At 46.6% G+C, this 71,644-nt stretch overlaps 1 protein-coding gene across 2 annotated transcripts; it reads right to left on the bottom strand.

Annotated features, from left to right (window-relative positions):
- Positions 1–5,475: 5,475 nt before the first annotated feature.
- Positions 5,476–60,479, bottom strand: MYOCD (myocardin). Of its 2 annotated transcripts, XM_047090136.1 has the most exons (12): positions 60,432–60,479; positions 58,885–58,960; positions 55,854–56,015; positions 37,829–38,007; positions 35,509–35,634; positions 30,359–30,603; positions 28,306–28,459; positions 16,536–17,420; positions 14,447–14,590; positions 11,603–11,731; positions 8,295–8,352; positions 5,476–6,029 (listed from the first exon to the last, which is right to left on the bottom strand). In XM_047090136.1, exons 2-12 carry the CDS (start codon positions 58,898–58,900, stop codon positions 5,476–5,478), a joined length of 2,652 nt encoding a protein of 883 aa, XP_046946092.1. In that variant the 5' UTR covers positions 58,901–58,960; positions 60,432–60,479. The 2 variants fall into 2 exon arrangements, with proteins under 2 accessions (XP_046946092.1, XP_046946093.1); XM_047090137.1 differs by lacking the exon at positions 14,447–14,590.
- Between the last annotated feature and the right edge of the window lie 11,165 nt (positions 60,480–71,644).

A 71,644-nucleotide genomic window follows, 5' to 3' on the forward strand; every position in this document is an offset into this window, starting at 1 on the left:
CATTGTGAGAACACAATGAAAAAAAAAAAAAAAAAACACCTGTAGAGGGCCTGGTACAGTGCCTGGGATATCATACAATCAGGGGGGGAAGAAAAAGCTCACAGGTCTTTTTCAAAATAAAACATTTTATTTAAAAATATATTTATATATTTTTTAAAAAGAATACATGCCAACTTTGGTATTTTAGCTATTGCTTCTTTTCCTGGTAACACACGTTTCTTTCTGGTAATGGATACTTGAGCAAAGGAGACCAAAGTGAAAACAATATGCAGGTCCCACAGAGAACCATACGCTGGCTTTTCTGATTGCTTTGCAAAGCGTTTCTTTTGTGTTTCACCAAGGGAGGGCTTCAGGCACCCAGCAATGCATCACCCTCTTTCCTCACTGCAGGCCGACTGGAGGGGAGCTCCAGGGAGCAGTGTGGGTTCTCTTTCTTTGGAAAACACTAGAATAGCATCCAGGATCCCCACCATCATGCTCCGCCTTTCCATAAACACTTGGGAGCTGGGAAACCATTTATAGAGGAAACTCACATTAACCAGCATCCATGATGGGAGCAGGTGGTTATACGAAGCACAAGAGATGGTCAGGAGTTTGGTTCGTCCTAATCCATTGGGGAATCGCCAAACCCTAGAATCAAAAGGGAGCTCACTTATATGTTATTGAACCCGGTGGGTCCCTGGCAGATAGATGATAGAGAAATTCTTCCCAGATCTTTCCATGTCTTGAAATCGTCTTCTCAGGCGTAGACTCCACCTAGCCAGGGGTCCTCTGAAAATGTGGATTCTAGAATCAAACCCAGCTCCTGAACACAACCCTGAGCAGCCCTGGAACCATAGGACCATCTTGTTTCAGGACCTGGACTCTGCGTGTTTAGTGATATCACCCATCTAAGAAAGAACTAGCAAATTCATCATCTGAGCCCCCCCTGCTGGTTTATACTGGATTTACAGGGAAAGGAAAGCCCCAGACCGTCTTCACTCTTGAATTCTCGTACACCAGATGGCAAGCAAACTGCGTGCCAGCCCTTGAGGGCTTCCCACGGTGAGGAATGAAGCCCTGAAGAGGATGGCCAAGTGATTTCCTCCTGAGGGGTGGTGGCTCCCCACGGACACCCCTCCCCCGGAAGTGTCCCTTTTGCATCCAGAGCTTGCTATGAAAGCCAAAGGCAGTGAATGGAAAAAAAGACAGAGGTTTCCTTGACCCTTTCTTGATTTTCAAGGGGCTTCTGTATCTAGCAATGAAAACCAACGCTCAGGGGTGGGAGATACAGGAAGATCGCCAAGTGCTATGCTATGGCTGTTGGATCTCAGAGACAAGGAAAAAAAAATGTCTGTGCAGGTGATAGGTTTTGGCAGAGAAGGGGCCCTCTACTCTCCCTTCTGGAAAAACGAAGCCCCTCCCCCCACTTTTTAAAAATTCAGAGCTAAGGGGTTTCTGGTTTCGGGGCTAGGACATTCCCAGTGTTCTTCCTTACACGCACAGCAGCTCCCCATCACGGAATCTGAACTATCTGTACTTTATCAGTTTAGTAGTGGATGTCTGGGGATTCGTGCACTTTTGCGTAGGTCATACGTCAGGGAATTGTCCACTGGGTGAGTAAACTTGACGCGGGCGTTTTCAGCCAGACCGGCATTTGCTTCTGGAAGAGCAGATGGAGCTTAAATAAATTTTGAGAAGGACTGTCTTGAATGCTTAGGGTAGGGTGTTTTGTTTTGTTTTGTTTTCCTCCAGATTGGAAATAAATGTTTTTGAATGGCTAAGGCCACCAGTGCACAGACCCCTGACTATTCAGGTGGAGACACTCTTGGTTTTCCTCCCTTCCTCCTTTCCTCTCCTTCTATCCTTCCTTCCTTCCTTCTTTCCTTCCTTCTTCCCTTCCTTCCTTCTTTCCTTCTTTCTTTCCTTCCTTCCTTGTTCCCTTCTTTCTTTCCATCCTTCCTTGTTCCCTTCCTTCCTTCTTCCCTCCCTTTTCTTCCTTCTTCCCTTCCTCCCTTCCTCCCTTCCTTCCTTCCTCCCTCCCTCCCTCCCTCCCTTCTTCTCTCTCCCCCTTATAACAGAATGCACGTTGTCTCAATAACACTGTTAGTAGCAGGGCTAATACTACTAAGCACTGGCTTAACGAAAGTATTTGCACAGATGAATTTTCGGAGTCTGTTGGTAACTACCATTAGAACCCATGTGGCTGCAGCAACATTGGCGTTGGCTGCAAACGCCAAATGTGTCTGCAGGTCTGCTTCACCACGGGGGTCCCAGGAGTCTCAAGAAAACGACCCATGGTTGTTTTCAGGCTCTAAGAGCATTAAGAAACTTGGTGGCCATCTTCAGAAGTCTCTTCTGTCCATCTCCCAGTCATGCCCGGTTGGTTGGTCCCCAGAAAAGAGGACGCCCTTAGAGTCTAAAAGAACTTAAACGCTCCCAACAGGAGACAGATGAATTAGCATGGTTTATCCGATCCACTGGGTGCAGCCAACTTCTTCGATGTTTTCTCAGCTATGTCCCTGATTTTCTACCGTGTATCTCACTTCTGCTCTACGGAGAGATACAGCGAATATGGTGCGGAGCCTGTGGGAGGGGGGCTGAGGCCAAGAATCCAGGGTCTGCTCTGTGTGAAGCGTGTTGGTTGGAAATAGCAAGTGTCTCTTGTCGGCTGTGATGCTTGCGTATCGGTGCTGGTAATATCTTAAAAAGGTCTCCGTGACAGTGCCCAGTCTTACAAAGCACAGCGGCCTCCTGACCAAGTCTAGTCCTTCCGCTAGAAATACCCAAAGGGAACCATAATTAACGCTCAGGCCAGAGTCTCAGAGTAGGGACACTGTGAGTTTGTTTTCCAAAGGCAGCAAAGGGAGAAAACATAAACATACAAATGGTACAACGTGGGCACATGAAACATGGGCTGACCAGCAAGCTTCGTCAAGATCCAAAATAAAACTCTGACCTCCGAGGGATAAGCACACGTGAGGAATGCGCGAACACAGTTTTCTTCCCCGTATCCTCGGCTTCACAGAAAACACTGGGGATTCTTTCCTCCCCCTCTAGATTTTGGGTTCCGATGACCGACGTGAACCGCGAAATGCAGAATTTAGCACGTGGATCTCTTAAAGCACAATGCAGATCAAGGAATGTAAAAACGATTTTCATGGCCCTTTGATGCTTTTCTACGAGAGACTGTATCACTAATGGGGGAGCAGTTCTGTCTTTTCACATCCGTATTCTTTGTCAAGATGAGCGTGTTCATGGTAAGCAAGTGGCTGTGAGTCACTGAGCTGGAGCTGTTAGTCATTCACAGGGAGGCAACGTAGAGTCTGGCTGATTCATCGGGAACTCGTAGTGACAAAGGCCAAGTATTTCACAGCAAACTGGGGCTTCAAAGGCTTTTGGTACAGGACTCTGTGTCACTGCTTTTCAAGAGACACACAACTGCACATATATGTATAGATATATACGTATCCCCGTATATATGCACACACATATGCGCACAGACATATGCATCTGTATATATCTATACACATAGGCATACCTACCCTGCCCCCCCATAAGCTCTGGAAGCTTTCAGATTACTAGTCACCAAAAACACTCTGTGTTCACACATGTTTACAAGGTAACAATGGAATGACTTCTAAATCTTTGGTTTCTCCAAGAGAGAACTTCTAAAATCACAACATTTTTGGTTATTTTCTCTGTAAGTGCACAGTGAATTTTTTTTTTTTTACAAAAGAAGAAAACAGTGCCTTAGTGATTTAAATTAAAACAACAACAACAACAACAACAACAACAACAACAACAACCAAACCAGCAATAACTACTTTCTACAGCATGCAACACTAGAAAATGGTGAGCTGGGAGCCACAGTGAGCTTTAGAGAGACTGCCTTGCCACTTGAGCTGAAAACAACTCCCAGCAAAAGCACAAGATAATGAGGAACGCACACGAGAAAAATTGTCTTTCTTCCTTCCCTCGTTTTCCATGTGCGACTCTGTTTCCTTTCACCACCAAGACCTGAAATCCTCTCTCCTGGTAAATATCGTTCACATCTATTTTTACAACGTAATAATTTCCAATTTCCCCTGAACCACCCAAATTGATGACTGCAGTAAATCAAATGACTGAAGAATGAGCTTTGGGACGGAGGACCCCAAGGTTATCCTTCCCCCCTCACTGCAAGGACATTCTTTCGGCTTTTTGAAGCAAATTATGCATATGGAGAATGAGTTCTCCAGGAGAGCCTGGGAGTTTTAGCTTTTTAAAATATGGCTTATTAGGGGTATGGCACCTTGTTAGATCTGGAGTCCTCTCCTCTCCAAGTTGGGGCAGAAAAAGAAGGAGTTTCAAAAGGAGAGCAAGAAAAGATTCGTATCTTGAAAGAAAAGTGCAGTGGGAGAAGATAAAACAGGTGGGCCCCCTTCCACCCTCCAAGAAAAGTTGGACCTCCATAATTAGTCATCCGGCTATAGTAATCCATGGTGTTTATTCTCATGACACGTGAAACTGTGTTCTCTATAGCTTGTCTGAATGATCCCGCCATGGCTTCCCGAAGCTAGAGATGTTCTTCCCATGTGATCATGGGATCATCTCCAGTCTTTGAAACTAAAGGGGGGTTGTGTTGGGGAATGTTCCATATGGCAGGGGGTTTTGGTTTTTGTTTGCTTTCAGGTTCTTGGCTGTTTTGTGGTGCTTATCACCACAGAGACAGCAGCAGGAATGATTGGACTACTGGTTGAGAAAGAGGGAAATTCTGGGTGGACCAAACATAGGTTCACTGCTATCAGTGACCACATGGTAATCCTGGGTCCAGAATTGGAACCACCCCAATGGGGCAGCTTTGTGGCCAAGAGACACCGAGTTGATTCCACTTCCTTGGGAATGGGTTGGCTCTGTCCCTCTATTCTATCTCCAGCACCCAACTGAAGTCGGGCCTGACTTCTATTTGGAAAGACAGGGAAGGGGGTGCTGAAACACAGCTTCCACCACTGAGTGAATCTTCCAGAAACTTTGATGGTTATGCTATACTCCCTGTACTCCAAAAGAGCTACATTTCCTTTCCACGGTATAAATTCACGAGAAAAGCATACGAAGCGCGATCACGCCCAAACAATGCCTGAGAAAAATTATGGGCTACAAAAACACTGGTGTTTGAAAAGGCAGTGAAAGAATTTTAGGTTTTTTTTTTTTTTTTTTTTGGCATTCTTGATCTCAGAAATCACATATCTGAGTGCACAGCTGAGATCATGAACAGTTACTGCACGTTGGTAAATATTACATTTTACATAGATCTAAAGACTCCTATTTGCTCTCATTGACTGTCACAGAAGTCTCCATCGTGTCTTTTTAATTTTCTCCTTCTCCCCTCCTCCTCCTCCTCCTTCTCCTCGCCTACCTCTTCCTCCTTTTGGATGATAGGAGCGTTTTTGGTTGTGTGATTTTCCCCATGGCATCCCCATGGGTCTGCCTAAGCACCTCTTCATCAGACATTATCTACCACTGCTGTAAATGAAGGTCCATGGGGGAATTCAAATTGAGATCCGTGACGTCCAAGAAATCAATGTTAAAGATGCTGGGGCCGCTGGGGCCCAGGGAGCTGAAGCTTGGTGTAGAACTGGGTGGAGTAAGGTCCAGCCACTCCATGGTTTCCCAAGGAGATTCGGTGAAGCTTAGCCGCAGCCCACTGCTGTCTGCAGAGGAAGGTGAAAACTGAGTCTGCATCGGGGAGAGGGGGCCTGGCAAGATCTCGTGCGCGCTGAAGAGGTCTTCTGCTGCCTTCCCGGAGAATCCATCCATTATCCCGTCAAAAGGAGGCTCTTCGTGCCCGATTTTTAGAAGGGCCACATCGCTCACCTTCCCCAAGGGGCTCTGGGAATTTAATAAGACTTCAAGGTGCTCATCACTGTCGGTACCATAGTGATCGAAGGAGAGTTGGCCTCCTGAAGATGAGGGTTTGGAGAGGGCGGCGTTAGGGCTTCGGGAAGACCCGGCTATTTTGGGGACTTTTTGAAGACATGAATGATCCTCCCTAGCATCAGCTGGCATTTCTGTTGGCAAAACACAATGGGGATTGTTACACTACTACCAATGGAGATGCTACACAGCGGGGATCTTTATTTTTATTAAAAAAATTTTTTTTTCAACGTTTGTTTACTTTTAAGAGACAGAGCATGAGCAGGGGAGGGGCAGAGAGAGAGAGAGAGGGAGACACAGACTCCGAAGCAGGCTCCAGGCTCCGAGCTGTCAGCACAGAGCCTGACACGGGGCTCAAACCCATGAACCGTGAGATCATGACCTGAGCCGAGTTGGATGCTTAATCGACTGTGCCACCCAGATGCCCTGACAGTGTGTGTTTTAGATTTGGAGGTACAAAGTCAAGAGTGGAGTCAAGGGCCATCTCTAGCTTTTTGACCTGTTTTGACCCGTTGGCCCCAAGATAAATACTAAGGAAGGAACAGGTCCTGGTGATTAAGATAATTAACTTATTTTAGGTCACATAGAAGGACTCCATCTTGGTTTTAAGAGCTGGATAGACTTAAAGTACTTTTTATGTTTATTTTTATTTTATTTTTTAGAGAGAACGTATAAACCGGGTGGGGGTGCAGAGGGAGAGAGAGAATCTCAAACAGGCTCCATGATCAACTTGGAGCCTGACACAGGGCTCGATCCCACAATCATGACCTGAGCCAAAATCAAGAGTTGGATGCTCAACCGACTGAGCCACTCAGGTGCCCCTAAAGTACCTTTAAAAAAATTATTTTTTAATGTTTATTCATCCTTGAGAGAGAGAGAGGCAAGCATGAGTGGGGGAGGGGCAGAGAGACAGGGAGACACAGAATCCGAAGCAGGCTCCATGAACCATAAGATCATGACCTAAACCGAAGTCGGATGCTTAACCAACTGAGCCACTCAGGCGCCCCATATATGCTCAATCCCCTTGCCCCATATTCCCTTGGCAAAACTCCACACCTGAATGAATCTTGGTTGCAAGAGAAAAATGACACAACAGAGCTGGCTGGTCTCATTTTAGATTCAAGGTGACCAGCCTACAGCTGGCACTCAATACAGCATAGCAATCCCACTGTGTTTCTCTAGGAAACTCCATTCATTTGTGATTGATTCATGATTGCTCTTCTGTGCTTGAATCTCCCGTGCTCCCCCCCTGCACCCTCACCTTTGTTGACTGGGCCGTACATTTCATTAAAAATATAAGGGTGGGGGTGCCTGGGTGGTTCAATCAATTAAACGTCTGACTCTGGCTCATGGTCTCATGGCTTGTGGGTTCGAGCCCCGTGTCAGGCTCTGTGCTGACAGTGCAGAGCCTGCTTGGGATTCTCTCTTTCCCGCTCTCTCTGCTCTCCCCCAAAATAAATAAATAAAAGAAATATGGGGGGGGGTCTGATAGTCCCTCTTATCTTTCCATCACAAAAGTTATAAAGATACAGACTCCCGTGACCATCTGTTCCTTCTTACTCTTGCTACACACAATGGAGAAACTGCCTGTTCACTCTCCCGTTTTCCATCTCCTTTACCAGACTGCGAGCTCCATAAAGGTAGTCTTTGTCTGGTGCAGCATTGAGCCAGTAAATGCCTGCCTACTCCTTCTCAGGAACTTTATTATTTTTTTATGGTTATTTTGAGAGAGAGAGAGCATGCGTGCATGCATGTGAGAAGGGGAGGGGCAGAGAGAGAAGGAGAAACAGAATTCCAAGAATCCTAAGAATCCACGCTGAGCCTGGAGTCCGATGAGGGGCTCAATCTCATGACCAACCATGAAGTCATGACCTGAACCGAAATCAAGAGTCGGACGCTTAACCAACTGAGCCACCCAGGCGCCCCCATTTTTAAAAGCTAATAAATGAATCACTGCAAAGGAACCCAAAAGAACACGTTGATCATTTTTTTGGTGTTGTTGCAAGCGTGCATGATGTCTGCACCTGAACAGACCATCCAGTGGGAGATCGCTGATTGAATTTCATTTCGAGGACGTGGCACAAAACTTGCTTTATCTGCTCTCTTGTTATAGGGAGACTGGGATTAGAAGGGCCAAGAGAAATGGAGTCACAAGGCAAAACACTTAGGGAAGTAGGGTAAATAGGGTCAAATGATTGGTGAGCAAGTTCTTTGGGCAGGGGGACAAATCATCCATTGTGCCTTCTTTCCCCCACTCCAGCGTGGACGGAGAGCTCCCACGCAGAGATATTCTACCCATCCATGGCTTTTGGTGAGCATCCGACCTTGGTCCTGAGGGTCCACTGTCTAGAGCACATGCAGGTACCGGGCGTTCCAATGGGCAAGACGGGTAGTCTTACCTCCACTTTCAATGAGGACATCCAGGAGATCATCTATCTGCTGACTCCGAGTCACTTGCTGTCGCAAATTAAGCAGAAGAGAACGGAGAGGTTAGAAGGCTGGCTCCCTCTTCTGTGGGAAACCATTAGGAACAGGACTACAGGTTTTTGAACTAGGTTTGGTTAGGGTATTTTTTTCCCCCTCAAATTGTGATAAAAATACACACAACACAAAATTTACCATCTTCATCGTTTTTTCAAGCAGACAGTCCAGTGACATTGCATACCTTACAGTCACTTTATTTATTTATTTATTTATTTATTTATTTATTTATTTATTTCCTTTATTTATTTTTGAGAGAAAGAGACAGAGCATGAGTGGTGGAGGGGCAGAGAGAGAGAGAGAGAGAGAGAGAATCCGAAACAGGCTCCAGGCTCCAAGCTGTCAGCACAGAGCGTGACGCAGGGCTTGAACTCACAAACTGCGAGATCACGACCTGAGCCGAAGTCAGACGCTTAACCAACCAAGCCACCCAGGTGCCTCTACAGTCACGTTATTGTGCCACCTTCACCCCCATCCATCTCTAGAACTTTTCATCTTCCCAAACTGGAACTGTCCCCATTCAGCACGAACTCCCCATTCTCCTCCCCATAGCCCCTGACAACTTCGGTTCTGCTTCCTGTTCCTAGGAATCTCACAACTCTAGATCCCTCTTATAAGTGGATTCACACAGTATATTTCCTTTGGTTACTGGTTTACTTCGCTGAGCATAATGTCCTCTGGGCTCATCCGTGTTGCAATACCTGTCAGAATCCCTTTCCTTGTTAGGCCTGACTAGCATTAATTGTGTGTGTTCACTGCATTTTGGATAACCATTCATCTGTCAGCAGACTTAACGGGATGCTTCCACCATTTGTGAATGAAGCGGCCACGGGCAAGACGGTAACCGACTGTGCGACTGAAGCTCAAGGTTAACTTCAGACAGGAAAAGGACTGAATGAAACAATTGACTACAACAAGAGAAGGGGACAAGAAGGCAGAGTGCTCCCAGCAGCATCCCTCAGAGCGTGTCCGGTCCTTTGAGAGGCCTCCGTTCCAGGAGCGAGGCATCTTAATCCACAGATAGTATACCCATTTTTGGCCACTCTGAAGTGACTTGGATTTGCTTCCTGTTTGGGTGCTGTGGTTGTGGCCCAAGAACGTGGCTCATACTTTCCTAGGGCATCATCACAATAGCTTGTGGAACCCATTGACACATGTAGTGTCCACACCTCTTCCCTATGGTTCATCTGAATGATTCGGTAGAGTCTTGTTGATGGAAGTCCACTTTGCTTGACCATTTTCTTTTCTCTGGAAGCCATAAAGGATCAGTTGGTGCTTACAGATACCAGGGGTAGGAAATGGGGGGAAGAGAGACACATACGTATCCCACTCCCCTGAGAGCCCACTCTGAAACAAACAGAGGCATCAGCAATCAACACGGATGGGAGCCCTGCTCAAAGAATGAATTGTTTGCCAGTCCAGGAGGCATGAGGTGTCCACAGGGTCTGACAGGTAATGTAAAAGAGCCCAATATAGAACAAGAAAGAAGGGACAAAATGCAGGAACCATGCTGTGGTTCAAAGACGCAGCGGATACTTTGTTCCAGGCGACTGTCCTCTGGCAGAAACGTGGCTCTGCCATTGTTACATCCTCTCATTTTTCCGAAGTGAGAAAGCCCACTTTTTGCATAAAATCTCCTGACATTTAAAAATACTCTTGCAGCCAAGTGAGACTCAACTACAAGCCGATTTGGCTCTGTGGGACACCAGCATGTGGCAGCTGACGTAGACTGTCCTTGCTAGGTTGGGCACATACAAAGGGCCATCTGATACTTGAGCCGGGCTCAAACCATTTGAAATGTGAGATCATTTAGTGCTTCTCTCTCTCTCTCTCTCTCTCTCTCTCTCTCTTTTTGGTTTATACTTTTTATTTGGATAATTTCCCAACATAAATGACGGTAGAGTATACCACAGTCATCAATACTTTGCCAAGATCATTGGATTTTGAAACTAAGAAGAAACTCACAAAGTATCAGCCTGGCAACTGCTCTCAAATATTTGAGTAGCTATCCTGTGCCCAGACAATGTAGTCGGTGATACACTCTAGAGAACCCTTACAAAGTAGATAGGGACCCTATTTCACATAAGGGAAGTTGAGAACTTGTCCAACCTTAGTGGCAGTGACAGATGGCTGTTGGCAGTACCAAGTCCAGGCACCTGGTGTTGGTACTAAGCCCAGCCCAGCCTCTTCTCCGTCAGCCTTCTATATACAGTCAAACCTTGGTTTGCGAGCACAATTTGTTCTGGAAACATGCTTGTCATCCAAAGCACTTGTAATATCAAAGCGAATTTCCCCACAAGAAATGATGGAAACTCAGACGATTTGTCCCACAACCCCAAAATATTCATGTAAAAATGGTTACAATACTGTAATATAATACAAAATAATAAAAAGAATATAAAATATAAAGGAAAATAAACAAATTCACCTGCACTTACTTTCAAAACCTTCGTGGCTGGTGTGAGGGAGACGAGAGAGAGGAGGGTTACTGCGTAGGATGACTTTCACTATCACTAACGGAAGTTGACTACAGTACGGTATTAATAAACTCTTGTCTTATACTGTATTTAGTGTAACTGGCCATAAAGCAGCAGAGGAAAGGGTCTCTATCTTCAGGCAGCCTGACCTAGAATGGAGCAAAGCACTCCTAAGCTCACTCTTGGATGGAAAAGCAAAGGACTGTCCATAGGTGCCTCAAAGTGACAAAAAATACATTAATGCCAGTTGTGGGCACCTTCCAAAGTTCTGGAAAATCACTTTCTGCCAAACACTGTGAACTGAGACAAAGCATCCGAGCATGGGAGATGATCACCCACAATCCCGCAGAGAGAGAGAGAGAGACAGATACAGGGAGAGGGAGAGAGAGAGAGAGAGAGAGAGAGAGAGAGAGAGAGAGAGAGAAGAACCATTGGCTCAGTTGTGATCATGTGACATTCAGGGTCACATACTACTCGTATTGCAAGAGATGGCTCGTTTATCAAGTTAAAATTTATTAGCCATGTTTGCTCGTCTTGTGGAACACTCGCACAGCAAGTTACTTGCAATCCAAGGTTTTACTGTACACGCACTACCTTTCTACAAGTAGCATCTAGAAACTCTGCCCATCCTGGTAGGGGGGCACCAATGCACTCAATGTTGGCACCTAAGACTGCCCGAAGTTGAATAATGAGAAACAACGCCCATTTAGGCAACCTGTTTCTCTACAGAGAACAAAACTTGTAGTTACCTGCTTTACTGCATCTTCGTACGATGGAGGCTGTGTTATCTCTGGAACTGCTGATGTTGGCTTGGAAAAAGGAGGGGAAGGAATTGAAAACTTTGGCCCTGTCTTGTCAGAAGAGTGCAGACCAGCCATCTGTGGGAGTAAGACGCAGAAAAAGATAAGTCAACTCAAGGGTCAGAGATGGGACTGCTTCGCGCTTTCAACAATAGCCAAATTAAGGAAAGAGCCTAAATGTCCATCAACTGACGAACGGATAAAGAAGATGTGGTTTCTAAAGTAAATTTTTTTTTTCAACGTTTATTTATTTTTGGGACAGAGAGAGACAGAGCATGAACGGGGGAGGAGCAGAGAGAGAGGGAGACACAGAATCAGAAACAGGCTCCAGGCTCTGAGCCATCAGCCCAGAGCCCGACGCGGGGCTCGAACTCCCGGACCACGAGATCGTGACCTGGCTGAAGTCGGACGCTTAACCGACTGCGCCACCCAGGCGCCCCAAGAAGATGTGGTTTCTATATACAATGGAATATTACTTGGTGATGAGAAAGAATGAAATCCTGCCATTTGCAGCAACGTGGATGGAACTGGAGGGTATTAGGCTGAGTGAAATAAGTCAGTCAGAGGAAGATACTGTGTGTTTTCACTCATGTGTGGAACTTGAGAAACTTAACAGAAGACCATGGGGGAAGGGAAGGAGGGAAAAATAGTTACAGCGAGAGAGGGAGGCAAACCATAAGAGACTCTTAAATACAGAGAACAAACTGAGGGTTGATGGCAGGGGGATGCAGGGGAGAGGGGAGAATAGGTGATGGGCATTGAGGAGGGCACTTGTTGGGATGAGCACTGGCTGTTGAATGTAAGCGATGAATCACAGGAATCTACCCCCTGAATCAAAAGCACACTGTCTACACTGTATGTTAGCCAAGTTGGCAATAAATTCTATTAAGATAACAATAATATGAAAAAAATACAGCTTTTAAACTTCTGAAAAAAAGAAGAAATGGGTCTGCTTCTGTTTTACAAACTCCAAGCTAAATTTTGGGAAAGAATTGATTTGAGTGGAAAAAAAGAGCCAAGGCTTAGAAAACAACCCCAGTGTATTAATAGTACATATGACCGTGGACATATTGCTGGAGACATGATACGATGGGAACCTTGCAGATTCTTCTTTTCCATTTTTTTAAATGTTTATCCATTTTTGAGAGACAGAAAGACAGAGTGTAAGTGGGGAAGGGGCAGAGAGAAAAGGAGACACAGAATCCGAAGCAGGCTCCAGGCTCTGAGCTGTCAGAACAGAGCCCAATGTGGGGCTCGAACCCACAAACTGTGAGATCATGACCTGAGCCTTGATCTTAGTCGGAGGCTTAACTGAGTCACCCAGGAGCCCAACAGATTCTTTTCCCCCTCTAGAGTGAACCACCTTTGGTTAGGAGCAAAGGAAATAAAGTAAGAGTCCAGTCCAACAGGAAGAAGTCACCCAGGAATTCCCAGAGTACTTTACCCCCTCAGGACATTTCATTCCTAACTGGTGCATTTGCAGAGAGGTGGAGACATTGTTGGGGTAGCTCTTCAGGGACCAGCCTTGTGTATTGTGAGCTCCATGTTCTATGGAGTGCCTGGGCCATTTCAGGGTCTCTGTCTCCAAAGGACGCCCTGTCCATACTTGTAGCAGGTAGCACTTCTGTATGGTGGCCATCTTGTTGGCCTCCTTATTACCTCTTCCTTGGTCCTTGGGACTTCCCATACCCTGGTTCTCTCACATCCCTGATTTCCACCTGCTGGTATGTACCACCTCTGCTTTTTTCCACCGAGATACTGCACTGTGATTCGAATTCTCTGCACCTTTCTAGACCTTTCCACAGATCCACATACCTTCCTCTTTCTCAAGCACCGTTTTCCCATGCCTCTATTCCAATCTTCAACTCCATGGAAACTGATTTGTCTGCCATGTTGTTTCACAAACATACCGTGCTCATTTTAGTCCTCATGATTTCTAGAATGACCCCAGGAAATGGCTCCCTGGAACACCCTAATTTATATCTGTACATCCATTTCACTCTCTTCCAAGTGGATTTGTTTTTATCGAAATGTCATTTATGTCTGCCTTTTGTGAAATTTTTATTTTATTATAATTTGTTTTTAATTTTTAAATGTTTATTTTTGAGAGGAGGGGGGAGGGGCAGAGAGAGGGAGACACGGAATCGGAAGCAGGCTCCAGGCTCTGAGCTGTCAGCACAGAGCCTGACACGGGGCTCCAACTCACTGACGGTGAGATCATGACCTGAGCCGAAGTCGGACATTTAACCAACTGAGCCACCCAGGAGCTCCTCTATTATTATTTTTTTAATGTTTTATTAGTTTTGAGAGAGGGGAAAGCATGTGGCAGGGAGGGGCAGAGAGAGAGGGGGACAGAGGATCTGAAGCAGGCTCCATGCTGACAGCAGAGAGCCCAATATGGGGCTTGAACTGACAAACTGTGAGATTATGACCTGAGCCGAAGTTGGAGGCTTAACCAATGGAGTCAACCAGGCACCCCCACCCCAATTTTTTTTAGATATTAAAATTTTTTTTTAATTGAGAGAGGAGAGAGAGAGAGAGAAAATGCACAAGTAGGGAGAAGGGAAAAGAGAGAGAGAGAATCCCAGGCCCCATGCCCAGTGTGGAGCCCGACCTTACAGAGCCTGGGTTCTATCTCACAGTCGTGAGACCATGACCTGAGCGGAAATGAAGAGTTAGATGCTTAACTCACTGAGCCGCCCCGTTTATTTCTGCCTTTGAGCCTCATCATTTGGAGGACGAGGCCACAGAAGAGGGAAGAGGCAAAGTTTAGACCTTTGTCCAGGTGCCTACCTTTTGCTGGACACCTGGGCTTTTGGGACAAGGATTGCCCCCAGCGCCATGATTGCTGTCTGCTTGGGTTCCAGAGAAAGGGGGGTGGAGGCTGGAAGGCTGGGGAGAGAAGCTTGGAGGATGGCCCTCATGTGCCCCTGAGTTCTGAAAGGAAGAAGCAATGCGTTCATTGGTCACCAGCAGCATACTGGACAACATTTGCTGAGACTCCTGGTCCCTGCCCTGCTGTTTTAGCTTTTCAAACCTCCCTTAATCCCACGATCAAGGGCTCAAATCTGGCTTTGTGCGCATCACCTCCTGCTCAAAAACTTTCCATGCCTCCCCTGCATCCACCGTGTAGGGTCTCCGCCCGAAACCAGGTCAGGTACTATTTCTTTCAAAAGCCTGTATTCCAGTAACTGCCACGGACTTCCCTCTGTGTGCCCTGTGCCTGGTATCTCCCTACCTTTTCCTACATGGAATGTTCTTTTCCCATCTTTCCTTTTTCGTTTAAAAAATTTTTTAAAGGTATTCATTCTCAAAAATGATTTTTTGAGAAAGAGAGACACAGAGCGTGAGGGGCAGAGAAAGAGAGAGACACAGAATCCAAAGCAAGCTTCAGGCTCTGAGCTGTCAGCACAGAGCGCAATGCAGGGCTCGAACGCATGGACCGTGAGATCGTGACCTGAGCCAAAGTTGGACGCTTAACCGACTGAGCCACCCAGGCGCCCCCAACTTTCTTTTAAGTCTACGCTTCTCATTGAGTCCAACCCCTTTGCAAAAACCTTCCTGGACCTTTCTAGCCCTTCGTGACCAACCCGCTTCCCCCTGCCTTCCCCAGTGCTTTGTGCAGCATTTAACTGCCATTAGCCCAGATCAGGCATGTTATTCTATATTGTTCTTTATCTTTTTACCATGTAATATCGTGTAACTGTTCATATCCTCAAAGAGTGCTTTGTAAACCGTGGCAAAGAAAGGAAAAGGAATTAGAGCGCATGAGGTCATGGTGAAAATTAACGAGATTACTCAGACGCATGCTTGTTAACACCGGTCACCAGTGTGAGTCTTCTTCCTGTTTCCTTTCTCACCGATTTCAGAACTTTTGATGATGTAAGTTTCTTTCTCAGGTAGACTTCGGTAGACTTCCCCCATAATTCGTTAGCTTCACGGACAAGGAAAGTCTCGGATGATCGCCTTGGTCTAGTCTTTGAACTATTTCCTCCCGTAAGCTGTCTCTACAACTGCGTCTCATTCCGCTTTGGCCACACGGGCCTTCCTTCCGATTCTTGAACATTCCGCGCATTCCCCCACCTCACGGCCCTTAGGCTTGCTGTTTTTCCTTTGCCTGTAACACCTTCACCCCAAATATTCACAAGGCTTTCTCCCTTACCTCCTTCAAAGATTTGCTCGAATGGTCCTGCACCTTTGACTTAAAGTTGCAAATCTGCAAGTGTCCCACCATCCCAGCCTCCTTTTTCTCCACCTGATGCATCCTCTTCTACTATGTTGTATAGTTTACCTGTTTATTTTATTTACTGTCTGTCTTCCCACGAGAGCAGGGATTTTTGTTTGGCTAGTTCAGACCAGAGACAGACCAGAACAGGGGCTGCAACATGCTAGGTGGTCGGTAACTATTTGCCCTATGCAAGCCATTGCGTGCAACGAATAGTAAGGTCTGGTAGCTCCCCCCCTTTGGCTCTCTCGATGAATTGATTTGGCCCCCGCTAAGGCTCTATGCCGAGGAACCCTGACAACGGGGGTTGTGGCAATCTGGCCCACCACCTGCGTTTGTGAATAAAGTTTTATTGGAACACAGCCACATGCACTCACTTGCAGATGTCTGAGTTCACGCCACAAGGGTCCCGTTGAGACCAACATGGCCCAGAGAAGCCAAAACACTCGTTACCTAGCCCTCCGGAAGGCAATTTTGCCAACCTCCATTTCAGAGAAGGGGGTCCGGTCCACCCTGAAGGCTTGGGGACGGTGGCAGAGTCCAGAAGTTGCTTTTGGTCAACCCTTCCCACCGAAACTTGCAAAGTCAGCTTTTTAGCCTTGCCAAGCCACACCCCACTTCCAGAAAGCTGGGTGAACCGGGCCCAGGCGTTCTTACCTGTGCCGCGCATGCCTGGCTGCCCACAGGTGAGGAGACCCTGTGACCCTCTCCTTGCGTGCCCCCCGACGAAGAGGGAAGGAAGTAGTGGCTGTTGGGGGACGGGGGCAAGCTGATGTGCTGGGGGCTTTGGACGGCCCCCAGCGGGGAGTGCTGAGGGGAGCACTGGGGGCTGAGAAATGTGGAGGGGAGGGCGTCGGGGCGGCCCGGGGCCTCGGAGGCGCAGGGAGCAGGGCCCGGTCTCTTCCCAGGTCTCGGCTGGGGCGCAAATGGACAGCTGGGGACGGCGTCCTCCTGCTTGACCGGCACGGCCAGGAAGGGGGGCGGCCTCTCGGGCCCGAGGCCCCTCTTCTGCTTCTGCAGCTGCATTCGCAACTGCTCTACGTGCCGCTGCTCCTGCTGTAGCTTCCAGGTGAGCTCGTTGATCACCTTCTGCTTCTCCACCAGCATCTTGTCCTTCTCCGAGTCCGGCGCGTCCAGCTCGGGGGCCGGGGGGCCCGCGCCCAGGCCGCCCAGTGGGCTCTCCTCGGCGCACGCGGGGGCCGGGGACGGGTGCAGGCAGAGGGACGGGGACGCGTCGTTGAAGGTGTCCGGCAGGGACCCCGCGGCCGACAGGTCGGAGGAGGCGGGCGAGATTGGGGGGCTTGAGCTGGTGCTGCCGAAGTGGTACAAGCCGTTGGGTAAGGCGCTGGCGGGCGGGGAGGGCTGGTAGCCGGGCAGCGCGCTGCTGGGCGTCACGGGGAAGGTGACCGTCGTGATGTCACCGAAGCTGGGCACGGGGGTCCCCGAACAGTCCTGGAAGGGCCGCAGCCGGTCCATGAGCGCCGTCTTGGTCCCAGACACCGGCAGGCCCCGGAGGCGAAGCTGCTGTCTCAACTCGGACACCTGCAGGGAGACCAGGGCGTGGTGAGTGAGCTGTTGAGGGACAGTGACTTATTTATTTTTAATTTCTTATTACATCAGGTTTTGTTTTGAAAAAATTTTTTAACGTTTTATTTATTTTCAAGAGAGACAGAGACAGAATGCGAGCGGGGGAGGCGGAGAGAGAGGGAGACACAGAATCCTAAGCAGGCTGCAGGCTCTGAGCCATCAGCACAGAGCCCGATGCAGGGCTGGAACTCACGAACTGTGAGATCCTGAGCTGAGCCGAAGTCGGAGGCTTAACCTTCGGAGCCACCCAGGCGCCCCTTATTACATTAGCTTTATTTTTTATTTTTATTTTTTTATTATTTTTTTTTAACGTTTATTTATTTTTGAGACAGAGAGAGACAGAGCATGAACGGGGGAGGGGCAGAGAGAGAGGGAGACACAGAATCTGAAACAGGCTCCAGGCTCTGAGCCATCAGCACAGAGCCCGATGCAGGGCTGGAACTCACGAACTGTGAGATCGTGAGCTGAGCCGAAGTCGGAGGCTTAACCTTCGGAACCACCCAGGCGCCCCTTATTACATTAGCTTTATTTTTTTATTTTTTTTAAAAAATTTTTTTTTTCAACGTTTATTTATTTTTGGGACAGAGAGAGACAGAGCATGAACGGGGGAGGGGCAGAGAGAGAGGGAGACACAGAATCTGAAACAGGCTCCAGGCTCTGAGCCATCAGCACAGAGCCCGATGCAGGGCTGGAACTCACGAACTGTGAGATCGTGAGCTGAGCCGAAGTCGGAGGCTTAACCTTCGGAACCACCCAGGCGCCCCTTATTACATTAGCTTTATTTTTTTATTTTTTTTTTTAAATTTTTTTTTTCAACGTTTATTTATTTTTGGGACAGAGAGAGACAGAGGATGAACGGGGGAGGGGCAGAGAGAGAGAGGGAGACACAGAATCGGAAACAGGCTCCAGGCTCCGAGCCATCAGCCCAGAGCCTGACGCGGGGCTCGAACTCACGGACCGCGAGATCGTGACCTGGTTGAAGTCGGACGCCCAACCGACTGAGCCACCCAGGCGCCCCACATTAGCTTTAAATTAGCATCCCAGAATGCTCGAAATGCAGAGCTCACATGAACCATAGGGGTCACCTACTCTATTAGCCTCCAAGCCCCAGCCTGGTCCTTGTCCCCATTTTGTAGATGAGAAAACTGATCTCTGCCTGGGTTTGGCCATCAGCCGGCAACCCATCATCCCAAAGCAGGTGGAGACTCCTGGTCTTCTGCTCCTAGGTGAGTGCACTCTCTCTACCAGGCTCTCTCTGTCCCTAGTGCTCCAACCCGAGCATGTGCCGGAACCACTGGTCCTCAGACGACAGCACAGACACGCCGGCCCCGGCCTTGAGTTTCTGCTTCGGTGGCGCTGGGGTGGGGGTGAAGGGCTGAGAATGTGTATTTTTTTAATTAATTACTTTTTACTTTTATTTTTTTAAGTTATTTATTTTGAGGTGGGGGAGGGGCAGAGAGAGAAGGAAAGAGAGACAGAATCCCAAGCAGGCTCCCAACTGCCAGCACTGAGTCCAATGGGGGCTCGAACTCACCAGCTGTGAGATCATGAGTCAAGTCAAGAGTCTGATGCTTAACCAACTAACCCACCCTCAGGCGCCCCTGCATTTTTTTTTTTTAATGTTTATTTATTTCTGAGACAGAGAGAGACAGAGCATGAGTAGGGGAGGGGCAGAAAGAGAGGGAGACACGGAATCAGAAGCAGGCTCCAGGCTCTGAGCTGTCAGCACAGAGCCCGACGCGGGGCTCGAACTCACAAACTGCGAGATCATGACCTGAGCCGAAGCCGGCCACTTAACCAACTGAGCCACCCAGGCACCCCGAGAATGTGCATTTTTAACGGGTTCCCAGGGGATGCTGATATCACTGGTCCCTGGGCCAGTTTTTGAGATCCATGGTTCTACATGAACACTTTTGTCCTAATTTTAGTAACTGGCTGGATATACTGAGACAGAGAGTATGTACGGAGAAAAGAACATAGATTCAAATCCTGACCTTGCCTCTTACCAGCTCAGTGATCACTCCGTGCCTTGGTTCCCTTTCTATAAAATGGAGAGAATCATACCTTATGTGGTTTTGTGAGGCTTAAAATGGCTGAAAATTTGTAAAGTGCTTGGAAAAGTGTCTCGCAAATGGTAACTGTGGTGTAAGCGTTTGCTATTATTATTATGTGGCTTCACATCTAATTATTTCATCCTTGCATTTTTTATAATGTTCACAAATTATAAACTACAGATACCTAAAAATACAGGAACTAAATTAATGACGGTGCCTACAAATGATGGAATGTCTAAATCCCTGAAGACTGATGCTATATGTATTTGCTGACATACAATAATGAATAACTGTTTATGGTATATTATTAAGTGAAAAATAGTATGAATTGCTGGATGAGAGAGAGAGAGACAGACAGACAGACAGACAGACAGACAGAGTGTGAGTGGGCTAGGGGCAGAAAGAGAGGGAGACACAGAATCTGAAGCAGGCTCCAGGCTCTGAGCTGTCAGCACAGAGCCCGATACAGGGCTTGAACCCACAAACGGTGTGATCATGACCTGAGCTGAAGTTGGACGCTTAGCCAACTGAGACACCGAGGTGCCTTTATGTGTGTGTGCGTGTGTGTGTGTTTAAACTATGCTTGCAGATGAAAATATATGGCTAACGATAGCCCAAAATGTTAACAGTGGTTCTCCTTATCTCCAGCCCCTAAATATTTCACATAAGATATTACTTTTGTAATTAAAACAGGAAACATTAAATATCTAAATGTTAATGCCATAAAACAGCTAGAAGACTATACAGGGAAGGGAAATACTTCTCTGATATTTTGTAGGGAAAGATCTTTTGAGCCTGAAAGCCAAGAAAGTGATCATAAAAATACTGACAGCAAAAATCAAAAACTCCAGGGCGCCTGGGTGGCTCGGTCAGTTGAGCGCCCCACTCTTGATTTCAGCTCATGAACCCAGGGTTGTGGGATCGAGCTCCGTGTTGGGCTCTGCGTTGAGTGTGGAGTCTGCTTAAGATTCTTTCTCTCTCTCTCTCTGCCCCTCTCCTCTGCTCATGCTTTCAAATTAAAACAAACAAACAAAAACTCCTATAAGTCAAAAACACCAAAAAGAAAATGCAAACGCAGATAGCAATCTCAGACAAAAAAAATTGCAGGGCAAATAATAAAATGTCAGTAAAGCTCAATGCACCAAATGTGCTTAATAACCCCCCCCAAATAAACCAACACCCCAAAATGGGTCATGGACATACTCCAATGCTTCACAAACAAAAGATACATTTTTAAAAAATGTAATGTTTATTTATTTTTGATGGAGAAAGAGAGAGAGAAAGAAAGAGAGAGAAAAAATGAGTGGGGGAGGAGCAGAGAGAGAGGGAGACACAGAATCCGAAGCAGGCTCCAGGCTCCGAGCTGTCGGCACAGAGCCCGACGCGGGGCTCGAACTCATGAACTGCAAGATCATGACCTGAGCCGAAATCAGGAGTCTGATGCTTAACTGACTGAGCCACCCAGGCACCCCTCAAATAAAAATGTTTTTAATGAAAGCTCTTAAAACACCTTGCTATTCCAAGTGTGGTCCTTGGACCAGCAGCACCAACAGCATCTGGGAACATGCTAGAAATGCAGAGGCTCAGCTCCCCTCCCCATAACCTACTGAATCAGGACCTGTATTTTATCCAGAGCCCCAGGTGACTCAGTGTGCACATTCATGTTTGGTAAATGCTGCCTTAGCGCACTGCTTCTGGCAGTAGATTGGTACACACGTTCGGGATGGTTCAGTGTTGGTCGGGCTGTACTTCATGGACGTGAGACACGCAAAAAACTTCCATGCTGTTTTGCCATCTTGGCTCCTCCAATTTTCTGGCACATTCAGTACAGACATCTCACAATCTGAATTCTTTGGCAAGAACTTTAATATTGATATGTTGTGGGTTTTTTTTTTTTAATGTTTATTCACCTTTGAGACAGAGAGACACAGAGAGAGAGGGAGACACAGAATGTGAAGCAGGCTCCAGGCTCAGAGCTGCCTGCACAGAGCCCGAGGTGGGGCTCGAACTCACAGACCGCGAGATCATGACCCGAGCTGAAGTGGGACGCTCCACTGACTGAGCCACCCAGCCGCCCCAAGAAATATTCATGTGTTTTGGTTCACGAATTCCACTCCCAGGTATTTAGCCTGGGGAGATAATCAGATAAATTAATAAATGGATGTGCAAATTACATTTTTAATAGAAAAAATTTGGAAGCAAGTTAAGTGTCCAACAGAGGAATATTAACTAGGTGGTAGAATGATGTGCTGCTATCAAAAATAAAAATGAGGGGCGCCTGGGTGGCTCAAGTCGGTTGAGCGTCCGACTTCAGCTCAGGTCATGATCTCGCGGTTCGTGGGTTCGAGCCCTGCGTCGGGCTCTGTGCTGACAGCTCGGAACCTGGAGCCTGCTTCGGATTCTGTGTCTCCCTCTCTCTCTGTTCCTCCCCCGCTCGCACTCTGTCTCTCTGCCTCTCGAAAGTAAATAAGGATTAAAAAAATTAAATCAAAATTAAAATGTTAGTTGAATATTGAAAGTTATGAAAAAGGCTCATGGTACGTTACACAAAAAAGCATGCCAGAAATTCATGCTTTTACAGAATTACTTGACAACAGTAACTTTGCAAACAAAACATGTGCATCTGCCTTTGAAGTCTATAAGGAAATATGATCTGCAATGCTGTGAATCGATGATCTTTTTGGGAGGGGAGAGAGAGGGCACAAGGGAGTGAGGGGGAAAGAGACAGGGAGGAGGAAGAGGGAGGGAGGAAGGGACAGGGAGAGAGAGAGAAAAGCAGAGCTCACTGGAAGCAGGGCTTGAGCTCACCCAAAGTGGGGCTCGAACTCACCAACTATGAGATCATGACCTGAACCAAAGCCACCCAGGCGCCCCTCAATTATCTTTTAAAATGCTCTTTACTTTTCCATACCTTGTCACGCTTCAATAGTAAATATATTACCACCTTACAATCATTTAAAAGTTATTTTAAAAGCATCGCCACAACTCACACTACCACAGGCAAAAAATATACCTTCTCCTCTTCCTCTCTCTGGTATGGTTTTATCATTTTCTTTTAGATTTGCTGGTTTGAAAGAGTGCGAAATGGCAACCCATTATTGTTTTAACTTTGAGTTCCTTAAAATTAACGAGTTCTACATTTATTTTTAGGCTCTGTTCTGGCACTGAATATTTTAGACTACATCATTAAATAATGCAGCTCATATTCTGAAATAACAGGAACACTTGTTGGGTTCAGTTTACTTTATGTTTCAGAATATTAGGCTGGGTGGGCTTGGTTGGGACAAAGGTTTGTATACACCTCTTTCCTACATTCACAGGTCTTTTATTCCCTGATAACTCTTTCAACCACGTTGTATGGAAAATTTCGAACATCCACAAAAGTTGACAAAATTTTAAATTATAATGAGCCGCATGTACCCATCAACCAGCTTCAACAGTGATCAATTCATGTTCAGTGTGGGTTCAGTTAATCCCCAAACCATTTCCACATTTCCTGAATTATGTTGAAGCAAATCATATAATTGAATCTGTAAATATTTTGATATCTTTCTCTAAAAAATAAGTACATTACAAAAAACACACAGATAAAAGACCATTATGAGAACTAAAACGCACGGACAATTATTTCTTAAAATCTTTCATATTTTCCCAGTTTTTAAGTTTCCCATTTCTCTCTCTCTCCCTGTCTGTCTCCCATGCTCTCTGGCTCTCCAGTTTGTTAGAAACAAGATGCAAAAAAAAATGCACATACTGTGATGTTACCATGTATAACTCTTTTTTGAAGGTATAATTATTTTGAGAGAGAGAGAGAGAGCGAGCACAGGAAGGGCAGAGGAAGAGAGAAAATCCCAAGCAGGCTCCACACCGTCAGCACAGAGCCCGAGCGCGGCTCGATCCCACGAACCATGAGATCATGACCTGAGCCAAAACCAAGAGTCAGACACTTAACTGACTGAGCCACACAGGCGCCCCCATGTATAACTTTTTAATGAGAAGTCAAACTCTTTTCTCAATGCTTTTCCCCTTTTATTCCTATTCTGCAAAATGTGAATATTTTGGGAGAACATCCACCTTCGTTACCTTATCTTTCTGATTGCCTGTTTCAAGGGTCACCTTTATTAGTTCCTCTTACTTCTTCCTTTTCCAAGATATGATTACATCACCTGCTTCCTTTATTCCTCTTCTCCTTCCTTCCCTCCCACTCTTTCCATTTGCTCTCCCTTTCAGTCAGTCCTGTATTTCGAACTGACCCGCTATGCAAACAATTCCAAATTTTTTTTAATGTTTATTTATTTTTGAGAGAGAGAGAGAGCGAGCGAGACAGAGAGAGAGAGCATGAGCAGGGGAGGGGCAGAGAGAGAGGGAGACACAGAATCCGAAGCAGCCTCCAGGCTCTGAGCTGTTAGCACAGAGCCCGACACAGGGCTCGAACTCACGAACCATGGGATCATGACCCGAGCTGAAGTCAGATGCTTAACTGACTGAGCCTCGCAGGTGCCCCCCGCTTGTGTTAATGTTTAGATTCCAAAACTTCTGTGCCTAGCCCGACAGCACAGTTGAGCTGAACTACGGCAGTGTGTTTCTAACTGCGTGGAAACTGGCTAGACATTTCCCCTCGCTTGTCCCGGTGGTACCCGTGACTCAGTTTCCCCAAACTGAATGCACTTGCCAACATCCCTTCAGATCAGATCCCCATTCTGCCCTCCCAATTTCTGCCCCCAGTGTCACACTCCCAGGTGGCACCTCTCCCCACACACCCAGTCGTCAAGTCCAATTAAGGTTTCTCTGTCTGTCCCTCCCCTCATCTCAAATGACAATAGCAAAACCTCTGAAATTGCTCAGTTAAAAACAGAACCACCCTATGATCCAGTAATCGCACTACTGAGTACTTATTCAAAAAACACAAAAACACCAGTTCAAAGGGATATATGCGCCCCTATGTTTATAGCAGCATTATTCACAATAGACAAATTATGGAAGCGGCCCAAGTGTCCAACGATAGGTGAATGGATAAAGAAGAGGTGGTGTGTATATATACAGTGGAATATTATTCAGCTGTAAAAAAGAATGAAACTGTGCCGTTTGCAATGACGTGGATGGAGCCAGAGAGTACTATGCTAAGTGAAGTAAGTCCATCAGAGAAAGACAAATACCATTTGATTTCACTCATATGTGGCATTAGAAAGAAACAAACAAAAGCAAAGGCAAAAAAAGAGAGAGACAGAGAGAGAGATACAAACGAAGACACAGATTCTTAACTATAGAGAACACACTGATGGTTCCCAGCGGGGAGGAGGGGTGGGGGAAACGGGTGATGGGGATTTAGGAGTGCGCCTGTCGTGATGAGCACTGGGTGATGTACAGAACTGCTGAGTCACTATATTGTACACCCGCAACTAATACTGACGCTGTGTGTTAACTATACTGGCATTTAAAATAAAATAACACTTGGGGCGCCTGGGTGGCGCAGTCGGTTAAGCGTCCGACTTCAGCCAGGTCACGATCTCGCGGTCCGTGAGTTCGAGCCCCGCGTCAGGCTCTGGGCTGATGGCTCAGAGCCTGGAGCCTGTTTCCGATTCTGTGTCTCCCTCTCTCTCTGCCCCTCCCCCGTTCATGCTCTGTCTCTCTCTGTCCCAAAAATAAATAAAAAACATTGAAAAAAAAATTAAAAAAAATAAAATAAAATAAAATAACACTAAAAAGACAAAAACGTCACTCGCTTACGGTCAGCCCCCCAGTTTTATCATCTACAAGCTGGTTAACTTGCACAGCATTCAGCCTGTGGGCTCTGGAAGCACAAGGCAAAGCCGTCAAATGACCACATGGAACTAAGATGGCTTCCACAGGCGAGGGAGAAAATTCACAAAGATAAAAGATTTGCACGTCCACCTATGTTCTGATGGAACGCGTGTATCTCTCCCACTATTCTCACCTGTGCTATCAGGTTCGGTATTGGGTTTATTAACGATATCTTTCTCTTATACAGAAAACCACCGTATAGCACTCACGACACGTAAATATCAACACTATCTAGGAGGAGGAGTGATGCATTATTCATTCAGCTTCTCTGAGGTCCCGATTTGTATGTTCACATTTAAAACGTATCTTGCACGGTGGAAAGTGGAAGCAAATCTATATAGGATGGTCGACTGATAGTTTACGCCAAAAAAAAAAAATGGTAGCTGCCACGGTCATCATTTCCTCGTACCCGTGCTAATTACTATAACTCTAACCAGCCAATCGTTCTGAGCACATGCACATGGAGGAAGCCATCTCTGGGGGACTCTGCCAGATGGCACATCACATCTGGACTGTGCTTTGTCTGGGGCCAAGCCAACTCCAGATCTACCTGACCCAAGCTCCCATCCTAAGGTAAATTATTTTTTTATTAAAAAATTTTTTTAAACGTTTATTCATTTTTGAGAGACAGAGAGAACAGAGTGTGAGCTGGGGAGGGGCAGAGAGAGAGGGAACCAGAATCCGGAGCAGACTCCAGGCTCTGAGCTGTCAGCACAGAGCCCGATGCGGGGCTCGAATTCACCGACCGCGAGATCATGACCTGAGCCGAAGTCGGACGCTCAACCGACGGAGCCACCCAGGCGCCCCTAAGGTAGACCACTTTTAAGAAAAATCATTTTTATTGTGGTTAAAGATGTACAGCATACATTTTTACCATTTAATCACCTTTAAGTATGAAGTTCAGTTGGGGTCGGTACACTCATGCTGTTGTGCAAATATCACCACTATCCATCTCCAGAACTTTTTCCTCATCGCAAACAGAACCTATGTATCTGTTAGACACCAACTCCGCATACTCCTCTCCCCAGCCCCTGGTAGGCACCATTGGACTTTCTGTCGCTATGAATTTGTCTTCTCCAGGCACCTGCTATAAAGCAGACTCATAGAAAAGTTGTCCCTTTGTGCCTGGCTTACCGCATTGAGTATATTGTTTTCTAGGTGACAGGACCTACTTTTACCTCCATGGATTTATGATGTGGGGAGTGAAGGGTGGGTGACCCACTGCTTGGCGGGGGGGGGGGCATTGTCACAAGCTTGGCATCCTCCTCCAGGTTTATGGACGCAAAATTAAAACAATCTCAGTGAAACCTAAGCATTTTTTATTCCAAGTGGAAGAGACAGAGGAGCGATTGCTATCAAGTGACTGGTGTTGGCCCTTGGCAGCCATAGAATTAATTTTCTTTCATTCGAAATAATCCCAACCCTACCTTTCCCCCAGAGCAGATAATGACCAAAGGCTGAGAATGGGGATGAGGGAGACAAACAGGGACTGAGAAAGACTGGTATGGTGAAGGCCCTGGGGACCTATAGGAATCTGATGTTTTGGGGAAAACTGATAAGGTCCTTGGGGGAGGGTAGAGAGTAACACAGGGGCAGAAATCAGGCGAACAGGTGTAACCACAGAAAATGGAGTGAGGCACTGGGGGGAGAAGGTGTGCTCACACATTACAGGAATCAAAGGCACTTCAACTTTAGTTCTTTTGCTAACACCGGATGGCTGAATATATATGAACATGCCCGTTCTGAGCACTGCTCTGAAACACGCCAGGTTCAACTCAAAGCCCAAGGTCATTTGATCCTCTGTGACCTCCGTGAGGTCTGTGATCCGGAGCAAATGGCTTTCTCTCTCACACACACAGCACTTAACGAGTTGCTGTGACATTTCAGGGCAGAGGTTCCCAGATTTGGGGATTTCACAGAACCGTACATTGTTTTCAATTATGCAGTGGACATAGGGTTACCAACATTTCACCTTGTCAACTAAGACTAATATTCTTATTTAACAACACCCCTGCTTAATACAAAGAAACAAAACTCTACTAGAAACACCTACCTTCCATACACTACTGTCACTGCTCCTTAACAGAAAGGATCTTCAGCATTGAAAACATCGGGAGGAAATAAATACTTGGAATAAAGGTGTGTTGAACACACTTAGATTTATGAAAAGCCCTTTACGTGATTCTTACTTTTTTCGTTTCACCAGAGGCTGTAAAAGTTCATCATGGAATTGACCACTGGCTTAGAGCATTCTGGAAGCTCACGTCAATCTTACAGTTCCTCTCCGTGCGAAGCTCTAAGAGCATTCTGGAAGGTCACATCAGTCTTACAGCTATTCTCTGTGCTAAGCTCTATCATGTATATAGGATTCCACTGGGTTCTCACAATAACTCATTTGTGCAAGTAAGCAATCTAAGATGTAGAGAAATTAGGAAAGTAGCCCGAGGTTGCACGGGTCATTGTCTCACGCTTCATGAGTTGAGCCCTGCGTCGGGCTCTGTCCTGACAGCGTGGAGCCTGCTTGGGATTCTCTCTCTCCCTCTCTCTCTCTGCCCCTCTTCCACTCATACTCTCTGTCTCTCTTTCAAAATACATAAATACATTTTAAAAATAAAATAAAATTCTGTCACTTAAGTCTCCCCCATACATTCTCCCTTTCACTAGTTTACTCAAGAAATCAGTTGGTAAAAATGGTGTTAAAAATCTACTGATGTATTTGTTGGGGTGCCTGGCTGGCTCAGTCGGTGAAACATGAGACTCTTGATCTCGGGGTTGTGAGTTTGAACCCCATGTTTGGTGCAGAGATTAATAATAAAAGCTTAAAAAAATCTGTTGTATTTGTTGAGAGAGAGAGAAAGAAAAAGAGAGAAAAAGAAAGAGAGAAAAAGAGAAAGAGAGAGAAAAGAAAAGAAAAGAAAAGAAAAGAAAAAAGAAAAGAAAAGAAAAGAAAAAAGAAAAGAAAAAAATCACACCAAATCCTCTACCTTCAGATCATCTAGGTTTGATGGGAGGGGGCCTGGTTTGAGAGAAGAGACACCAGTTTGTCCAGAAAAGCTGTTTTTGACAGGAGACAAAGGGGTATTGCTCAGTGGTGCTGAAGTGGAGTTTGGATTTCTGACCATCTGTTCGTTTGGTTCCCTGAAAAGCAAACAACAAAAAAGGGCCCTTAAAACATGGCCAGATACACATATGGGGGTGTGATACTGTGATGTACAATAAGAAATTACATATTTGGCTCTCTACCCTCTTTCTGGCACAGAGCTCCTAAAATCCTTAGAATTTCTAAGTGAGAAGAGCCCCAAAGGTGCCACTTGTTATGTTAAGGAGGCGACTTTGTGAAAGCCCCTGGGTCACCGAAGGGTGGGGGCCGATTGCCTGAGAACCAACCCTACGATTTGTGGTTGGAATTTTAGTCCCACCCCCTGAACTCTGAGGAGACAAGATGGGGGCTCAAGGTCAAGCCATTCACCAATGGCCAATGATTTAATCAATCATGCCTGTAATGAAGACTCTATAAAACCTAAAAGAATGGCGTTCAGAGAGCATCCACGTTGGCAAACACGTGGAGAACGAGGGGGAGTGGAGGGGGCAGGAAGTTCCTCACCCTTTCCCACATCCCTTGCCTTGGGCATCTCTTCATTCTGGCTGCTTCTGAGTTCTATCCTTTTACAATAAGCCAATGATCTAGTAAATAAGGTGTTTCTCTGATTTCTGTGAGCCACTCCAGCAAATTAATCGAACCCAAGGAGGAAGTCATGGAAGCCTCTGAGCTATAGCCGGGTCAACCAGAAGCCCAGGTCACAACTTCTAGACTTGCAATTGGTATCTGAAGCGGGGTGAGGAGGCTGGGAAGTCTTGTAGAACTGAGCCCTTAACCTGTGGGATCTGATGCCATGTTTAGGTAGACAGTGCCAGAATTGAGTGGAACGGTCAGAGCTTGGCGATGTGGGGAAAGCCTCCCCAGCACATTGGAACTGGGTGGCCGGAACCCTGATTGGGCAACTTGCATTGAGATCAGGTCACAAGCTAATTGCCGGCAAGGATCGGGCAACTACTAAGTCGGCAGAAGAGGCTGGGTGAGGAAGACAAGAGTACAGGCTCCATGACACGTGGCAAGTGAGCTCCAGCTGAGTTCTGGGGAGACAGGAGGGAGTGGTAGAGACTTTGGCCGAGGGGAGAGGACGTGTCCACCTATGGTTGAGCAGGTGCACTGTCCCGTGGGGGCACCATCATGCCTTGTAGAGCATGACTGTATTCAGCACTCAGCATCATTGCCAACCTGATCGGACGCTGAACAGAGACAGGTGAGGGAACCTATGTCCCACCTGTAGAGTTGAAAGGGATGCCCATTTAAACGGTGACCCACAGTGAGGTCACACGCCCCCATCAGGGTCCAGGAGTCAATCTTCGGGGGCTGTTACTGAGTCGCTCAGCGCTGTTGCTTCCTAAAGCGTAAGGGCTGAGTGAATTCAACCAACCGTTCTTACGGGGGCACCTGGGTGGCTCAGTCTCTTAAGCGTCGACTCTCGGTTTTGGCTCAGGTCACAATCTCGTGATCGTCAGTTTGAGCCCCATGTCGGGCTCTGCGCTGACAGCGTGGAGCCTGCTTGGGATCCTCTCTCTCTCTCTCTCTCTCTCTCTTTCCTCTCTGCCCCTCCCCTGCTCTCTCTTTCTCAAAAATAAATGGATAAGCTTAAAAAAAAAATCAATTATTAAAAAACAAAACCAAACCATTCTCGCATGGTTTCTCCTCTCTGTTTCACCATTCAGTCTGAGAGTGCTAATCCCTTCTCTTGTCCCGGTTCCCTTCACCGGGGCACTGATTTCTTTGCTTCCTCCCAGCCTTAGGTTCCTGAAGACGCGGGCACAGGTTCTCCACGGAGTCCCATTCTACACCCACCTGACGAGGACCCGGCACGATCCGGGACTCACGGGGCATCCCGGTGCCGGCCCGGCAGGTGCCTCAGACACGCACAAGCCCTCGCCAGCTGACCTCTGCCCATCGCCGCCACCCCCCGCCAGGCTCTCCCGACTTACTTGAGCTGGGCTTGGTGAATCCCAGGGTAGCTGAGCCGGTGCTGTTCCTGCTGGCTGAGGATTTGGAGCTGTAGAAACAGCTGTTGCTGCTGGAGCAGTCGGGCGTAGGCCGAGTCCATGGGCGGAGGCGACTTCTCGGCCTTCTGGTCTGGGGGGATGTACTGGTGATATTTGAGCTTCTTCACCTTGGGCTTGGGGTCCTTGGGCTTTTTGTGGCGGTTCTTACTGTCGCTCAAGGACTTGGACTGCAGAGGGGGGTGGAGAAACGGCACGTGCTTTAGGGGGTGGGGGTGGGGGTGGCTTGACGTCATGGGTAGATCACGAAGGGGGTCTGTTTGATGGGCTTTCTTGGATCCCACAAATACAACACAGCAGAGGCACCATGCACAGAGATCCTGGGGCACTAAGGTGTCTATCCAACAGAACTATTACAGATGCATCACTCTAGAAGGAGGGTCGTGAATCTTGGAAGGGGCTCCAGGAGCATTTCCTTCCCAGCGCAGAGGAAGATGTAAGTAAGCCTATGTTTTGGTGAGGAGGCTTCCCTAAGCTAAAACCAACAGGGGGTCTAAGAAAGGATACGATCTCGGGGCGCCTGGGTGGCTCAGTCAGTTAAGCGTCCGACTTTGGCTCAGGTCAGAATCTCACGTTTTGTGGTTTCGAGCCCCACGTCGGGCTCTGTGCTGACAGCTCGGAGCCTGGAGCCTGCTTCGGATTCTCGGTCCCTTCTCTCTCTGCCCCTCCCCAGCTCGTGCTCTCGTCTCTCTCTCTCTCTCTCAAAATCAAATTTAGAAAAACTTAATAAAAAAAAGAAAGGATACGATCTCATCTTGAGATGGAGTCATAAGAAAGTTCCTTCAAATGTGTACCCGAAATCAAGTTTAGTAAAGCGCTTCAGTAAATTGACTTATGAATCACATCACTTTGGGGGCTCCTGGGTGGGTCTGACTTGGCTCAGGTTATGATCTCAAGGTTCATGATTTTGAGCCCTGCGTTGGATTCTCTTTCTCCTCTCTCTCTGCCCCTCCCCTGCTGGTTTTCTCTCTCTCTCTCTCTCTCTCTCTCTCTCTCTCTCTAAGATAAATATATACACTTAATAGAAAAGTAACATCATCCTGGATGAAATTAAACCTGTCCTCAAAAATCCACAATGTGGATTTTTGCTGCTTTGGGTGAAAAAGTAAGATAGAGTCCCCTTTCCACCAATACTTTCCCCAAATAGTGATATAAGGCCAGGAAGTGACACCTTCTGGAATAATGATTCTTGACTTACCGTGAGAAGGGTTAACCACCCACGGGGACCCTTCTAGAAGCTACCCATCGCAGCACATGACTCAGACGCACCGAAATGAGTTAAAGCTACAGGCTAGGAAGCTACGACAAATTTCTGAACATGGTACAATTACTTTGCCACATCTCTGTTACTTTCCCCTGAAAGTTGGGGAAAATGTTCTTCGTTTTCCTCTCAGGGACCGATGCAAGGACGCTGAAAGATACCAGTGAAATAGTAACAGGTCTCAAAAGGACACTGTGATTATGCCTATAACCTGCAAAAGGTAGTCCGTACAGTGATCAGCTGAAAAAAAAATCTTAATTTTCAAGCCCTGACTTTATTACAGAAGATTGAAACGGAGAACCGGGAAGTCACGATAAAAGCATCCTGAGGCTCTGGGCAAACTGTGCAGGGGAAGTGTAGTACCAGCGGTGTCCAGAAGAGGGGGCTCCCAAATAGCCGGCAGGCAGGTTCCCACCGGGCAGTGTCCCCATTTTAACCACAAAGCACACATCTGAAAGTGACCCATCGGAAGGAGCCTACAACCTGCAAGTCTCTGAGGCCACACGTCCCACCACCGAAGCCCCTTCGGTGTTTTCTCAAGGTGGCTTCTTCTCTCGGAAAGTCATAGCTAATGAGAACAAGCATTCCCCTGTGCTGCGTGGCGCCATTTCTCCTTAATCGATTAGCATTCCAATTAACTAATCAATCAGCCTTCTGCACTGGGAGAATTTCTGCAGGGCTCCTGCAATCAGCTGGGCCCTGCTTTGCTCCAGCCCGGCTTCTGTTCCCACCTCGTCCTGGGACTCTGCAAGCCTGGTCTTGCCGGTAAGTCAGAGGTGGGGAACTTTTTCTCCAGGCCGCTGTCGTACAGGGACTCGGAACATTCCGGAAGTTACTCAAATTGGACCATTTTCTCTGGAGAGTGGAGGGCAAAGGCTATTGTCCCCACGGAACTCTGACTCTGTCCCAGCTCACAGTGCTCTCTCTCACCTGCAGGTGTCAGGCAGCATTTTGAGGCAGTCTGATAATGGCCGCACCACGGCATACCCTGCCCCGGGGGTGGGGGAGACTGAAGTCCTGCTTCCTACACTGCTGGCCCTGATGGGGGCGCTGGCCACCCAAGAAACAGGAACCTCTTCTTTGTATTGTGGTAAAACACAAGTAACCTACAAATCGCCCCAGTAACTACCACAATTCACAAGTATACAATTCACAGTGTTGTGTGAAGGTCATCACTATATAGTTCCAGGACGTTTTCATCACCCCCAGGAGACCCCATACCCACTAAGCAGTCACTCCCCGTTTTCTCCTTGGTGCGGTCCCCAGAAACCACTCGTCTGCTTTCTGTCTGCCTGGATTTGCCTATTCAGGACATTTCATACACTGGGGAGGTGCCTGGCGGGGTTCGGTTGGTTAAGCGTCTTGACTCTTGATTTCAGCTCAGGTCATGATCTCATGGTTTGTGGGATCGAGCCCTGTGTTGGGCTCTGTACTGACAGTGTGGAGCCTGCTTGGGATTCTCTCTCTGTCCCACCCTGCTCTCTCTCTCTCTCTCTGCCCCTCCCACACTCTCGCATTCTCTCTCAAAATAAATAAACATTAAAAAAAAAAAAACCCACCCAGAATCATACAGTATGTGGCCTTTTGTGTCTGTCTTCTTTCACTTAAGCATCATATTTTCAGGACTTCATCCTTCTGGATATACCACAAGCTTATCCATCCTTCAGCTCATGGACATTTGACTTCATTCCGACTCTTGAATATTGTGAATCGTGCTGCCATGAATATTCATGTACAACATTTTGCTGCGACACCCATTTTCCATTTTTTTTGGACATACACCCAAGGAGAGGGATTTCTGGGTCATAGGGCAATTCAATGTTTAATTTTCTGAGGAACCACCAAGCTATTTTCCGCAGTGGACGCACCATTTTACGTTGCCACCAGCCATGTGTAAGAGCTCTCCAATCTCCACAGCCTCATCAACACTTGTTATTTACTGTTTTTTCACTAGAGCCATTTTGGTGGGCATGAAGTGGTATTTTGTTGTGAATTTGAGTTTCATTTCCCTGATGGCCAATGATACTCGACACCTTTCGAGGTGCTTATTGGCAATTTCTTTCTTTTCTTAAAAATTTTTTTTTTCTAGTTTATTTGAGGGAGAGAGAGAGTGCACACGAGCATGGTACGGGCAAAGAGAGAGGGAGAGACAGAATCCCAAGCAGGCTCTGCTCTCTCAGCACAGAGCCTGATGTGGGGCTCGAACCCATGAACCTTGAGATCACGACCCTAGCTGAAATCAAGAGTCAGACGCTTAACTGACTGAGACAGCCCAGGCACCCTGGCAATTTCCTTATCTTTGGAGAAATGTCTACTCAAGTCCCTTATGGTACATGTTTCTTACCTGCTCAAAACACTATATGGGTTAGTGGTGGCTGTGACCCAATTAGACTACAGGCTTCTTGAGAACAGGAATCCTATTTTATTCATCTCTGATATATATCTTCAAGGAGCCTGCATTGAGAACACCTTTCCCTTACATAGGGCTGGACAGTTTTCAGGGAATTCTGGTACATTCTCTCAGTGGCCTCCAATGGACCTTACAAAGCCAATAGGGCACAGATGTCTTCCCCCCAGCTTGCCCACTTCCTTCTTTGAGAAGCCCTCTAGCATCTTCCTAAGGTAGAGATAATGAATGTCAAACAACTGAGAATTCACAGGCACTGACCAACCCAGCAGGGATGTTGGCTCTCACATACACAACCAGTCCCATCGGATCCGCTGCCCATCAACCCTGCTCTTCACTGAAATCGACCTGTCCTCCCTCTGGGCAACCGTCACATTTCCTTAGTACAGTGAGGCTGAAGGCAGTGCTAATCTGACCTATGCAACACTTAACTACGCTGGTAGAAATAGTAATAAAATTTCTCCTTGTGCACAATGGTATAGATAATGCGAACCACCTCCTTCCTCCACCTGCAATGAGCAAAACCTATCAACGGCCCTGTAATTTCAAAGGCTGTTGAATCTGAGTGAATTGCCAGTAAGATTTCAGCTACGTAGGGAGTGGGTTTCTAGCGAGGTTTAGGGAGATTTACAGGGAAGCGGAAATGCCTGCCGTCCACTTGGAACACGAGAACCTCTTTTGTGTATACGCGGTAGAAGGGACCCGGGGCTGTTACTTTAAACGCTGATTCTTATGCTCTTTTAACAAATATTTCATAAGAGACATCTCCGCTCTCATTAAGTGGTGACCCTAGAGAAGCTATTTGGGATAAATTATGATTAGCGACAAAACCCAGTGATCGTTAGCAGGCAGTTAATTGGAAAGAGGAGAGAGCCTTCTGTGAACCATTAGCTATAATGGGAAGATTTAACTGAGAATCTGCTATAATGCTTATAGTTATTAGTCTACTGTGAAGGCGACCCCACCCTTTCTCTTTCTCTCCAAAGGGAGACTGGCTTAGGTGATTTGAGCCTTACGTTACGTAAGCCCTCAGACCTGCTTCCCCTGCATAAAACCCAACTCCCCTCTACCTGTCTGATGGCATGTATAAACCCTGTGTGCCTTTCGACCTGCTGTGGCTGTCTCGAGGCTGGCCTGATGAAGTCTTTTAAGTCAGGCCCATGCTGGCTGACCTGTGACCCCAAACAACCGCGAGCTCACAGCTCACAGGTTTCTCCTCTACACGGAAGACCCGTGCTGCGTTTGCACAGCGAACCGACTCTTGGACCATGCACGCGGAGGGCCCCTTTCTCCTCTCCTGACTTGTGATGTTCCCGGTGGACCGAGCCTACACAGGGGTCCCTGTGACTCCCCCCACGTTGCCACACTAAACTCAGAGAGCTCTGCCCCCTGCTGGCCCATCCCTACCTTCACAGCAGTGTGCCCAGCACTGGAGGGGCCCAGGGTCCCAAGCCCTTGCTTGCCCGTGTCTGACTGGTTGCTGAGCTGTGAGGCTGAGTCATTCTTGTCATTTTCCGAGCCAGAAGAATGATCCTGAAATCCAAATTTTAGCAATATTAGGATGCAGGAGGAAAAAACGTAGGACACAGAAATAAAGTAGAGTGGCCATATGATTTGTCAACCAACTGAGGTCACTGTTGAGAGATAAGGGGGTCATCGTCAATAATTCTTCCAGAAAACAGGTATAGAAATGGCCTGTTCTAGGCCAACCCAAAACTCAGACGGCTGGTCAGCCCTGTGAGAGTTCCACCTGTGACAAGGTCTACCTGTTGGACTTGATAACAGGACTGAAGAAAAAAGGAGGAGGGAGAAGTGGGTGTGGGCATTTCGGCGGAAAGTAGGACCCAAAAAATGATAAAAGGGGGGTTAGCGGATGGGAGGGAAAACGTGTGTGCGTGTGTGTGTGTGTTTCTGGGTATACGTGTTTGTCTGTGTGCATGTGTGCATATGTCTGCGTGTACACATTTGTGTGTTTATCTGTGTGTGTTTTTGTGGGTCTGTATATACGTGTGTGTCTGTCCATATATGTCTATGCGTGTGTAGATGTGTGTGCATACATGCATAGGCATGTGCATGCATATATGTGGGTATGTGTAAATATGTATGCATGTGTCTGCATGTCTGTGTGTATATGTGTTTATGTACATTGATGTGTATGTGTATAAAGAAAGTGTGTGTATATGTGTGTGGTATCTGTGTGTTTATGTATAGTTCCTTATGAGCACACGTGTATATGTAGGTGTGTGTATATATATGTGTGTGTGTCGGGGGGGGTGTGCATGTAGTGTCACGAACAACCTTTCTGAGAGACGTGTTCCAGGATGCTGAGAACTTGGAAAAAAGAGTAATCGTCTTCTGTCCCTCTCCTGCCACCCGATGCTGTGGCAGAAAGGGACAGGGTGCCGCTCACGACCTCCCCCTGCAGCCTCCCCATCCTTTCCTGAGCCCCGGCGCCCGAAAAACCTCCCCCCCCCCGCCCCGGCTCGTCCTCTTCGAACTGGGTGAAGCAGAAAAGAACTCGTCTTCTCCTCAAACCGTTCTTAAGTCAGAAGCTGAGGAATTTACCATCGGAACCACAGCCACGAGCGATCCAAACTGCTGTCTGCTGTTGTTGGAGAAGCCGGGCGGCAAAGCCCGGCCGCCGCGCGCAGGGGAAGGGAACACGCGTTGCTTACAAACCCACGCGGGACACACGCCTGGGTGTTTCGGCTCTCCTTGTTATCTTTCTCCCACTTCTCCTCGGCAGGTGCGTGAAGAAGGGCATGATGATGACCAGCGAGTAACATGGGTTCCGGAACTGTGTGTGTGTGTGTGTGTGTGTGTGTGTGTGTGTGTGTGTCCACACACATCTCCTCTTTGGGTCTGCGTGAATACCATCATGCTAGGCTGAGGGCAGCCCCCATCCAGCCTCTGTGCGGCTTCTAGAAGTAAAAGCTCCAGGGGGGTTGGGAATCTGCAGCGTCTGGAGACCACACAGGGGCTCGGCCTCACAGAGCCTGGGTCCCCCCTCCATCAGAAGGCACATGGATGCTACCCGCCTGGAGGACAGTGGGGTACCTCAAAGGAAACGCTTGGGAAATGCCTAGCGCTAGCCGCTGTTAATTATTTTTCTTAGAAAATGTGCTTTTGAACAGTATTTGCAATATACACGCCTCGCGGCCCAAGTGTCTGTGGATTGGTCCAGAAAGTGGGGGGGGGGGACTGCTGTTCTGTTCTCGGGCTGGGCTGGGCTGGACGTGGACCCTGCAGTGGTGTGGGAGGCAGAAACCCGCTAACCGTAGAGGCACCTCGGGGGCCCCCTGCTTTGCAGCCTGTCGGCACTTCCTGGTCCCCCCTCCCCCCGGACCATGCAGAGAATATGCTCAGGGAAGTCCGTGGGGTTTGAAGCCAGAAGCCCGCGCTGGCACATTCTATCCAGGAGATGACTGGTGAGTCACCTGACGGCAGAGAGCCTCTTTTAGCCTCGCGCGTAAGTTTGGGAGATAGTAGGCATCTACTTGGCGGAGTAGCCAAGTAAGCCAAAGGGCACAGCCCCGAGAGGCTCCTCGTTCGGTGCTTTCTGGAGGCTTTGCCCCCCCTACACCGATCCCCGGACCGGACCGGGTAAGAAGAGGCACCCATCCGAAGCGCCATCCGGGGACGTACCGGGGTCTCTATGCGAAACCAAAGGTGGCAGTGTGCCTTGAGGACCACAAAGACACGACGGGCTGAGGTGCCGTTTATTTACCTGGACTGCCCCCAGAGCAGGACCTGCTAACGGGGTCTCCGAAGCTCTGGTGTCCGCTGGGGATCTTGCTGAGCCCTGGGGGTCTTCGCTTCGAGTCTGGTCTGGAGAAAGCCCATCACTGCTGCTGTCCTCCTCGAAGGCAAAGGCATCTGCAGATTTGGAGAGACTCACCTGGTTGCCTGATGGGGTGAGATCCAAGAAGGGGGTCAGAGGCTGAGACGCTGACCACAGGGCTTTCGGGAAACACTTCAACTTGTCGTCCCCTGTCAGGGGCACGAATCTATCTCCTTTGCTCTGTTTCTAGTTCGAGGTAAGAGTGAAGACAGGTTTTTCAATGATGTGGTTTCTCATGCGTTTACTCCAAATGGGGACCTGCATTTATAAATGTGACGCGTCTGGAGGGAAGGATGTGTGACGTATGCATATTTAAAACAATGTTTTTATTTATTTATTTTTGTGAGAGAGCACACACAGGGGAGGGACAGGGAGAGAGAGAGAGAGAGAGAGAGCGAGCTCGCGAGAGAGCAGGGTGCACGCTCAGTGAGGAGCCCGACGCGGGGCTCGATCCCATGGCCCTGGCATCACGACCTGAGCTGAAATCAAGAGTCGGATGCTCGACAGCTGGGCCACCCAGGCGCCCCGCATGCAGTTTTCTACGTGAAACCCATAGCTTTTTGAAACGAAATCAGGGAAGACGATGGAAAGAAAGAGACCACTGGACACAGAATGAGGCCAAAGGAGAACGCAGTGTGGGAGAACGCCCATGGCCCTCAGGTTTTAGAACAGGATATGCTGGGGCCGCTCCCAAGTTTAAATTCCTGAACGTCAGCATTAGCTAAGGTCACCGGTGGCACAAGGCCGCTTTCAACGAACGCGCTGCCGTTTATAAAAGCCACAAATGTGTCTTAGAAACTGCAGTGGGGTTTGTCTGTCTTTCTTTCTTTCTTTCTTTCTTTCTTTCTTTCTTTCTTTCTTTTCTTTTCTTTTTCTTTCTTTCCTTTTCTTTCTTTCTCTTTCTTTCCTTTCTCTTTCCTTTTCTTTCTTTCTCTCTTTCTTTCCCTTTCTTTCCTTCTTTTTCTTTCTCTTTCTTTTCTTTCTTTCTTTCTCTCTCTCTCTCTCTCTCTCTCTCTCTCTTTGGATTTTCTTTGTCTACCTCCTAGCTCTGTGTCTGTTGTGGACCCATCACTTCCTTGGCCGTCTGCGTGGTCTTTGGAGGGGCTCAGGCTCATAAGCATGGGGAGGGGGGCTACCAAGCCAGGTGGGATATGATGACATCTTTATACATTCCCCCGCACCCTTTTTTTTCTTAAATTGCCGAATTGCATCCGGTTCGTCATCCAGCTACACGGCACAGAACGTGCTCAGGCCACATAGTGCTTTGGAGCCCATCCCAGGCGCCGCTCTTCTGAAGGAATCATTTCGGTATTATCAGGAAGTTTCCCAGCCCGGTATTCTGCAATCACACGGACGAGAACTTTTGACTCCTGCTTTGTGCAGATAAGAGAGGAGAGCTTTCACGGCGGAGATTGCAAAGGCAGCAAGGAGCTGCACGAAATGGAACACGTGTGGTTTGGGACTTGTCATCACCCCCCACTGCCGGCACCTGTCACGGACCCTCACTCAGACATCCAAGTGGCAAATCAGGAAAGAGCAGGACAAGGACAGGGTGGCTGGAAATTCCAGTTGCTGACCCCACCCCCATCTCCAACCCCCCCCCCCGCCCTGCCCCCGGGTACTCCAAAAACCTGGAAGGACTTGGGGACCATCCCCAGCTGCAAGGCTTGTTGACAAAATCATGATTGCCTTCCTATGATTGTAAATGTAATGGATACTTACGAGCCACATTCACACGTACACATTCATTCTGCTTCCTGCTCGTGATCGCCTGCCTCTTCTAGGTTTAGTTCTGTACGTATAACAAAGCACACACACACACGCAAAGCACTTCACATTGGTAGGACCGGCCACATAGGTCTTCTGAAACTTGCTTATTCACGCCACGTTACTTAGAGTCCTTTCCGTGGGAGCACACAGAGATCATCCTCAATTAAAAAATATATATAGGTATTTTTGGTAACAGCTACCCAGTATGTCATTGCATTACTGGAAACTTTAATTTTTCAACTTCTATTTTCAGAGGTGTCCTTTTTTTTTTAAGCAATAAAACATTCTTTGAAATAAAAAAGTACAGAGAGTAATAGAAAACAGCTGTCTACATATCACCTGCAAGAAAGAAATGCTAGCTTTTTTGGGTCTTAGTGTCAGCGACCCATTTGTTTCCTAAGAGAGGGGTTTTCCCGGGTATTTGACAAATGGCAACTTTTCCCTCTGAGGTCGGGGGTCACTCTCTCCCCACCCCCCTTCAGGACTCTGATCTATTTTAAGAGTCCAGAGTTAGCTCACCACCTTCGTTTCCTTCTTCTCTCACAGCAAACCCTGGGCTCTGCAAACAAACATTTGTCATTGAAACTTCAAGTCCTGGGGGCGCCTGGGTGGCTCAGTCAGTTAAGCATCCAACTTCGGCTCAGGTCATGATCTCACAGTTTGTGAGTTCAAACCCCGCATTGGGCTCTGTGCTGACAGCTTAGAGCCTGGAGCCTGCTTTGGATTCCGGGTCTCCCTCTCTCTCTGCCCCTCCCTTCCCCCTCAAAAATAAATAAAAAGTTAAAAAATTAAAACATTTTTTCAAGTCCTACTTCTATTGGTAGAAATTAAAGGCTTTGTCCCTGTTAAAAGGCAGGGAGAGAGAGAGAGGATGGTTTCTTATGTCCAACATGCCACTTTGTTTCAAGCCGGGTGACAGCAAACGATAAAAACAGCAGTTTGTATCAGGCATTCGCTGACTAGTGGCCGCAGTAACAAAAAGCGTCAACTTGCGCGAGGCCTTCTAACCGCTAAGTCGGAGGAAGGGTGCGTTTTCTCATCACTGCTTTGTGGAGGAGGGCACACAGTGTTCAGCGCGCACAGGGACGGAGCTAGGACTGCAGTGTGGACTCTCAGAGCCACCAGCAGAGGGGTGGCAAAAGCCATCACCCTCCCTGGAAGCCATCGGGTGGTAAGTCTTTAGGAAACACCCAGTGGGGAATGGCCAATGTCTCTCCTTTATCAGCACATGTGACCTAAGGATATCTCCATGTTCCACAGCATCTTGTACTTGAGTTCTTGAGGTCTGAGGGACTCCTAGTGACACCGTGATCGTGAGGACAGAGAAGGCGGGACATTCTGGGGAGGGCATTTATGACGATTTCCTGGGTGGGAGGACTGTGGTAGCCCTGTTCTTGCCACTCATCCCTCAGCCTGCCCTTTCCACTTGGACATCTGGCATTTGGTGACCTTGGAGCGAGGCACTAGAATAATGTGGAAAAGTCTCAAAGTCGGGTGTCTGGAGTAAAGGAGTCGGGAATGCTGCGCGGAGCGTTCCCCGATTATTTTGTCCCCATCCAGCCTTCACACTTTAGGAGATGCAGAAAAGCAGAAGCAAAATCAGATAGGACGCCGTGAAGACTGTGGGACACAACGGGAGACATCTGTCAAGGACCAGACCACCCGGTGAGTGCTGTCCTGGACAGAGGGAGGAGACCGCAATGTGGAGACGTCCAGGGAGATGCCTGGAGGAGGTGGGGTTGGGCTGAGCCTGAGATGACCTCATTTGTGGACAGGACGACAGACGGGGGGGGTGGTGGGGGGAAAGGGTGCACTTGACCGCGATGGGGGGAGCAAAGGGGAAGTTGTGCAAAGAGCAGCGTGGTGGTGGGAAGGGTGAGGAAGAAATCCCCCAGCCAGGGGAGAGGAGTATTTGGGGAGCCGATCCCTGGAGAGACACGGCTTCTAGAAGTCTACTTGATCAAGTGACAGCCATCATTTAAAGCAGTTTTTCTGCTTGGAGAGCCTGGGTGGCTCAGTCGGTTGAGTGTCTGACTCTTCATTTTGACTCAGGTCATGATCTCACAGTTCCTGAGTTCGAGTCCCGTGTGGGGCTCTGCACCGACAGGGCAGAGCCTGCTTGGGATTCTCTCTCTCCCTTTCTCTCTCTTTCTCTCTCAAAATAAATAAATAAAGGGGTGTCTTTATAAAGGGTTGGCTCAGTCAGTTAAGCGTCTGATTTCAGCTCGGGTCACGATCTCACAGTTGCTTGGGATTCTCTCTCTCCCTTTCTCTCTGCCTCTCCCCTGCTTTCTCTCTCTCTTAAAATAAATAAATAAATAAATAAATAAATAAATAAATAAATAAAGGGGTGCCTTCATAAAGGGGTGGCTCAGTCGGTTAAGCGTCCGATTTCAGCTCAGGTCATGATTTCATGATCCGGGAGTTCGAGCCCCGCATCGGGCTCTGTGCTGATGGCTCAGAGCCTGGAGCTTGCTTCGGATTCTGTGTCTCGCTCTCTCTCTGCCCTACTCCCCCCCCACCCCCGCCCCAACTTACACTCTGTCTCTCAAAATGAATAAATGTTAAAAATATTTAAAAAATAAATAAAGATCAAAAAAAAAAAAAAACCCACAAGGTTTTCTGCTTACATCCACAAAGACGACGTGCATCCATGCAACTACATATAGGGCAGTTACTTACACCCTGAAGGAGTCAGTAAGGTGATGGCTAAGGCCCCAAACCGGACTCTGGAACTGTCTGATCTCCAAAAAGCACCGTGGGCCAGATCAGAATCAGAATATGCCAAGTGAGGAGGACCACTTCCTTACGGCGCAGGCCCAAAGACCCTGCCTAGTCCCTCCCCACCCTCCCCCATCACCACTGTCTTCGGGCTGCTGGTGGCTTGGATTTGTGACGGCCCGGACGGAAGAGGAGCGTCCACCCATGTGCACGCTCGACTCGGCCTCTGCTCACGGGAGAAACTGAACAGCAGAGACGCTCTGCTAGCAAAAGGCAGCGACGTCATTTTGAGATGACATATGTGGGGTTTGCTCAGCAGGGTCAGTAAGAACTTCAGTTCTGGACTCGAACCGTCGAGGGTGGTTTCTCAGCCCTATCGCGTTTCCGCTGGCAAGTGATTTCACCTCTGGGAGCCTCAGTTTCCCCACCTCTAAAACGGAAATGGCAGAGTTAACCTCTCAAGGATCTGAGGATTAAAACAACAGAACAAGATGTGAATGGTTGAGCCCAGTCCCTGATGGGCAAGTGTTGAATAATTCCTAGCCTGGTGGTGATTGTGGCTGCTTTTGTTGGGGCCGTTATCAAAAATTTAAAAAGACCCACCCAGCAGGCACCTTGTCCTGTGGTCAGCTTTGCAAAGACCTTCAGAGCTGGGAGTCACTGCAAAGGCTGCTGTCACTCCTTCCCTCCTGGTTCAAGCCAGGCTCACATGGACGGGGACAAAGGTCGCCTTATCTGGCTGTCTTTGGAATAACCATGTCTGTCGCTTTGTGCCGTGACCCTGGGCCTCTGCTCCAATCTCCCAGGGCACGAGGCACCCTGGGAGTTGCTGGAGTGTGGTGTGCTGGCTATTGTCCCCGGAGACACACGTCAGGGGGTGCGGTGACAAGGACCCACTTTGGGAAGCCCTGACATCATCCTCCGGCTATGCCCGAGGGGCCGGCTCTGGGCACTGGCCCCCGGGGGATGTTGGACTCTGAGCTTCCCCCTCCCCCGTCCCCCGGGGAAGCAACTGGATGAATGAGTCAGTTGTACTTTCTCTGCATAAACATTTAAGATTCCAAGATTAAGGGAGATAGCTGGAGTCCTGGGTACCTTTCGGCTAGGAGACCACGAAGCGGCTTGTGGAAAAGGACCTGTTTGCTTATCTTCTCCCAAGCCTGTTCAGTGCATGGCCCGAGAGCTATTTTTAATTCGCGGACAGACCATCTCTTAATGCCCTCTTGGAAGACATGGAAGGAAAATCCATTTTCTAAGGGACAAGGTGATCCCTGTGTTAATAGGTAGGGTTTAAATGTGGCCCTTGCCTAGGGGCGCTTTTAAGCATCCGACTCTTGAGTTCGGCTCAGCGGTCCTGAGTTCGAGCCCCACGTTGGGCTCTGCACAGACAATGCAAGCCTGTTTGGGATCCACTTTCTTTCCCTCTCTGCCCCTCCTCCTCCTCCTCCTCCTCTCTCTCTCTCTCTCTCCCCAAAATAATAAACTTTTCTTTTAATGTTTATTTTTGAGAGAGAGAACATGAGCAGGGTGAGGGGCAGAGAGAGAGAGGGAGACACAGAATCCAAAGTAGGCTCCAGGCTCCGAGCTGTCAGCACAGAGCCCGACGCGGGGCTCGACCCCACAAACCGTGAGATCATGACCTGAGCTGAAGGGACACTCAACTGACTGAGCCGCCCAGGCGCCCCTATAATAAATAAACTTTAAACATGGCTCTTGCCTAAAGGTTTTTCAATACACGGTCTGTAGAGGAGGGACTATATCGTCCAAGAAAGACAGAACCCACTGCTCTTAAAGGGGGTCAGGTGCCATTATTACAGAAATGGGTGTCCGTGGAGGTTTGGAGGAATGAGGATTCCTTTTCCTCTGATTCCTGGCATCTTTGAAATTTGCCTGAAGCCTCTAAGACGTACTCTGATTCTGGGACCACATGAGTGGAGGAAAACAGTCAACCAGAAGGACTTCTGTGCTGGCACTTGAGGTTGATTCTCTAGGGTCAAAGAAGATTGTCAGGTGTGTAAAGAGATTTGAGCCCTGTCCCTTGCTTCCCCTCTGCAGGACCCCACCCTTTCAGAGCTCTCTCGTGGGGGTACATCAGCTCTCCACAGCTGCAGACCTCATAGCGATGCCCGTGACTGCTTTGATGGGCAGCCAAGGCCAGCAGCACAGAGAAGTATTTTCCACATATGCCTCACTGTGCCTCCGTCCCCCCAGGATCACGTGCACTTCAGAAATGATTTCTCATTACGGAATGATAAATTTTGTCCAGGAGAAAGCGATGCCAAAGAAACCCTTTTTCTTTTTTGACGAGGCAAATGGTCTACCATCTGGCTTAGGGCCACAGTTATTGTCTATGCGCCTTAAAATAAATGATCAGAGTGTTCAGGAAGGGCTTCCAGAGTCTCTGAAGAATGATTGGATTCTCAGGAAATAGGGATTGTTTCTGCTTTGTTATGAAGTCTGCACCTTGGGGGTGTGAGTGAGCAAACACTAGTGTAGGATCTTTTTTTTTTTTTTTTTAAATTAATGTTTACTTGTTTTTAAGAGAGAAAGAGAGGCAGGGGAAGAGAGAGAGGAAGAGAGAGGATCCCAAGCAGGCTCCACACTGTCAGTGCAGAGCCCGACGCAAGGCTCGAACCCACGAACCGTGAGATCATGACCTGAGCTGAAGTCAGACACTTAACAGACTAAGCCACTCAGGAGCCCCAACCCACATAGATCTTTTAGAAATGTAACAGCTGGAAATGGAGGTCTTCTGGACCAGCTCTAATTTATCTTTGACAACCAGACTGTATATTCTCTGAGATACAGGTTCAAGTCTTTAAAAAAAGTAGCTAAGTAGGTGACTTGGGCATTCAGGGGGCTGCCTGGGCCAGACCAAGGGAAAGGTGAGGACGCTTTAGGAGAAGGGGCTCATCTACTGGAGCTGAAAACCAGAGTCCTTCCACTGTTTGAAAAAAACCCAGGAAAGCCAGCAGGGGTTCAGTTTCACTCAAGCAGAAGCCAGGCCTCTGGATAATAGGCAGCTTCCATGGGAGCTAAGGAATGTTCCTCCTGTCAAGGGAAGGAAAGGCTTACATGGCCAGAGAGAGAATTAACAAGCCACAAGCAGGCTCCTAGGGGTCTCAAACTGAGGGATTTTTTTTTTAAGTTTATTTATTTTGAGAGAGATAAAGAGAACAAGCAGGGGAGGGGCAGAGAGAGAAAGAGAGAGAATCTCAAGCAGGCTCCATGCTGTCAGCACAGAGCCCGATGTGGGGCTTGAATCCATGAACCATGAGATTGTGACCTGAGCTGAAACCAAGAATCAGGCACGTAAATCACTGAGCCACCCAAACTGAGGGATCTCAAACTGAGGGATCTTTAATTAATAATGACCCACTCATCAGCTCAAGGAGGCCATGCTAAACTCTAGGATATAATTTCTGTTCTCATAAATCCTCACTCCCGTGTAACACCATATCTACTTTTTTGTTTCAGTATTCTGTCCTGAGAGACTGTGGCTGTTAATAATTGTGAATGGTGATTTATAATAAGAAATCTATATTGGTTTCCGTCCCCCTTTCTGGCACAGAGCTCTGAAAACCCTTGGAACTTTCTAAGTGATGAGAGTCACAAAAGTGGTGTTTGTTATGTTAATAAGGTGGCTTTTGAACCTCACCAAAGGATGGGGGCTGGTGGCCTGGGGAACTAACCAAGTGACGGTTGGAACTTTCAGTGTCAGCCCCTGGCCCCCAGGAAGGGGAGAGGGGCTGGAGATTGAGTTCAATCACCAATGACCAATGATCTAATCACATCGTGACTGTATAATGAAGCCTCCATTGAAAACCCAAAGGGAAGGGGTTTGGAGAGCTTCCAGGTTGATGACCTTGTGGAGATTTGGGGAGAGTGATGTACTTGGGGGGCATGGCTACCATGGCTCGTCCTCCACATCTCCCCCATCTGACTGTTCCTGAGCTATAACCCTTTTATAATAAACTGCTAATCTAGTAAGTGAATGGGTTTCCTGAGTTCTGTGTTGAATTGTCAGATGCCCAGCTGGTGTCCTGAGCATTGCTTGTTAGGATTGGGAATCCTTTCCCCAACACACGTTGGAAGTGGGTATTCAGACCCAGATTAGTGGCTTTCTAGGAAGAGGAAACAGGGAATTGGGTACATATTCCCCAGATGTGGCCACAAGGAGGCCCAAGCCTCCTCCTGTAGAAGTCAAATCAGAAAGCCAAAGCAATCTTGAAAAAGAAGAACAAAACTGAAGGTATCACAATCCCAGATTTCAAGTTATATTACAAAACTGTAGTGATCAAAACAGTATGGTACTGGTACAAAAATAGACATACATATAGATCAATGGAACAGAATAGAAAGCCCAGAAATAAACCCACACTTACATGGCTAATTAATCTTCAACAAAGCAGGAAAGAATATCCAAAGGGAAGAAGAAAGTCTCTTCAACAAATGGTTCTGAGAAAACTGAAGAGCTGCGTGCAAAAGAACGAAACTGGACCACTTCCTTACACCACACACAAAAGCAAACTCGGAATGGATTAAGGACCAAACTGCGAGACCTGAAACCATAAGAGTCCTAGAAGAGAGCACAGGTAGTAATTTCTCTGACATCAGCCATAGCAACATTTTTCTAGATATGTCTCCTGAGGGAAGGGAAATAAAAGCAAAAATAAACAAATGGGACTACATCAAACTAAAAAGCTTCTTCACAGTGAAAGAAACACTCAACAAAACCAAAAGACAACCTACTGAATGGGAGAAGATATTTGCAAATGACATATCTGACAAAGGATTAGCATCCAAAACATATAAAGAACTTATATACAACTCCATGCCAAACCAGTGATCCAATTAAGAAATGGCAGAAGACATGAACAGACATTTCCCCAAAAAAGAGATCCAGATGGCCAAAGATACAAGAAAAGATGCTCACCATCACTACTCATCAGGAAAATGCAAATCAAAACTACAATGAGACATCACCTCACAACTGTCAGAATGGCTAACATCAACAACACAAGAAACAACGAAACAGGTGTTGGCGAGGATGGGGGGGAGGGAAAAGGAACCTTCATGCACTGTTGGTGGGAACGCAAACTGGTGCAGCCCACTGTGCAAAATAGTATGGAGCTTCCTCAAAAACTTAAAAACAGAACTACCTTATGATCTCGTAATCACACTACTAGGTATTTACCCAGAGAATATGAAAACACCAATTCAGAAAGATATATGCCCCCCTATGTTTACTGCAGCATTACTTACAACAGGCAAATTGTGGAAGCAGCCCAAGCGTCCACTGACAGACGAATGGATAAAGAAGAGGAGGCATATATGTACAATGGAATATTACTCAGCCATAAAAATGAATGAAATCTTGCCATTTGTAACAACACAGATGGATCTGGAGGGTATAATACTAAGTGAAATAAGTCAGAGAAAGACAAATACTGTATGATTTCACTCATATGTGGAATTAAGAAACACAGCTAATGAACAAAGGGGGAAAAAAAGAGACAAACCAAAAAACAGACTCTTAACTACAGAACAAACTGATGGTTCCCAGAGGGGAGGTGGCTGGGGGGTGGTGGTGGATAAAACAGGTGATGGGGATTAAGAGCACACTTGTCATGATGATCACTGAATAATGGATGGGAAGTGTGAATCACTACATTGTACACTGAAACTAACACTGTATGTTAAATATACTGGAACTAAAATGAAAAATAGGGGAGCCTGGGCGGCTCAGTCAGTTAAGCATCTGACTTTGGCTTAGGTCACGATCTCGTGGTTTGTGAGTTCAAGCCTCGCATTGGGCTCTCTGTGGACAGTGCGGAGCCTGCTTCAGATCCTCTGTCTTTGTCTCTGTCTCTCCCCTGCTTGTATTCTCTCTCTCTCAAAAATTTATTTAAAAAAAATTATTTAAAAAATAAAAAAATAAAATTTTTTTTAATTAAAAAAAAAAATCCCTTTCCTGTGTTGAGAGAAGTTCTAGATTGGTCTTCACTGAAACCTGGAGGAAGACAATGACAAAGCATTCCTCTCAGAGCTTGGCACATAGAAAGCCAGCTGCAGGGAGAGCTGGAAAACGTAAGCACATCTGGAAGAGCACGTGGAGAGAGGGTGCGACACACAGATGCCAGGAGAAGAGCCCACAGGGAACCTCTGCCCGGAGTCACCAGTTCATCGTGGGGAGATGATTTGATCACAAGAAGTGACAGGCAGAAGAGGGGGATGGGTCATCATCACCACCGGATGGGCCACTCAAAGTGCCATCACCCCCCGTAGAAACTCTTATGCACATCGAAAGATTACTGCTAAGAGGCTGATGCCTGGGTCAATTCCCCATTGCTGGTGCTGGATTTTCCTCAATTTGGACAACCTCCTTCTGTAGCCATTCCTTGCCTTCATCTTCATAGACTCCCTCCCTCTGCCTGGGAGCCTCCTAGCCCTCCTTTCCTCTTATACATCCTTTCTTTCTCCCAACTACTCTCTAGTGGGCACTTTTGATCCCTTGAACCCTGTCCTACTTTTACTTTTGTATCAGTTACACCCTTGTATTATAATACGTAATCATTCATTATGTTTATTGTCTATGTCTCCCCACTAGAATATAAGGTCTGTTGAAGCACAAATGTTCTGTTCACTGATATGTCCCAAGCCCTTAGAATAGTGTCTGATACCGAAGATTCTCTGTAAGTATTAAGTGAATAAACAAATGAACGAAAGGGCAATCTTATCTAGACCATTAGTTTAAATTTACATCTACACTCAAGTCTCCCAAATCTGTAGTTCTAGACCAATATTCTCCTGAATTCTAGTTCGATGGAACCCATTGCTTACTTAGTCGCTTGCCCCTCCATTTTCTGTGGGCCCCTCAAGTCCAACAGTTGAAACGAGAATTCACATCTTTCCCTAAATCTGCTCTTCTACTCACGGTCCCCATCTTGACAAATGGCGGCCATTTACCCAGTTGCCCAGGAGAGAAACAAACCTTGGTGTTATCTCTGCTTTCCCTTTGTCTCGATTGGTGTATTCCACTGACCATCTAATCATGCAAAATCAATTGTCTTTCAGGGTCTCTCTTTTCCACACCCCCAATCGTGACTCTTATTCATGCCTTCATCAACTTTCCTCAGACAACCCAAACAGTCACCTAATAGAAGACAGCACTCTGGCTCCATTTCATGTCTCTCAAGTCCACTTTATACTGCAGCCAGAGGGATCTTTCTAGAGGCAGGATCTCCACCTTGTTTCCACACAGACATAGCTCTGGCTTCCACCATGAATGCTTCCAATGGCTCGCCACCACTTTATTATTATTGGCATCATCATTATTTTAAATTATGTTCTCCCTTGCTGGGGAACTAGAAAAGTGTTTATGTTGGTGTCCTTAAATGACAAGAGAAGTTTGAGTCTCTCTCCTGCTCTCAAGACACAATATAAAGGGCCCTTATGACCTCACCATCCTTATTACTGATCTCTGCCCCTCTCCCTTCAGAGCTCGCTAAGCAGTCATACCTCCAGGATGTGCTAGTTAGGTACAGGCATACATGTTCCCACTGTGACTTTTATCCAGCCCTTCAGAGGAACTTTCATGTGGAAAGTTGGCTCTCTTCTTCTCTTTTCTTGAAGCGCAAAGTCCTTGAGGTCCGAAATTAGACGAATTCCCTCATGTACTATCAATGCCTTGCTAATTCTTTACATAATTTACAAACTGAGTCCAACTTGAGAAAAGACCCCGAGAGAGCTATTATTGTTGCTGGGGTTTCAGAGAGGAGCAAATGAGGTATTTAGGATTAAGCCGGTGTGTGGCTGTGTGGCCAAAGTCACAGAGTCCAGCTCTAAAAGCCAGGGTGGTGGACCCCACAGTTCTTGCTTCACACCCTTCTATTTTTATTATTATTATTATTATTATTATTATTATTATTAGCCCTCATGTTTATTGCTTTCTATCCTCTTCCACTGACCGTGCTCCTGCTCATACCCTCTGACTCCTCGCCTGAATAGGGGCACACTGTGTAACCTTCCCTCTGCCTCCACCTGTCTCCACTGCACTTGAAACCGATGAACATCCTGGACCCTCAACCCTCCTTGTGGAGATTCTCCTGCTCAGTGACCTTGACGAGCAGCGACACTAAATGAATCCAAGACCAGAAACCAACAACATTTGTGAACAAATTCATGAACTGCTTCACGAAGGGAGAAAACACACAAATGACCACATTGCATTGAAAAATGGCATCTAACCCCTGGTTGAGAGCAGCCTGGAATAACTGTAAGCCAAGACTTTACAGAACTTTAGGCTAATAACTTTGCAATTCAGAGGGACGATGGGGATTTTTTGCATAAGGTAAACTGCACAGATTACCCTAAGGAGAAAATCTGAATACCCAAAAAAACTATGTACAAAAACAGAATGAAAGCTGTTCAAGGCCTACTCCTAAGGAAAGTATTGAGCCCCCGTGACTTTAATAGGCAATGTTTTCAAAGAGCTGATCACTGTGGTCATAAACGCTTTCCAAACATGGGAAAATATGGAAAGATAATTATAACTTATTTTGTGAAGCACGTGTAAGTCTTGATATTGAAACCTGACAAGGGTAAAATAAAAACAAAGACGAATACTATTTGTGAACGCTGTAGCAGAAAAGACCAGCTAGTCATCAAAATTTATGTTCTCCCTTCCATAGTAGACAGACATTGCTGGAAAATCACTGTTCCGCCAGAAAATACCTTCCCGAGCCATCAGCGCTATTTTCACAGGGAAATGGGAACAGACGTGATACGCTGGTGTCCAGGTAACACAGGCTAACCCTAACACAGGTGCTTGTAACACAGGCGGGTGGGCCTTTGCATTCGTGCCTCGCGCTTGCTGGCTCGGTACAGAGGATGAGGAGGCTATGGCCTGTGAACCTGCTTTTGTAAATAAAGTTTTATTGGAACACAGCCATGCCCCCTTGCTGACTTCTCACTTATGGCTCCTTTCACACTGCAGTCGCTGAGAGCTGAGCGGTCGTGACAGTTTAAATAGCTTAGCTCATTGACTGTCGGCCCTTGAAGAAAAAGTTTGCAGCCCTTCCCTCGACCGTTTATGAACAAGACATAAAACTTCTAGTGTTAGGCTGCTGAAATTTTGTGGTTTAGCAGCTACTGTTATCCTAACGAAGAGATGCGAATCTCAAATAAAATACCAGAAAGTTCTGGAAAAAAATTGTATGTGGGATTTTTTTCCCCCAGAAATGCAAGATAATTAGGAAAGACAGCAATGCCACATTCCCCACGTGATCGTCTTTTTGTGCACGTTGAAAGCATTAAACATTTTTTAAATATTTATTTTTTTTTATTTTTTTTTCCAACGTTTATTTATTTTTTGGGGGACAGAGAGAGACAGAGCATGAACGGGGGAGGGGCAGAGAGAGAGGGAGACACAGAATCGGAAACAGGCTCCAGGCTCTGAGCCATCAGCCCAGAGCCCGACGCGGGGTTCGAACTCCCGAACCGCGAGATCGTGACCTGGCTGAAGTCGGACGCTTAACCGACTGCACCACCCAGGCGCCCCAAATATTTATTTATTTTTGAGAGAGAGAGGGAGAGAGAGAAAGAGAGAGGGAGGGGCAGAGAGAGAGGGAGACACAGAATCCGAAGCAGACTTCAGGCTCTGAGCTGTCAGCACAGAGCTCCACGCGGGGCTTGAACTCACAAACTGCGAGATCATGACCTGAGCCGAAGTCGGATGCTTAACCCACTGAGCCACCCAGGCACCCTGAAAGCATTTTAATAATTAAGCATCCATTTTATACAGAAATACTTCCTTGGAATACCTATCTATACCAAAGGCTAATGGCATATAAAGAGATATATGAGTGAAGAAATCCCTATTTATGATAGAAACAGAAAAATATTATCATCAACATAACAAAAACATAATGTATAATATAAAACCATATAATACTGCTTGAAGCACTGGCAATGTACCAATAATAATTTTATACTATGTCATATATTAATAGTTGTTAAATTGTATAGTGAAATACTGTCTATTGTATATGAAATAACATAAATTGTGTGCCTTATATAATTCACATATATAATTTTATATATGACATACATTTACATATAACATATTATATGTACAGTAAAATATATATTATTAGGTTTATATAATACAGTATATCATACTTTAAAATTTATATAAAACTCAATTTACAAATATATAATTTGTAAATAAAGCATGAAATTTGGATATGACATATGTTATGAATATGCTGTATACAATGTTCTACATGATGCTAGTTATATAATACATTAATAAAAGCTTGATGTTACTTTTCAAGTATCAGCCAAGGATCAGTGCACCAAGGCAGGAAAAAAATGCAGCAGGAGACAAATTTTCATTAGTTTTAGGAGCAACTATTGGAAATATGGAGAAACCCTTCAAGGTTATGAAACGTGCAAAATTAACAGATTTCCTATAGGATGCCAATAATTGATGTGACTTCACTTAAAAAAAAAAAAAACCTTACAAGGGAAATGATAGAGGAGTTGAAGAAATGGGAAGAGAGACTGTATTTCTGTCTCAGAAGAATTGATATATATTTTTTTAAATTTTTGTTAACGTTTTATTTATTTTTGAGACAGAGAGAGACAGAGCATGAATGGGGAAGGGGCAGAGAGAGGGAGACACAGAATCGGAAGCAGGCTCCAGGCTCTGAGCCGTCAGCCCAGAGCCCGACGCGGGGCTCGAACTCACAGACTGCGAGATCGTGACCTGAGTTGAAGTTGGACGCTTAACCGACTGAGCCACCCAGGCGCCCCTAGTTTAGTGTATTTTTTTTAAAATTTTTTTCAACGTTTTTTATTTATTTTTGGGACAGAGAGAGACAGAGCATGAACGGGGGAGGGGCAGAGAGAGAGGGAGACACAGAATCGGAAACAGGCTCCAGGCTCCGAGCCGTCAGCCCAGAGCCCGACGTGGGGCTCGAACTCACGGACCACGAGATCGTGACCTGAGCTGAAGTCGGACGCTTAACCGACTGAGCCACCCAGGTGCCCCAGAATTGATATATTTTAAACGTAAAAATGCACCATCATGGGTGGCTGGTGGCTCAGTCAGTTGAGTGTCTGACTCTTGAATTTGGCTCTGGTCACCATCTCATGGTTGTGAGATCAAGCCCCATCGTGGAGCCTGCTTAAGATTCTCTCTTCCCTCCCCCTGCTCTCCTCTCTTGTGCTTTCTCCTCTCTCTCCCTCAAAAAAAAAAAAAAAAAAAAAAGGAACCATCAACTAATGTATAAATTTGCTACAGAGGTGCCTGGGTGGCTCAATTGGTTAAGTGTCTGACTCCGGCTCAGGTCATGATCTCATGGTTTGTGGATTTGGGCCCCGCATGAGGCTCCGTGCTGACAGCTCACAGCCTGGAACCCGCTTCAGATTCTGTGTCTCCCAGTCTCTCTGCCCCTACCCCACTTGCTCTTTCCCTCTCAAAAAAATAAACATTAAAAAAAATTTAAAAAAATAAATTCACTGCAACCCCAAACAAAAATCTAACAAGACTGAAACTGGCATAGGCTAAACTGATTTTAAATTTCACCCAGCATATACTTGTGAGAATAAGTCAAGAAACATTAGAAATATCAGACCAGTGCAAAGAAACTTGTGAGATAGATACTAAAATACATTGTAAAATACATCAGTAAAACTGTGGAAAAACAGAACTAGCAGTGTCTTTTAAACTACACACTTAAATGATTTTGTATGCCGTAAGGCCTGAAATATAAAAATGAAATATATAAATGCTAGAAGACAACAGAGGTGAATCACTCTAGATTCCTGAGCTAAGAAATGTTTCCAATAATTGATAAATTCAGAAACCACAAAAATTACTAGATCTAACTATATAGAAAATAAAAACATAATAACATAAAAACAAATAACATAAAAACATAATAACATAAAAACATAATAACAAAAAAAATAATAACAAAATATACAAAAGGCAAAGGACAAACTGGTAAAGATAATTGTGAAAGACTGAGGGTTAGCATTATTAGTTTTTCCTATATAAATAGCTTTAACAAAGCAGGAAGGGGAGAAAATGCCCAGTAGAACAAAGAGCAATAGCCACGAATTGCCACTGACACGAAATCACATGGAAAAATAGAATCTCACCATAAACCAAAAACCGCAAATTGAGATCTTTCCCCTTATCACATAAAATCGATGATAGATTTAAATGTATGGAATAGAAAATGTTAAGAAATGAGGAGATGCCCCATGGAGATCTTTTTCCTGTCCTAGATCTTATCAGAGTAGAGACAGACATAGCACCCAGTTGGGTGGTCTTGGCTAGTCCAAGTTCAAAGGCATGGGATATTCAGTGTGGAAGGAGAGAGTAAAGAGAGAATGTCACAATGGAACAGTAGGTGGGCGCTGATGGGTCACCGTGTCATCTCTCCCAGAGCAGAGATTTTCATATTTACAGGTTCCAAACCCAAAAATCACATGGCTTTTGAATGGTTGGGTGACAGCAAGATTTTAGAATGAGGGATAATACGTCCGATGACAGGTTTAACATTGAACTTAAGTGCTTGATAAAATATCTTCACAAACACCTTTTGACAGTGGGTTGAAACGTTTAAATGTGTGTTGCTTATTAAACATCAATAATCCTTAGAGCTCCTGGTGGTCATCACTGGAAGAAAAATCAAGTTCACCTATGGGAATGCTGAGTTCCCCTTTCTCTCCTCTACCACCGTTTTCCCAGTGCACTTGGGCTGTTTGCATCTACTTGGTCTCAACGATTTTATAGAGCTTATGAAAGAATTAATGTTTGTGTTTCCTCTGTAAGTATTTGTACTTCTTCATCCCTGGGACCCCCATGAGGATTGTTACAAAGAATTTTCACACATGTCTATAATCTGAACGTCACTCCTGAGAGCCTCTGAGTTGGGCTAGGCTGGTGTCATTATCAGCATCTCAGAGAGGCGAAGGGACCTGGGGAAGCCCCAACACACAACAAACAGGGCTTAGAGTTCAGGTCTTTTGATTCCAGTCCAGTGTCCTTTCTGCTCTACCAGTCTTCTTCCCTCTAGAAGAGGAGGGCTAGAGGGGGCTGTGACTCCTAAGTGACAGAACCTTGCAGGGGAGAGGTTGGGAGAGTTCCATCAATTCAGGTTCTCCACCTGCTTGACTAGGACAACACTGATTGCTGTTAACCTGACCTTTGTAGGGTGAGTGGGTGGGAATCTCGTCCTCACTCCTAGGACCTCTGGTTTTGGAGACCACTCTGGGACAGCAACCCTTGGCATGACTCTTGCCTAGTGAGAGGCCCTGCCCCCAGGGCCCCAGGCAGGTCAGAGCCTTGGCTGCCCTCAGATCTCAGAGCACACAAGAGAAGCATGCCATGGGTTCTAAGTACCTTTTATGGCCTCTTTCACAGCAGAGTCCACGGGCAGTATGTTCTTCTCCACCAACTCCAGTGGCCCTGGACGGAGAGCAATCTTTTCATTGAGATCATCCGCAAGTCGGGCTCTCTTCAGCTTCATCTGAGCAGTTGGGATGGACCTCTCTGTAGTGGAGGCTACGGGGTTGAAGCACAAAGAATCTGTTCTAGAATGCGACATTATTTCTGGTTTGGGGGTTTTGCTTTTGTAAGTGAAACTTTGACCCACATTGGGCTCTAATAATTTTCCAGTGCAATCATCATCACTTCACACGGATTAGCAGCAAAGACTAGATGCTTCCAAATAAAAGCAAATAGAGAGGCACAGAAGAGTTAGAGAAATGCATTTGGCGACATTTCTTTAAAAAAAATGTGCGATGTGGTGATTCTGTGAACAGGCAATCCATGGGATCTACATTGCTTGCTGACCCTAAGCTGCAGCACTTGAATGCACATCCTGTCTATATATTGCCTGGCACAGGATAAGCCAGAAGCAAATATTACCTAGTAATGTAATTACTTGCAGTAGTAGAACTTCTTAAGGGGTTTAGATTTGGTGATGTTGTGATACTACCTGATTCAAATGTCAAAGTCAATTGTCAAAGGAAAAAAAAGTCCCTTTGAAACAGTTAATTAAACGGGGATCTTTAACACTGAATTTATCCAACAGGCAGTTTCTCATCATCTGAGGGTGACAAAGGTCACCAAGAAGACCTAAATCACCCCTATATTCCTCTTTTGGTTAGTCCCCAACTTATTTCTGTGTAAGAACTTGGAGGAGAATTTAGTCAACTGGTCATTGCTGTAAGGTAGAACTGTTAAGAGGCCATAAAAATTTGTACCTTTCCTCTCAACTCTGCAGTTTTAAAAGGGCAGATATTTACAGACCAGCCTTCCAGCCCTATTGTTCTGTTATTATCAACCTACTAACCCAGGCCTAGTGTCTGGTGGCTGATCTAGAAATCTCCATCCAGGAGCAGTCTAGGGACGCTGTATGGTTGTAACAGGTCAGATCTTGTCTAGAAGCCACATCTTCAATGCACCTGATGCAAGGTAGAGACCACATCAGTACTCCAAACCAAAGAACAGGTGCACTCGAGCCTCAGTCCTCTCCAAAACATCCCCTAATCCTTCCTTAGGTCATGGCAAGGACTTCTCACTGGATACCCTGCCTCAGGGATCTTTCTGATTGGTCCTACACATCAATGCAGGATTAATCTTCAGAAAACACTCCTCTCTCGCATCCCCCTGAATGATGTTCTTCTGTCTGTCAGTCTGGCTGTTATGTGAGTGGGGATTCTCCATTCCCAAACGACTGTTCCAGCGATCCCGGTCCTCCCCCTTCTGTCCTGCATGTCTTAGTGGGTTCACCTTTGTACCTCTGCTTAGTTTCCTCGCCCTGGAGTGCTTCCTATCTTCTCCCTACCAGCAGCCGCCTACTCTTTGGGTCTCAGCACAAAGCCTCTCTACTTCCTCTGTTCTTACCTGCCTCTTTTGCTGTGACTGCTTCTAGCACTCATGGCCATGGCCCTTGATCTTCTACTACTGTTTCTAGAACTAGACCATGAGCCTTGGGAAGGAGGGATCATTTTGTACCCCCAGCAGATCCTTGGTGCTCTAGGCCGTTAATCCTCAATTTCTGAGACGATCACATGGGAACCATCAAGGACATGCAACTGAACTGGGGGCCAGGACAGCTCACAGTTTCATTTAATTGAAGCCTGTGATGAGTTTGGGGCATCTGGGTGGCTTAGTCGGTTAGGTGTCTGACTCTTCATCTTAGCTCAGATCTTGATTTTGGGGTCGCGAGTTCAGGCCTCGTGTTGGAGCCTACTCTAAAAAATAAAGAGGGGTGCCTGGGTGGCTCAGCTGGTTAAACTTCTAACTTTGGTTCAGGTCATGATCTTGCGGTTCGTGGGTTCGAGCCCCACATCAGGCTTTGTGCTGACAGCTCAGAGCCTGGAGCCTGCTTCAGATTCTGTCTCTTTCTCTGCCCCTCCCCTGGTCATACTCTACCTGTCTCTCTCTCAAAAATAAATGAAACATTAAAAAATTAAAAAAAGACAAGACCATGATGATGTAGCAAGTAACATTTCTCATGCTTTTTTGATTATAGTATTATTATGTACTTGTCCTCCCTAAGTATGGGGAATGCTAAAAAAAGGTATATAAAAGACAGTGGAAGCACTGAGAAACTCTGTTTTTAATAGGTGGATGTCTTTCTTAACTATTTATACTTATTATTAGGGGTATGTTTTTGTTTTACACCCATAGTGGGGCTCGAACTCACAACCCTGAGATCAAGAGTCAAACGCTCCCCTGACTGAGCCAGCCAGGTGCCCCAGGGCTGTTTTTTTTTTTTTTTTTGTTGTTGTTGTTGTTGTTTTAATCACAGCTTCAAACTGTAAATACCATTTACGTATGTTTTTTCATCCCTGAACTTGACCATATGTGTTTTCATCCCTGAACCTGACCATACAGTTTTGTTTTCTGGTCTCTTTCACTCAACATCATCTTGGAAGACCTCTCTCATTAAATCATTTTTCTTTGAAAGCCTCGTTTGCAGTGGCTGCAAGGTATTCAATCACGTGGATGATGCAGAATTAATTCAGCCAATCCCCTAGAGTTGGACATTTCCCTGTTTTCGATGTTCCAACATCTAAAGTAATCCCTGAATAAGCATCACTGTATATATCCAGTCTAGCGGATAGGCACGTCTAGTTAACATGCTAGAGATTTGTTACTGGCTAAAGGGCGGGCATGCTTTAGAGGAATCTGGTACATGGCGGGGAGAGACAGGCTCAGAGATGGCACAGTGGAGATTGGAGCCCAGCCTATACCTTCCTGATCAGACCATCTAAGTGGCCCTAAAACAACTCAAATGACCACTCTGGAAGATCAGGGGACGCTTTCTAAGAGGGCTTCACAAACATATAAAGAAAAGGACTCTGGCACAATGGCCCACCATTCGATGGGCATCTGGGTTAATGCTTGGGTGCAGCCTCACCTTGAAGTACGTGCATATTAACCACGTCCGCGCAGTCAGGCCTGTTTCTGACCTTGTGCTTCAGCGCGTCTTCAGTCTGCAAGCACAAACAAAGAACAAGTTCCACTGTGGACCTCAGACAGCCGAACTGCCTAGTTTTGGGCTTGAAAAGAACCCCGATTTCTCTCGAAAGGGGAAGGCATTCCTCAGAACCTGCAAATCTCCCCGGTCTCCTCCATTTTGATGCGGGAAGATTTACAAAAGCCTCTCTGGTCATTTCAGGATGGAAAAATTCAGCGAAGAGGTAAGAAGCCTGGGTCCACCCTCAAAGGCCGGGCAGGTATGTGTTAATAAAATAATAATAAAGCTCAGATGACACTAAGCTGCCTGTGTTATAGTCCATTCTATTCCAGGGACTCTTAAAACAGCCACAAAACTGACTATGGTTAGAGACGAAATGTAGTCTGAGTCCATCCAGTGTAACATGACAATGTATGCCCTCTCTCTCAGGACCCATGGAAATGTAAAGGCTGCCATTCAGAAGCACGGTGAGTTAGAAGGATGCCCAGAGATAATGTACTGAGTCCCATAGTCTTCTTGATGGTGGAGTTGTCTGTGGGGACAGTGTGGACTCTGGCAGGGCACACCCGGACCTCGGGCCCTGATTTCCAGTTCTGGGTTTTTATGCCACTCTACTGGATCTCCTATCTGCCCCCTGAGAGGGATCTAGAGATCACTCCAGTTCTGATCAAAGACAGCTGTTTTCCAGGGAACAGAGACCACAGCCTCTCCTGCACAACTTTAAAGAGGTACAGAGCTCTGCTCCTTTCTCCACCCACAAAGTAGCTGTGAGGCTAGGATAGGTGGACAAAGAAATCCCAGGACAAAGGCACGTGCCCCGCCCCTCCACCTCCCTGCGTTTCCTTCTCATACGGGGCTGATGCTGGCTAAATAGTATTTATTGTATTACTGATAAGTTCAGTTTGCAGAGATCTGCTATGAAGGTGCAACATATGTGCCAATTATGCCCCCTCCTGAATGTTAAAAAGAAAACCAAAAGAAACAAACAACAACAACAAAAAACCAGAAAGAAAGAGAAATAAACTCAATGCCTTTTGCCTTGAAGTCGCTGTAGGTCATCTCTGTACGCACAGCCTCTATCTTATCACTGAATTGGATTTTTAAAAATCCGATTGTTAGAAAGGACTATAAAAGGCTTTTGGAAACCTGATGTCTACAGCATCCTTGCAATGATCTTCCCAACATCAGAAAGACTGGAGACGTGTTTTTGTTTTTGGGTTTTTTTTTGGAGACTTTTTTTAAGGTAACAAATAGTTTCAAAGCTAAATGTGGTTGATCACATTTCCAGTCTTGGGTACACAGGAGTAAGGTCCCCTACAGTGTGTGTGTGTGTGTGTGTGTGTGTGTGTGTGTGTGTGTGTATGTGGGGCAGGGCACGTATTAAGTTTACTGTGGAAATTCTACCTGCTTGAGCCAAAGCTCAGCACTCAGAGATCTATACCCTGGAGTCTAAGTTCAGAAAGAAGGGCAGCTTGCCAAAAAATTACCTTGTCACTATCCAAATGTTTTCTTTGCTCATGGAATTCAGTTGGGCTTTTCAGTGCTGCAACAGAAAGACAGAGACGTGAGCAGAGGCGGGCTGAGGACACCAAGCAGCAAAATGGTATCTGCCGGTGTGCTTGCGGAGCTGTGCACAGTATGGGCGTGAGCACCTTTATTAGGCCGTAAGCGATCGGAGAGGAGAGGACCGGAGGATACCAGCTTCCCGGAAGCCACAGGATACAGAGGCAGGTGGAACCGAGGCCGAAGACAGGAGGAGCAGCAAAGGCAGGATGTGCAATAGAAAGAGAGGTGGGGGAGACAGAGCATTCGAGATCCTGAGGAAACACGGGGGCCTGTGGAAGACTAGGCACAGAGGAGATGCTCCAGAGTGAGGGAGAGGGGTGGATGGGGTGACTAACGCCCTCTTTGATTTTGCTCTGCCCTTGAGTGCAAACGTCTGGGTAGAGGCTGCGGACCATGGCAGGTGCGTCCCAACCCGTAGGAAGGGACACGTACCGTGGATAAGGTCGGTGACTGGTTGGACAGGAACATGCAACTGAGGGTGCTGAGTGAGAAGCACAGAATCAGACTTTGAGGGCTGGAAGGGACCCTGGAGATAATGAGATAAACTCTCACCCTGAACAAATGGGGCAATAGAAGTCCACAGAAATCGGATGACTTACCCAGGGTCACACAGTTAGGGCTAAGAGCCTAGGTCCTCTGACGACCTCACTTCTTTCAAGGCGTATCAACAAAATACGCCAAAGTAACAAAATATGTCAAAATATTAACACCCAGGAGACACAGGCACCGGTCAGGCAAAGCACATGGCAGCCTGGGCCCGATGCTGCTTCCATTCCTCCCTCTTGCTCCTGCTCACGATTTGAAAGCAGCTCTCCACCGTGATGGGGACTGTCTTTTGACTTAGCAAAGAAGTAGAACATCATTCAGCAAAACTCCGCATTTTTAAGGAGCTTTCCCGATCCCCAGAAACGATTGATAAGGAGCCGCACGCAACCACTGTTTGTAACAAGCGAGGAGCTTGGTCAGTGGTTACAGAACCACACTGAGTACTTTTCTGAACTGTTAAGTCTGGGCAAGCCAATGAATCGCATGATCCGGAGTTCTAATACTGCTCCCGCAGATGCCCACTCTTAAGTGGCAGGCAATGAAATCTTCTTCCAAGCTTTGGCCAGCTTAAAAAATTGGGTTTCTGGCCGGATTGGCACTTGGGGCTGTGTGTGTGTGTGTGTGTGTGTGATGCCTTGTTTGGTCTTTAAGGTCATGCTAAATCTGAGCAACATGTTCAGGAGGGCTCTCTGGACATCAAACAAATGGCACTGCAGTCCTGGCAACTGGTCAACCCCGTTATCGTCTATGGAGGGCACTGCTTGGGAAGCCACTAAGGCACGCTCCCTCTCAGTCTCCCTGCCTCACCTGGACATTAACAATGTTGACCAAAGGAACATGCTGAATCGCCCCAGCTGGCTAAGAATACTGGACAAGAGCACCCTCCTCACTTTGAGCAGAGATTAAGATGCTTCCCTTCTTATAGGAAAAGTAACAGAATACGTTGCTTAAATATCACATTTCCCAATGATCTAACACCAGTTTCTCTTTGCTGCTTTCACTCTTAAAATGGGCTTCTTTGCAAACTCTGCCATTTCACATGACTCCCCCCCCCCCCCCCGTTTGTCCCCACTCAGTAACTCTGGGAAATCATCTGGAGAAACGTGCTGTTCAACCACATCGCTCGTGCATTGCCTCTGACTCAGGTCTATTTGCCATCCTTTGAAAGGAGGCTCGTCTTTTCCTACATTTGATCATAGTTGCAATTTATCTTGATGGAGTTCTGAAAACAAGTCCTGTTTCCCCAGGTAACCAGATCTTGCGAGTCTGCTTGAAGTCCGGGGGGGCCCTGGTGAATCTGTACGATCTCAATGGATAGGTCTTCACCTCCGACCTATAGTCTGGCAGTCATCTAGGCATTACATATCGATGTTGGCCTAGTCACTTCTCTAATCCAGAAAGGAAGTGATCTTTGTGTGGCTGTACTAAGCGGTTAAAAAGAAGGAACACATCCTTCTCCTTAAGCAGCAGCTCTTATCTTAAGGGAACAGTATGAATCTATCCTGAGATACCACTTACATTCCAAACTCGATTGGTTTTAATTGGGCTTAGGAATTAGGAGGGATTTATCTGGTTCTCTTGCTCCCAAGGCTCTGCAATTCCTATTAGCATAGCTTATTGAATGTTCTAAGAAACACTGCATTTCCTGTATCTTAGCTTTGGAGTGAGAGCTGTAATTCATCACTTCTTGGTGTTAACGACTCCCCCCGTGAAATGATCTGCACAGTCCGGGTCTCTGATGCCAGGAACACAAAGGTCTTCTGGAACCTTCTATCACAGGGTGGGAGATGCTGTGTCCACTTGGCAAGGGCTTGGGAAGAAAGCCAAAGAGGTCCCTACACTGCATTTTTACCACACGCTCTTCCCCTCAGGGCTTCAGAGATGTTATGTGGGGTACTGGCTTGAGGTCACACCATGGAAAACTGTCCTGTCACGGTCCTGTGATTGACATTTGCTTTTTTCTGTGACTCGAGAGAATGTGCATTTTAGCCATTTCCCCTGAGGGCCAGAGAAAACCATATCACAACCCCCCAAGTCGACTCTTTGGAAAATAAATAAAGGACCTCTTGCTGCCAGCCCTGGGAATATCAAATGGCAAAATTTTGTTTTACAGGGACATTGACATTTAAGATTGAAAAGGAATTTGGATTTCTAAATTAAAAAAAAAAACTAATAAGTCAATGTGATTTCAAATTAGAATACGGTTGTAAATTCAGTCAGCCGCATAGCTAACTCGTTCTCCCTGGAGGAAGATTAATCACTTCTCACAAGGGAATTCATGTTTTCGCCTTGGAGTTTGGTTACGGGCTATTCCTATTTCGGTCCTGTGGCTCCAGCTAATTTGGGTCAGCTGTGTGTATAAACATTTGCTTACTAAAGCTCAGAAAAAAAAGGGCCTAAGAAAGGCCAGGCCCCCTGCTGTCCCCGGCTCTGGACTCTACAGGAGCCCAGGAAAAGGAGAATGCAGGTCTTGGGGCCCCTGGGGAATCAGCTAAGGGAAGGGGCTGACTCTCCAGTACAAGGTGGGGGGCCTGATGTTGACAGCAGCTCATGGGGTCGCCCCCTCCCAGACTTGCAGGACAGAACCCAGCTCCTCAGTGTTCCAGAGGAGGACGAAAATGCAGCCTCAAAGGGCTGGTGTCCTGGGACACCAGACGGAACAGTGGTTCTCAGCGTGTGGCCCCTGGATGGGCTGAAGAAATGCCAATTCTCAGGCCCCACCCCGACCCACAAAATCAGAACCTTAGGGGTGGACCCCAGGGATTCGTGTTTTAATGAGCCCTCCTTGCCGACGGTGACGTACAAGTTTGAGAACCTTGGCTCTGGAGTTTGTAAGGCCAGTGTCTCCTGATCTAGGGTCTTTGGGAACATGGGAGTCCAACCAGGGAGTGACGAATTTCTAGGACCGATTTTCAGGATTTCAAGTAGCTGAAGAAGAGGGGTATGGACGCCCAGAGAAAGGCCAATTGGGGCTGATGGAACTGTCACTTTTCAATGTTGCTACCTAGGATCCTAACGGCATGCTTTTGAGATGGCTGTTCTCCCCAAAGACCAGCTGTTCAGTTTAAATGCCATCAATTCACCAAAAACAGACGGATTCATAATTTACAAATTTAGGGTTCTCTGGGCGCGGGGGGTGGTGGTGGAGACGAAACAATTTGAAACACAGGATCCACGGCAGCGTGGAGAATCACTAAAGTCGTTTTGGGTGACCGAAAATTTGGGAGCTACCCTTCCGGGTTCCATCCTTGCTTAGTCTCCTCAAACACGTCTGGGAGTCTTCCTGCACTGTCTCCCACCTGTAAAACGGGCTTAGAAATGCTCCTGTTTGCCTCACTTTTAAAGACAAAGCGCGTCGTGAGTGGCTGTCTTCCCGAGATACGTGCTCTGCGTAAGCGATCATGCTTTGGAAAGGACATCCCCTCTTTAGATTGGCAATGCGCTGCCCATTTGGTATCAAAGGACAGTCTCAGGAGTCTGAAAATGTAGCTTCGTTACATTTAAGACCTGGCCACACGCTTGAGGCAGACGAATGCAACATGCGTGAATACTTTGGGGATTTCTCAGAAGACGACTGTGAAGACAAATTCAAAGGACGCCTGTCATCACCGGCTTACTGGTTTCCGAGGAACAAGGAACCAGAAAATGGGAGGGGAAAGAAAACATTTAGGGTTGTTGACCACCGCCCCCCACCACCCTGTATGGGCTTGCCAGGAAAAATCCACAGTGCCTTCTCCTGACTCTGAATTTGACATGTTAGAAAGGAGAGAAGAGGCAGACAGATTAAAACCCTCGTGCCGTGTTCTGCTGAAACAGCCAACAGTGTGTGCTGGGGTGACGTAGGGAGAAGCCAAGTCAGGAGGATGCACTGAGAAGAGGAAGACACACTTTGCCCAGGCAACTTCTCAGAACTACCAAGAAGCTGCATGTGGTGTGGGTACAGGAGTTGCCCCAGTCATTCTCGCTGCTATGCAGGAAAGGCACCACAGAACTCAGGGATTTACCAGGGCTTTGCGTAAGTATGAGGCTGCTGTGGCTGGAATTTAGTCTGCAAAACAAATAAAGGCAGCACCGTTCATAGACAGCTCATCGTATCTTGAAATCCATTTACAACGATCAGGCCATGGACCCAAGCTGCCCAGACATCTCATCCTGGCCGGCGGTGGCTCTCTCCGACTTTCCGTGGAGATGCCGCAGCCACTCGGGGCCACCCGTGTATGCGGTTCTCTTCAGCTCTGTATTCCGGGAGAATGGGCTACTTGTTCGCTCCTCTCCCGCCTGGGTTCTTACAGATCAGCCCCACTTTACTAGCAGAGGGAGAGGGAAGGAGAAAGTAGTTCTTTCCTTCCGTCCTCGAAGATATTCAGTCCCACGCAGTGGTGCGTGGTCGTCCGATATCGCTACTCTAAACAACCAAGCAGGGGTGATCTGGGGCCCCTTCCAGACAGTAAGCATCTGAAACAGAACCCACGTCTGAGTCCTCTGTGTTCCACAGGGCCCTCCTCACAGCAGATGGTCAAAATACTACCGAGCTGCCGTGATCATTCAGCACTCCACAGAGCTCATCACCCTTCTGCACGGAGGTTTCCCAAGTGGTTGGAATAAGGTGGTGTTAAGACTCCACCCAGGAGAGTGATGCCCCAGGAAAAGAATGGTGATGGAGAAAATCTGCAGGAGAAATGGTGAACAGATCCAAGCCCCACAGGTCCACAGGGGAGGAGGTTGGCTCTGTCGTAAAGCTGTGAGAAAATAGAGAAGGTAGATGTCTTTTGCAGGCTTGACCCCCCAAAGGGTGGGGCATCGAGGTGCTCCCTTTGAATCCTGGTTGGTGGTGCGGCACCTGGGTGGCTCAGTCAGTTGGGTGTCTGACTTTGGCTTAGGTCATGATCTCGTGGTTCGTGGGGTGGAGCCCCCCCCCCCACCCGTCAGGCTCTGTGCTGATTAACTCAGAGCCTGGAGTCTCCCTCTCTCTCTCTGTCCCTCCCCTGCTAGTGCTGTCTCTGTCTGTCTGTCTGTCTCTCTCTCAAAATTAAAGAAACATTAAAAGAAAAAAAATTGAATCCTGGTTGGTGGTGGCAAAGGAGACAACTTGAAATCTCCATTTGGAGAGGTGGGATTTTGGAGAGGGTATTTCACAGAGATTTTACGACTATTTTGAAAACGTGAATTCTACAATGGCATTTTAAATGTGAAAGCAATCTTAGAATCTGGCCTGCGCCCATGCTCCCTGGTCTGAGAGCCTCTTCCCACTGCTGAGAGTTGTCCTAGCAGTTCCGTGCTGGCCTCAGAATTCTGCCCTTGTTGACTAAATTCAAGGAACAATGGCTTTCCGTTCATTCAAAGCATCTGAAGGGGAAAATCCCCAGACCCATAATGGACAAAAGGAATAAGTAAATGCTTAAGAGAAGTGATTCAGGGGGGTTATATAAAGAGAATGTGTCCCTGGGTGCTGTAGACTGTTTCTCAACAACAAAACCTGCAGGATACGTGCCCAAGAAGAAGGAAGGAGTTAAATTCAATTCATTTGGACCAGTTTCACTAGTCAACGGAAAGTTACACGCGGCTCAGTTCATCGGAGTCAGTAGGGGGAGAAACCTTAGCATTTCATCAGCAACGTCATGTGCAGCTGAAGCGAGATCTGCCACGGGGCGAATGCGGTGAAATTTGTCCTTCACTCTTGGTCATGGTGAGGCGTAGGTGATGATGTAAAACCTGACGCCATTTTGTGAGAACCATTGGGTTTCCCTTGGCATGTTCACACACACGTATTTTTAATTTTCCCACATCCCGACTGAATCTTTTGGCCACAAAATGCTTGATGAGAGGAGCGTAAGTAGGTGCTTTTAAAGTTCAAGCAATTCCTGGGGCGCCTGGGTGGCGCAGTCGGTTAAGCGTCCGACTTCAGCCAGGTCACGATCTTGCGGTCCGTGAGTTCGAGCCCCGCGTCAGGCTCTGGGCTGATGGCTCAGAGCCTGGAGCCTGTTTCCGATTCTGTGTCTCCCTCTCTCTCTGCCCCTCCCCCGTTCGTGCTCTGTCTCTCTCTCTCTGTCCCAAAAAAATAAATAAATAAAAAAAGTTGAAAAAAAAAATAAAGTTCAAGCAATTCCTTTTGAATATTTGAAGAAAGAGCTCTACGCAGGGTCCAGGATGTATAGGTTCTGCCCTCAGTTCTGTCACCATAGGAGTGGCATTGAGATTTAATCTAATATAAAACTTAAGACAAGGATAGCAGGTGTTTCTGTCGACCAGTTAAGAACAGTGACGCTATATAGTAATGATGTAGGGACAGTGAATAGTTTGCTTGGCCATCAGCCTTCAATGTAGGTGATTTATGACAAGTTTTAAAACTTGGTGGGGGGGGGAGGAGGATTGCAGTTATTTCAAATGTTATGGATACAGTGAGATTATATCAAATAATTATGTAAAAAACTCCACCCTGAATTCTACTTCTGTGAGTTTCCTACCACCAATCCCCCTAGAATTTTGAGTCTGTTCAAGGGACTGTCTTGCTCATCGTTGTCCCTACAGGGCCCAGCACACTACCCTGCACGAAGTCTGGTTCACAACAACATTTGTTGAATTTGATTGAATCGATGGGACCCTGAGACCGTCGCCTCTTCTTTGCTTCCCGGGATCAGTTGCCTTTACACACGAACCGTTAGGTGCCAGAGAAAACACACGCTGCTCTGTGCTGCATTTCGGTGGCATGTTTCATCTCTGACTGGATTGACAAGGCTAACCATCTCCGTCCCCAACCTCTCAGCAAGTGAAAGATATGTCTTGGGTCTAACTTCCTGAGAAGAGCTTAGTCGAGGTCTGTCCGGGTTGGGTGGGGCTGGCCGTGTGCACCTGTTGTGGGTTTGACATTTTTTTCCACGGCAGAATCTATACCCTTAGGAAGCCTAGTTGAGGGGAGGCGGCTGACGACCATGGAAACCGGATGACATTTAATTAACCTTTATCATTTTGCTGAATGAGAAACAAAAAAAAAAATCACTTTGTTCTCATAGGACTTTCTCCCAGTAATTATCTTAATGGTTCAATGGACTAAGGATGCAAAATTTCTGTCGGGCGGTATTTCCTTAATACGCACATAATTTGGTTCTGGAAATCCTTGAGAACAAAATATCATATCGCCATTGAACCCTACTCCATCCACAAAGGGACACTAAATTTACAAAACATACATAGAGGTATTATTTTAAATTGCATCATAGGGTTCATTTCTACCTTTCCTAGGTGTTTTTTTTTCTTACGGATTTCCAAAGATTTAATCCCATAAACGTCAAAAAAAAAAAAAAAAAAGATGGGGTACCTGGGTGGCTCAGTCGGTTAAGCGTCCGACTTCGGCTCAGGTCATGATCTCAGAGTTTGTGAGTTCGAGCCTGTGTCAGGCTCTGTGCTGACAGCTCAGAGACTGGAGTCTGCTTCGGATTCTGTCTCTCCCTCTCTCTCTCTCTCTGCCCATTCCCTGCTCACACACACTCTCTCTCTCTCTCAAAAATAAATAAGCATTTAAAAAATTAAAAAAAAAAAGAAAGAAAGGGGGAAATGAATTTATTCTTAACCAAATGCCAGTTGCAAGGCTCAGGCTCAGAGTATTTAAGCACATGACTCAAGCTTTAGATAAATAAGGTGTGAGCAGCTTAAGCAGACTGAAATGTACTGGGTCTCTCTACCCCACGTGCCTTTCCAGAATCAAAGAAAAGAAACACCGGTGAGGGAATAGATTATTTTCATACTACCCAACTAGACGTGTTCCTCGTATATCTGAGGGCATGCGTACAGATCGAGGCCCGCTGAGAGAGGATCCTGGCGGACCTACGCTCGTCCACAACCCACTCTTAGTGAATAACTCTTCCAGATGAAGCATAACCACGTCAGATCCTACACATTTGTAACAGGATTCCCCAAAACACTGGTCTGATCAGCTTTGAGTGAAAATGTAGTGATCTGCCCGGAAGTCTGCAGACTTTTGCGCTTTCCCGAGTTTTTAGTGCTTGTCTTTAGTGGGCTCAGATGAAAGAGGCCAGTCAGATGTGGCCCCTCTGGGTTCTCAACTCGGTTGTACATCTTGTGTGAGCGGGCTTTAAATTGCAGGGTGAGCTGTTTCTTTTGTGCTCTTTAGCAAACCTCTAAAAAAAAAAAAAAAGGTGTTCTCCTGGAAGGTCACCTGTGGTTTACTGTCGGTAGGGCTGAGCCATTAACAAAGAGCTATTTTTGAATTACAAAGGAAAAGGCTTGAAAAATTCTCAGTTCTCATCTGGCTCTGAGGCACAAACTATACTTAAACTTTCAGACCTTGGGTCATAGGGCTCTGTATTACGACCGCAGGACATTGTACCCAGGCCAAACTGGCTGCTTGTGAGAGGCTGAACTCTGAAGTCGTAGTCATGACGAGTCTGGATTTCTGCGGGAGTCATTATGGGTTTTGATTTTTAACTTTTGTTGGGGAGGAAAGTTACAAAGCATGACCTAAAGGGGCTTGAACTGGGACTTCATTCATTCAGGGAGGTCTTCTGTCTCTTTATAGATAATCAAGAGTGGGCTTTAATTGCTTACTTGGTGGGAAAATTTAAATCTATCTACTAAAAAAGATAATGGCAATCCTCCTTCTTTGACCCAATTTACGGCCAGTAATTCAATATTATACTATTTATGCTAGAGTGTCATTACTTCTCAGCCTTCCTTGATGGTATTCAATTAATTGCGGACTCAGGTACCCCAAATAGAACTGAGGTGAGAAGAGGGATAAGTGATGGATGCCTCTGGAAAGAGTGGTGATTTACATCCTATTCTAAAAGGAAGAGAAGGGTGAAGGGGGCCCACAGGGAATTGCACTTACTCTTAAACCCATCAACTGGAATTTTAGGTACAACCTATAGCATTAAAGGGAAGCCCTTGTAGGTGAGTAGCATCTGGGGCAAAGCATCCAAGGTCTGGAGTTTCTGCAGACATAGCATCTATGAGGATCTGGGGAGACCCATGTGTTGGCTTAGGTTCAAGGACCTCTGAGGTGCTTTCCAGCTCCCAAATTGTACGCCCCCATAGTAACAGGTCAGCGAACAAGAGACAGGGCTACTCACGTGGTGTTATGCCTTGGTTAGCAAGTCGTTCCTGGGTCCTTCTCTGTTGAAGTCGTAACTGCAAAACTTAGAAAACAAAGTGTTCGTTTGTAAGTTGGGCCGCGTGTGATTACAGTCATTTATATTCACATCATAATTTTTGCCCAGCTCTTCTCATTTCATTTTTAGACCAGTCTCGAACGTTTGTGTCAACTACGTTTGCGTTTCTGTGGCAGACGTGGAGAAAGAAAAAACTGAGAGATGCCAAGCGGGTTGCAGGGATTTGCAGGAAGTCTGTGACAAGCTAGGGCTGGAACACCCGTGCCCTCTTTGAAGTGAATGTTGTTCTCACAGCCTTAGGCTCACTCTCTCCTCCTTATTAGCCACTTGGGGGGATAAACACCACCCAGTTCTGCTGGGAATTTGCCTGTGCTTTCGAAAGGGAGCCAGCGTGAAGAAAGCGGAGGCCTTGGGGTCTCACATGGGTTCAAATCTCATCTCTAGCGCCTTCAAAAGGCAGGTGATCCTGGGCAAGCTGCTTACCCTTTCTGATACTCACTTTCCTCATCTGTAAATGGGAACGATGTGTTCCTGAAGGTGTTGCTATAAAGTCCGATAAACAATAAACGCAAGTTGCTTAGCCGAGTGCTTGGCACACAATAGTTCATCAATAAACAGTGGTATTATGTGCATCTGGGATCCATTTGGAATTTCAAAGATAGGCTATTAGAGTCATGCTTTGCTTAGAAGAAATAAAACACTGTAAACTGTCCAAACTTTGTATTATAAACATTTATGTTGCTATTCATAGCGCAAATAGATTATATATATCATACACAATATACATGTAAATAGTAAAAAAAAAAAAAAAAAGACTGTATGTAAAATTGTGAGTGTAGCATTTGTGATTGTCTCCTCTGCCCTCCCCCCTCTCCCCCTGAAAAATTCTACCTTTGGACACTTGGCCTCTCCCTCATGGAGAGTCCATTTTCTCAGGGAGACTCTAAGTTTACCATCTTGGCTCCTGGGTTTGAGTGGCTCAGAATAAGGACAGAAAGAACAAAAGTTTGTAAAAAAGAGGGACTGGTCTAATCAACATGTAATGAAAAGAGAGAAGGAGAGAACTGCTTTGAGGAAGAGAAAATGAGAATGGAGACAAGAGCAAAAACAGGAAGGCTATGTGGACTGACTTTCAAGTTTATTTAGTATCTCAGAGTGAGGCTTCAGAGAAAATGTAGTCACAAGATCTCCTGAATGTCAGCGTAATGGGGAAAGATGATTTTTTAAAGTGCTGTCATGGTTTTGAATTGGATCATCAACCTTCTTCTTCGAGAGATCGATGCTGTTGAATTAGTTTTAATTACTTTCAGTTGCTAGACTGTGTTTCATTGAATAGCCTCATCTGACTCGGAGTTAGGACTGGACAATAAAGAAGACAAAATTATGTTACTTTGCAGGTAAATGAAAACGATAGGAGACTTTGTTATTTAAGCCCTCCTTCGGAACAACCCTCCCACCAATAA

Source organism: Lynx rufus, unplaced genomic scaffold (assembly GCF_022079265.1).
Source record: "Lynx rufus isolate CCGP_SWC_20201006 ecotype Redwood Valley unplaced genomic scaffold, mLynRuf1.p SCAF_28, whole genome shotgun sequence".
Classification (NCBI taxonomy): Eukaryota; Metazoa; Chordata; class Mammalia; order Carnivora; family Felidae; genus Lynx; species Lynx rufus.

Bases quoted from the DNA above. Each gene is read 5' to 3' on its own strand.
- MYOCD (XM_047090136.1), bottom strand. The intron at 8,353-11,602 runs GTAACTACAAGT...AATTTGCGACAG, and splicing joins ACGAAGATGCAGTAAAGCAG to CAAGTGACTCGGAGTCAGCA. The intron at 6,030-8,294 runs GTAAGACTACCC...TTTTGCCAACAG, and splicing joins TGTCCTCATTGAAAGTGGAG to AAATGCCAGCTGATGCTAGG.